The sequence below is a fragment of the Trifolium pratense genome, linkage group LG2, assembly GCF_020283565.1.
Source record: "Trifolium pratense cultivar HEN17-A07 linkage group LG2, ARS_RC_1.1, whole genome shotgun sequence".
NCBI lineage: Eukaryota > Viridiplantae > Streptophyta > Magnoliopsida > Fabales > Fabaceae > Trifolium > Trifolium pratense.
Genome location: NC_060060.1, coordinates 28432264 through 28504352, shown reverse-complemented (window position 1 = coordinate 28504352; position 72089 = coordinate 28432264). Strand labels below are relative to the sequence as shown.

Genomic DNA, 72089 nt, shown 5'->3' with positions numbered 1-72089 from the left:
CAGAAGCTGATAAGCACTACGAACCGTGTAACCGTCATCCAGGTCAGCTCGCCACTGCCACCTATCTGAAACATGATCCTGCAAAGAGATGGTAAGTAGAAAAGCCTGACACTCCCCCAACATCTCCTCCTCCCACGCCCTCAACTGACGCCGCCACTCCCACGCCTCCCCTCCTGCCCCCCAACCACGCCTCCCCTCCTGCCCCCCAACCACCTATATATACGCAAAGTTGAAATTTAAACCTTAAATACTTTCTTATTTATTTTTAAGAGATTAATTTATAGTCGATAGACTACTTGAAATAAAAAAACACCATGTTAATATATGTGCTAAAAGGCAAATATAGGTGGAAGTTGTTGTTGTGTGGAAGAAATCGAAGAAATATTGGATTAGAATGAACACAAATGGTGCTAGTATAAGAGATATCGCAGCAGGTTGTTGTGGTTTATTCAGAAATTCTGAATCTGAAGGTCAGTTGCTTGGTGATTTTTCGAGCTGGGGTTGGTGTAATGCGTATACAATGGAGGTTTTGGGGTCTTGGTGTCCTTCAAATGGCTAGAGATAAGGGTTGTTCCAAGGTGAAGCTGCATGTTGATTCTAGTGTTGTTGTGCACACTTTACATAATGCCAAGAATGCGAGTGTTGTTAGTTAGAGGCTCATTCAAGAAATTTGTCGGTTGGAGTGAGAAATCAAGGTGTGTGTCATTTGTATTGTGAGTCGAATTTCTGTGTTGACTTATTGCCAATATGGGTTGTGAGTATTGTCCTGATTTACATGTGTATGACTTATTGTTATTAGCAGATATTATGAGGATGAAGGAAAACAGGAAATCGATTAATGAATTTAGATTAAGATTTAGTTTAAGTTCATTCATCGATTACCGCATTTTCCTTCTTTCCACTTTATTTCCTTCAAACCAAACGGACCATCAGAGTCATTTTTGTTTAGGTTTCTCTTTGTTTGTGCTAAGACCCCTTTTGTATAAAAAAAACCCATACATTTGCTTTTATTTTGGTGGACTTAAAAAAAAGTTCACAATAATTTTATTTCCTAGACATTCTAGATGTGGTTTCATTGAAATATATCACAAAATAATATAAGTACATCTCACTTTTTACCACATAATATATTTGTATTTACTGTTAAACTCTTTAGAACAATAAAAAAACAAAAAACAAGGAATTTCACCTCAAACCATTAATGTTATAATATATATTGAATTGAAAACATGGTTATATTTTTACTTCAAAAATATCTAAAATTCAATATTTTGGATCATGAAAAAATGTCAAAATTATTATGTCGGACGTATCGGAGTTCAAACTGCTTCTCCACAAGAGAATTAAGCGAGATGGTTTCTCTCCCAAACCCCCAAATTTCTCGTCGCGCAAAAAAGCAAAAAATTTCAGAAAATATTTTCCAATGTTTTTTTTTTCCAGTGTAAATTTTGTACAAAAAACATTTTCCGAAATTTTATGCGCCAAAAGAGAACTTTGCGGGAGGTGAGAAGAGAAAATATCGAAATAAGCAGGTCTCCACAAAATAAACCTATCCCAGCCCAAGAAATCAGAACCCAGCCCAAAAAACAAAACAAATAACGAAAATCTCGAATTAGGGTTTTTCACTCATTCATCTCTCTAACAATTCTCACACCTTCATCATCTTGCTGCATCAATGGTAGGAGTTGCATTCGACGTAGGAGCCGTTCCTTACAATCCCGACGGATGGGGTCCAATGGATTCCATAACCGCCGCCAACAACAACAACAACCTTCCACTCAATGTCCCTTACGCCCCTTTCAATCGCTCCGACAAATTAGGTCGAATCGCCGATTGGACCCGAAATTTCAACAACCAAACCCGAAACAGAAACCCCGCTGATTCCGCTTTCGATTTCACTCTCGACGATTCTTTCCCTGCTTCTGCCGATGACGACAATACTTTCCGTCTCGTCGACGGTAAACCACCACCAAAACCTAAATTCGGCCCCAAATGGCGTTACCAGCAACAGAAACAACTTCCTCAACGTCGCGATGAAGAACTTGAAACTAGGAAACGTGAGGCGGAGAAAGATAAAGCTCGTCGTGATCGTCAATATCATCAGAATCGTTCAAACCCTCATAACAATCGTCGTGAAGCTGCAGTTTGTAAATCGTCTGTGGAGATTCAGCCGGAGTGGAATATGCATGATCAGATTCCGTTTTCGACTTTCACCAAGCTTTCTTACAATGTCCCTGAACCTGAAGATCTTCTCATGTGTGGTGCTCTTGAGTATTATGATCGTTCTATTGATCGAACCAACCCCAAGAATGAACGTAGGCTCGAGAGGTTTAAGAATCGGAACTTCTTCAAGGTTACTACCATTGATGATCCTGTTATTAGGAGGCTTGCTAATGAGGATAAGGCCACGGTTTTTGCTACCGATACTATTCTTTCAACACTTATGTGTGCTACTAGGTCTGTTTATTCATGGGATATTGTTGTTCAGCGTGTTGGGAATAAGCTATTCTTTGATAAGCGTGATGGGTCACAGTTGGATTTGCTTGCTGTTCATGAGACTTCACAGGAGCCATTGCCCGAAGCTAAGGATGATATCAACTCTGCGCATTCATTGAGTGTTGAGGCTGCTTATATTAATCAGAATTTCTCTCAGCAAGTGTTGGTTAGGAATGGGAATAAAGATACTTTTGATGAGCCTAACCCTTTTGCTAATGAGGGTGAAGAGGTTGCTTCGGTTGCGTATAAGTATAGAAGGTGGAAGCTTGATAATGATATGTATCTTGTTGCTAGGTGTGAGGTGCATAGTGTTGTTGAATTGAATAAGCAAAAGTCATTCCTTACTGTGAATGCTTTGAATGAGTTTGATTCAAAGTATTCGGGTGTTGATTGGAGGCAGAAGTTGGAAACTCAAAGGGGTGCTGTTTTGGCTACTGAGCTTAAGAACAATGCTAACAAGTTGGCTAAGTGGACTGCACAAGCTCTTTTGGCTAGTGCTGATATGATGAAGTTGGGTTATGTGTCGAGGATTCATCCTCGGGACCATTTTAATCATGTTATCTTGGGCGTGGTTGGATATAAACCCAAGGACTTTGCTGCTCAAATTAATTTGAACACTAACAATATGTGGGGGATTGTTAAGTCTATTGTGGACTTGTGTATGAAATTGAATGAGGGGAAATATGTTATTGTGAAGGATCCATCTAAGCCTCAGATTAGGATTTATGAGGTTCCGGCTGATGCATTTGAGAACGACTATGTGGAGGAGCCAATTCCGGAAGATGAACAAGTTCAGCCTACTGCAGAGGGTGCTGATGGTGGAGAGGAAGCTGCTGTTGCTGCTACTACAGATGACGTGGAAGATAAGCCGGTCGATGCTCAAGCTTAAAAGGTCATGCTCTATCTGTTTTTATTAATGTCATTGTCATGTGCTTTTTTTTTTTATGGTTTTTGTTTGTGTTACGAAAATGCTTATGGGATGCTTAATGTTATATGATGCTTTCATACTGGTTATATTCTTTCCTGGTTGTCATTGCTTGGTCTGTTACCGGTGTTTTTGCGCTCATAATGTTACAATTGGCTTCCTTTATGATTTTGGAATTTTTTTGGGGTGTTGTAGAAGTTCTAAATTGCAGTTGTGATTTTGTCATTTACTCTGATGATATGATCCTTAATGTTGCTAGAAGTTGAAGACAAATATTGTTGATATAGTTGTCAATTACAGTCGTGAGATTCCAAAAACTCTGATGTTGCAGCCGCAACTTGGTTGCTGGTTTCAGAACCCAATTTAAAACATTGGTGCTCATTTCGATGTAATTGTATGCGTATTTTGATGTTTGGAACGGTTTCTTCAAAATTCTTGTCCACATTGCAAAACTTAAGTGATTTATGTTATCTTTTAATAACTACTTAGGTCCCGTATCATAATTGGTATATGCCATGTGTGTGTTGTTTATAATATTCTAAGCATCCGTTGGTTGATAATTGTGAGCATGTGTTCATATAGTTGTAGGCAGTAGGCACTTCTCATTCTCATTTATTGAAGAATGGGCAACTGCATTGAGGATTTGATGAAAAAATTGAAATGATTTACTTATCTAACTGAGTATACAATTGCCAGTTGCTATTAAGATCTTCATCCATATGCAATTTATTTAGCTAGGAGCTGCTTATACATATGCATCCACAGTATCACGCATGTTTGTTTGAAAACCTAGATGCTATGGACCGGACAACCTAATTTCTCCTTGAAAACTTTAACAGCATTCTGCTAAGGATGATGTATGTGCTTTGAGACATACACCCTATACATCATAGAATTTGGTACATGTAAAATGTACTTAGGTCCCCGTATCATAATTGGAATCATACATCCATATGCAAACCATAAAAATTTTACATCCATATACATCAGAGTTTGCATATGGATGTAAGATTCCAACTTAGGTCCCCCGTAACAAAGTTTGGTACATTTAATATGTACTTAGGTCCCTGTATCATAATTTGAAGCATACATCCATATGCAAACTAGAATTTGGTACACCCTATAAAGTTGAAGCCTTACGTCCTATGCAAACTATAAAATATTACATTTATATACCTCATGTTAAAGTTATAAAATGTACTTAGGTCCTGTATCATAATTGTTAAAGCTATTCAAAGTGCCTTAATTGTGTTTTACATCTAGAATTTGGTGGGACCTTGTTTTTCTTCGTGGTTTTTTACTATGTTAAGTGTATTCAATGTTGTTATATAAGAGTAACAAATGTGCATATGCGTTTGAATGTCATTTGATGTACACAATCTGTAATTTAGACCTGTTCTGTTAGTGACTTTTTGGGTGAATGCAGGCTTATTGGCGAGTTAATGGTCCTTCACTTGGGAATGGAACTACGCTCAGAATCATCTTCACTTTTCCACTGCTATTTGTCGGCCAAGATTTTGCCATTTAACCTTGTGATATTCCTTTAGAACAAATTTTTAAAAGCATACTGTTGATTCTTTAGATGCTACAGCTGTTTATGATCTATAAACCTGGCATATTAGGTGGGAACCATGACGTTTTAAAATTGTGTCATGTTTTTGAGTTTATCATTTTTGCATTGTGCTTAGGGTTATTTGCGAAGTGCTTGTTTGATGTTTTAAAGTGATTTTGCAAAAATGACATTTTGCCTGTTTACACGTTGGAATAACTGTTGCCGCATCCTAATGCATTTTTACCATGAAAGTAACAGCTAGAAATTGTAGAATCTGGGAAATGCAGTGACACTGAAATTGGAGAAATCTAGTGGTATTGAATGCATTAAGTTCATGTTTGAAATCATGTTAAAGTTTGGTAGAATCACAATCAGTCGAGAGGGTTTTGGCAAAGAGTACATTTTATAGCTTTAATAAATTCAAGGGAAACTCACCATGGTTTTGAACTCAATTAAGGCACTTCGAATAACATTTTGTATGCATGTAATATACTATTGTGTTTAAATAAAGACTCTTGGGTTTATCAAAAAAATAAAATAAAGACTCTTACTAACAGTTTGCCGCGTATTTAGGTTCCACAAGATTCGACAGATTAGTTTATGTAGTTGCACGCATGAAAGATTTTTTTTCTGTTTACCCTTCTATAAAACATAGATTCCCTCATTTTGTCCTTTGGGAGTAGGACATGTGACTGCAAATCTGCTGATGTGACTTGTACATGTGGAAAAAATCATTTATATTTATTTTTTAAAATTCCACGTTAGATAATAATTTTTTTAAAAAAAATAAAAAAAATTTGTACAATTTAAAAAACGATTTTTTTCCCCTATTTTTTTTGTTGATTTTATAAAAAATATTATCTGACGTGGAATTTAAAAAATAAATATAAATATTTTTATTCACGTGTACAAGTCACGTCAATGGGGCAAAATGAGGAAATCTATGTTTAGTAGGGGGTAAATAGAAAAAAAAAATCTGCACATGAGGATAAACAAAAAATCACTTATTTTGTGCACATGAGGGTAAACAAAAAATCACTTATTTTGTAGGGGGTAAATGCTCATTTAGAAAGAAAAAAGCGGCTTCTAACACCGAAAAAATAATAATAAAGGTTGTTTCTACTGTGAGTGAGTCTATCATCATATCACCCACGGTGCAGAACTAAAATATCAATTTGGGTTGGCCCTTGTTCGTTTATAACATATAATTGTTTTCATTCGAATTCGAATAGAGTAAACTCCGGAGAAAGGGAGGTATTCACTTATTCCAGAGATGGTGCTTACACTTACACCTTATCAATTATCCTTTATGCTTTCGTCTCCAAGCACCATAATCATCTATGTATCTTCATCTTTCTCAACCACACATCCATCACTCCCTGCTACGCTAGTTTCAACTATGGCATCATAACCAAAGTTTCCTTTGTTTGAATTTTTATAAATTAAGCATTTTTTAACAAAATAAATTAAGCATTCAACTTTTTTTTTTACAAAAGCATTAAATATGTTATAATGGTTAATTCATCGGATCAAATACTATATTGGATCAGAAAGATTTTGTATATATAACTTGTACCATACCACCGTGGAAACAAACAGGCTATAAAGAGTCAAGATAAAAAAAATATAAAAAAAAAAAAGTTAACATCTTAATCTAATTGTTCACTTCTTAATCTACTTTTTGTTCAATTGGTAATTTTGTAGGACGTTCGAGAAATGTAATAGGTTGACAAAAGTTAACATCTTAATCTAATTGTTTTTAACAAATGGTCTCTCATGGTGAGAGATATGCTCTCTCACTCTAACCTGAGCCTGAAATAAAATCTAAACAAATGCTTAACTCGTTGGTTACGGACTATATTAGTGTGATTTCACAACTCATTATGCAATAATAGTTACTATAAATATTCTGTTTGTATAAATAGCTCTACTTCTTGTCGGGAAAAACAGGCATAGAGAAAATAAAAGAATGCAAGCACAACACAAGAATATAACGTGGAAACTCCAAACCGGAGAAAAAACCACGGTCGTTGTCAAAAACAACAACCAGAGAATAAACACTATGTGAAAATTGTTACAACACATAGACTACCCTCAACCTTCATTTGGCTCCCAATACACCCGCACTCTCCAAAGCAAATACCTAACTACATCTCTCAACCCTCTAATACAAGAGTACAAGAGAAAAACAAAAAAGTCAGATATAAGCTTAAAGTGCTACTGACTGGTGCAATTATAAACAAAGAACTTAGGTCTATTATATAGCCTTGAATCCCCCATTGGTTCACCATTCTAAGCGATGTGGGACTTTTTCAATATAATTTATTTGACCTTTTTTTTCTTCTTCATTAACAATGTGGGACTTACATTGCAATCAACCCCAACAGTTCCATCATCTTCTCATTTGAATATATAATAGACCGTTGCTTCTTTCTACTTAATACTCAATCAATTTCTGATTCCTCACAGTAGCTGTCAAATGTATTATTGGACCGATACAGATGACCCACCTCTTCTCATCTTCTGTATGGGATGGTACAACTTATATACAAAATCTTTCTGATTCAATTCACCATTTTCACTTTATTTATATCTGTACATGCAATGATGCAAATAATTTGTTTGATCTGAATTCATATTTATCAATGTTAACCATTTATTTGACGTACCATTCATTTCTTAGAAAGCTCTATTTATAGGATGCTACTATATAGTTGAAAATTAATATAGTCTCTTTTGTGGAATGACATTAATTTTTTGTGTCTCTTTGAGGCAAGGGAAGGTGATTTGATTAAACTATTTAAGTCTTTCACCAAAATAACTATTGACAATTGAAAATACAATATTTTATTTGCTTCCCGTTGAATGTGCCACAATACACTTCCAACTCCAAGTCCAAATTCTCGTGTGTTCACAGTTTGCAATGGGAAATTGTCAAGTACAAATTCATTACGCAATGCTAATTAATTTATTTGATGTTGTACTCTCTTTAAAGGATTAAAATATGATGTCATTTGTTTTAAATTATTATATCATGATAATTTATTTTAGATGCTGATGTTGAGATATGCATAGGTAAGGAATCAAGAATGTTTTGCTTCTTGTTTCCAAACTAACACAATTCATTGTCCTACCAAAAGTTGACAAAACACGCTACCAATCCGTTTTCGTATTACTGAACTAATCCATTTTGTCGCCTCTAATTCTACATGTTTGTAACGGGATTTGTTGACTTTTGTTGGTTTACAGTGAGCTGTTAATGGAGTGGATTGGAATAAAACTCTTAATTGCGACTTCTGCTTTCTCGATGTTTTCTGACGTTTTTAACAAAACCCTCTTTATTAGAGTTGCCACTTGTTTATAAAATAATTTTGTGGAGCAATAATTTTCTTTAACTTCATAGTGAATTCTTTCTATGAGATGCTAATGCTAATTAAATGTTGAAGAACTTAGGGATTGAGGTCCCTTCTTTTCCCTCCGACCATTTTACAGCATATGTACCTTTTTTAGGTTTGTGAAAAATGGGGAATTTGATTCACTTTTTCTTGTGTTTTCTTCCTTTGCTTAGGATCATAGAATTGGGAATTAAGCATACATGTCACTATGTCAAATGTGGGCAACAAGTTTGACTTGTAGAAAAGCAAAGGTATTTAAAAAATATTCTTAGTTTCCAATGAGTAAAGATATTCCTCTGTTTATTCTAAATGTTAAAAGTCTTACATTAGTCGAAAGATAATTTTTTTTTTACACGAAAGTTGAGAGATGACTTAAAAATATAATTTTGGTCCCTATAGTTTTTCAGAATTTTCGTTTTAGTCCCTGAAGTTTGTTTTCACACTTTTTAGTCTCTGATGTTTCATCGGTCAATGTTTTTAGTCCATACTTTTCATCAACTCGTGCGTACCATTTAAAATTTAATTTTTTTTTCTGCGGTCATAATTAATACATTATATGAATATTTGTTACACAAGTTTAAATTTGTTTAACAAAAGATGAATTAAATATGAATTTTTTAGTTTTTTGCACATAAAAATTCATCTTATGTTAAAAAATTCTAAATTTTTAACAGAGATGTTATTATTATATTATAAACATGAATACAAAAAATCATTAAAAAATGTGAAAGTATACACGAGTTGAATAAAAAGTAGGGACTAAAAATATTGACTAATGAAACTTCAGGGACTAAAAAGTGTGAAAACAAACTTCAGGGACTAAAACAAAAATTCTGGAAAACTGTAGGGACCAAAAACATATTTAATCCAAATATATTTATATGTAGGGACAATTTTCAACTTAAAATTCGATTTTATAGGATTGAATTAGAACAAATTCAAAATTCTAGTGACATAAAATTTTTCATTGGCATTTCAAGTTGTAATAAATAATTATTTTATATTCATGAGAGTTATAAGTTTAGGAAAAGTTGACATTTGCAAATATTCTTAACAATATATATAACAAAATTTACAATATTTAGTAAGACTAAACCCTAACAATATGCTTTGTCAAAAAAAAAAAAAACCCTAACAATATGTTATTGGCATTTTCCTAATAAAATTATCCAAGACATATAATGCATGTATATATGATAGCAATGTCATGATGATATATCAGTAATTCAGTACTAGTTGTCAGCCGCAAAATGTACATAATTTTTTTGGGACAAAGCTACATGTACACATAGTTAAAACTTAAAAGTGTAATATTGTGTTTGTTACAAGAATAAGAATGGATCATGATGTTTCAAATTAAGGAATAGGATTGCATCAAAATCAAACATAGGTAGAAATTTCCTTAATTGATTAATATGATCTACTTGTTGTTGTCATTTGTTCAGAATTGTACGTTAATATGGAAGATAATATGAATCCTCCCAAACAAGGCAAGGATGAGTAATAAACAAAGTCAAATTGAGGACTGTGTTTCTTTAGCACTTTTTGTCGTTTTTCTTCTACTTTCTGAGTCACCACATTAGCCCCACATCTATAGCCATATCCCCACCAATGTTTGTCCAAAATTCTGAATATCACCAATGACTTGTTACCACTTTGTTGGGACCCAATTTATTCACCCAACCTCCACGGTCCATCCAATTTTCCAACCCTTTCTTCATCCAATGAGAAAAACACTTACTATAGTACTAATTTTGACACAATGTGAATAATTTTTTGGGCACCTTATGACCTAACAATAATGAATTGATATGGATTAATATTTGAGGAGGAGGTTGTTGTACATCAAATGTGGAGTTAGAAGTTTCATATTACTTAGATGATCCAATTGAGAGCATGAAATAGACCAAACGACTTCCCTAAATCTACATTGCATATTGGGGAGATCCACATTGTATTAGCAACCACAATCGGCCTTCATCATCGCGAATAATATATATTCCAAATCCTACACGATTTCGTTGTTACGAGAAAGTCATATCTATATTGCATTTATATCTTCTCATCATTGATTTTTCCATCTATCAGCAGTCCCAACAGACTTGCTAGTCAGCATCCCTGCATCAACATTGTTGCCTTCGAACACAAACACAATGGTTTGTTGCCTCATGGCAAGTTTGCTGCCTGAATTTCAGCCTTCGATTAAGTGCAATGTGTTGGAGTAGGCCCTAAAAGCCAATCTATTTTGATAGAATCGTCTTTTGTATGATGACTTTGATTTATATATTTAATATATATAATAAGGCATTTCTTTATTATGTTTGTTCCAAACTAATAAAATCCATAGAATAGCTAGTCTAATTAATGGAACATTAAGTGTGACTTAATAGTGAGACTCCATTAAACATAAGGACATTATTCTTAAAGTATCTGTAGTCAAGTTTTAATGTGATGTGGGATAATAGTAAAACATAGAGACTATTATGTGAGTAGACTGGTGACTTCATCTCACGTGTCATGGATATGAGATATCAAGTCTTCACATAGATATAAATATTAGGAGTAATATTTATATTGGATTGACCCGCCATGAGAATACTACATAGTATGTTATGAAAAATGTCATAAGTTATTCTCATAGTGATAATGGTGTATACCACCCTTCGACATGAAACCACTATGGACCCTAGATGTGGAGTAGAGTACTTAGTTGTCGTTCAAACATTGTCCGTAACAGGATGACTATAAAGTCGGTTGATGGGTACTCCACAAATCATGCTGAGGGACATGAGTGACCTAGATGGAATTTGCCCCTCCTACGTAACAGGAGCAATATCTGTAGGCCTCTTGATGGAATATGACTGATAAAATGTGTGGCCACGCCGAACTAAGTCAATATGAGATATTGAGCTTATTCGTTGCTCAGTATATTCTGGGATCAAGAAATAAGATATTGAACCATACAAGGGTGACACGATCTATGCCTTGTGTTCAATATAGATATAAGGGAAAAGGGGTAATTATACACACGATCGTTATCACGGAAAGGTTTCGTCAGATCACATGACATTCTTGTCACTTGGGTAGCAGTGATGTGTTGCTAGATACCACTCATTGTTTATAATATTAAATATGTGATTTAATATTATTGTAATGTTACGAGAACCTATAGGATCACACACAAAGGACAGATAGATGAGAGAAATAAATAAGTAAGACTTATTTATAAAGTAATAAGTAGTACTTATTAGTAATTAAATAATTAAGTATGACTTATTATTTAATTTATGAAAATAGAGAAATGCGGTCCACCGTAAGGTACGGTGCAGTGCTTGGCTTGATGACCACACAAGTGGTTCTATAAATAGAACCCTTGTGATGAAGTTTTGCAAGCTTTAACCTAATTTAAAAAGGTGAAACCTAGCCGCCTCTCTCCAAAATCCTATTCTCTCTTAATCTCTTGGTGGAATTGGCTAGCACCGGTCACCAGAGAAGTTCTGTTCGTGTGGACTGAGTAGAGGCGTTTGTCGTTCGTGCAGCGCTCGTGATCAAACTCCTCGACGTTTCAAGAGGTAAATATATGAACTCATAGTGATTCATGTTGTTCTAAGTGTTCTAGGTAAAGGGGTTTTTCCGCTATTGAGTTTGATTTTTAAAAGAGTTTTAAAAGTCTACCTCTTGATAACCCTTCACAATGCTCTGTCCAAAATTTGTTTGCTCGTCTCCGAAATATTTTGCTACAACTTGAGATTCTTATGCTTCCAATAACATATCAAATTATTTTAGCTTTGGTAGTTCGAAATTATTTTCTACCATATAAACAAAAAGGTAGCTAGAAATTATTATCTTGACAATAATACACATGATTTTGAATAGATACTAAATTCAAAAAAAATAAATCACTATTACAATAAAAAGTTAAAACATTGCTTCAACTACGGTTTTTAATAAGAGGTTAATGATACAGTCGCAACCTTAACATACAAGATAACACAAACCATTTTTTAAAAAATATACACAAATAAAAAAATGTTGTTTCCCACGACATTTTTTCAAATAATGAAGTTACAATGATCGATCATCTTGACTAACATTCCTCCACAATTTCCATCAAATACCGAGTTGAAAGTTTGACCGTACATAATTGTTTTCTCACCCTTAACGCATAACTTCGTTAATAAAAGATTAATGATCGAGTCGCACCCCTAATATACAAGATAACACACCAAGTCCCTAAAGATAGACTCCCCGCTTATGCCCAGGTTATCTATTTCGAGCGCACCAAGAAGTAGGTAAGCCGTGCTTTTCGGTCGGTTCGGTAAGTAAGGGCTAATTCGAATGATTTTTAAAAAATATATAAATTTAAAAATGTCGTTTCCCGCGAACAACATCTTTTCAAATAATAGCGAAGTTACAATAATTGATCATTTTGATTAATATCCCTCCACAATTTCCGCCAAATATCGAGTTGAAACTTTGACCATACTATTAAAACAAAGACACATAGTAATTCATTATCTGGTGACAACTATTTTTTACTATATAAATAGAAATTATTATCTTGACGATAATACTCATAATTTTAATTAAATACTAAAATAAAATTACTTTATACTCCATCTAATGTTTAATATAAGAAAAATTTTATTTTTTAGATTTATTAAGATTCAATGAATTTAGTCAATAATATGAACTACATTTATTAAATTGTCGATAAATCTAAAAAGTAAAAAAAAAAATACTAAAGGATTAATAAAAAGTAAAAAATACTAATTTTTAAATAATTTTTTTGAACAAATCTTAAAACAAATTCTTTTTTTATAAAAGTGTGTCTATCTGTATACAGTCAATATTGAATTATTTTATGTCAAATCAAATCAAAACTAAGTAACCAAAGTCATATCTCATTATTATATTCAACAATCTACTTTACTCTATAAATCTATTTAACACTCGTTAACCATTTTTCTCTCTTGTCTCTCTTTCTTCTTCATTCTTCTTCTACTTCCATGGATTCCATGAGAAACCAAGAAGAACAAAAGAGTAACCAAACTCAAAACAATGGACAAATTCCATCACCAAGACCCATAACAAGATCCGAACCCGGTAACCCATATCCAACAACATTTGTTCAAGCTGATACAACCTCATTCAAACAAGTAGTTCAAATGTTAACTGGATCCTCGGAAACATCAAAACATGTTTCAAACACAACAACAACAACCTTAAACAAATCAAATCATCATCATCACAACAACATTCCACCAATCAAATCTATTCCAACAAAACAACAAGGTTTCAAACTCTATGAAAGAAGAAACTCACTTCATAAGAATCTTAACATTAATCCTTTATCACCCACAAACATTTTTTCATCTTCCAACAACAATTCAAGTTTTTCACCTCGTAACAAACAAGAGATCTTGTCTCCTAGTATTCTTGATTTTCCTTCTCTTGTTCTTAGTCCTGTTACTCCACTCATACCCGACCCGTTTAACCGATCCGGGTCAAATGGGTCAAGTGCTGCTAGAAGTGGTTGTTTGAATGCAGAAGCTGAAGATAAAGCGATTAAAGAAAAGGGATTTTTTTTGCATCCTTCACCTGTTTCAACTCCTAGAGATTCTGAACCACCTCGTTTGCTTCCACTTTTTCCTACTACTTCTCCTAGAGCTTCTTCAGGTCCATCTTCTTCAAATTATAATGCTTCTTGAATTTTTTATGTAATTTTTTTTTTTGGATTTTGTGTTAGAATATTTTATTGCCATTGTTGTTGAATGTTGCTCATGAAAGGGATTGATTAATGTTTTATGGAAAGAGAACATTGAATTATTATTGAATAATTTTTTGCTTTACTCAATTGTATGAAAAATTATTATACTCTCTCCACCCACAATTATTATAAATAAAAATTTATAGTTTAGAATTTAGATATCTGAATTATAGATCAGATATTTGGTTTATAATATAGACTAAATATCTGGTCTATAATATATCTGGTCCATATTATAAATCAAATATATAAGTTATTCAATGAATTTGAACGATAAATTTTTGTTTATAATTGTGGTGTGAGGGACTAATATGTTTTGTTTCTCTAGTTGAAATCGTGGGGGGAAAATGTTAGTATTTGAAAAGGTGAATTATTATGATTAAGCTTTGAATTGTTATTATGGTTAGTAATTAGAAGGCGATAGAATCTATGGAGTCAAAATGGTGTATTAATGTTGGGTTTAATGGTAGTTGGGGGTGTGAATAGAATTAATGATACAATTGAATTGGGGGAGACAGTTCAGTTACTTTAGGTCGACGGCATTCATAATTAGTAGCATTAATAAACACAGTACTCATCAGTGTAGTGTAGTGTAGTAGAAGAAGATGGTGAGAGAGTGAGAGGGTAAAATAAGGTTTAGGTGTTTGAGGATCATATTGCTAAAGAAACTTTGTACTAGCTGTCAAACTACAATGGGGAAGGAATCTTTACTCTTTTGTTGTCTGTGTTTGTGCTCTGAATAACTGTCCACTGGATTTAATTTAGTACTTTGTTATTATCGGGATATAAGAATGGTTTGCTAGTTAAAATGTTGAGAGTTAAAAAGCAGTAAAAACGCCGAATGTCGTTTTCGTGAGCTTAGTTAAATACTATCATATTTTATATGCAGAGACAGGTGTTCGAATTTTAGACACCTTATTTGCTACGACTATAAGGTTATTTTCTAACACTTTTTTAATTAGAATTTAAAATGTACACTGTGATGTGTAGTATAGTTTTAAATTGTCGTTGCGATTAAAGTTATACAGCGAACTACTATGTGATTGATGCGGTTATAATTGCGATTGTGATGCCATTGAGATAACAATTTAAAACTATAATAGATAGTCTTAGAATTTCAAGTTGAAATTAACTCATCAAATCTACGGAATCGACGTAATGATTAATGACTCGATCATAAACATATTTTCAAACAATATTCTCTCAACCAATTTGGGACATTTAAACACATCATTTACGTTCAATACTATTGAATTTGGTGCGTATATATAAATGGTGGGTAGTCTGATAATGAAAATTTGATAGCATGTGACCCAACAAATCTTAGAAGAAACTTTGATACCATTTTAAAATTTGAAATTGAGTCTAATCTACAAAATTGAATTATAAAATGAGAATAATTCGATTTATAAACATATATTCGCGGATTATCTTTTAAACAATATGGGATACATAACATAACAAATGGTTTGAAAGAAGAAAAAAACTATAATGGATATTCATTTTTCATATAAAAAATTCAAAGGATGGGAGACCCACTCTTCTACAAAGTTAGACAAAGTACTCAATTTTAATGATGCTTTCATGTCATTTTTAATAAGTTGCGAAGTTTGCTTGCTACATGAAGTCAAACTAGTTTGATTATGTTTAGATAAGATCAATAAAATCCATTGATTCACGACGTGAAAAAACAAGTACAATATGAAACATTGAAATTTATTTTATTTTATAATTTTTCTATGGTAGGGACCCCCTTTCTTTACGGTCGGGGAACTCTTTAAATGTATAGGATTTGAACAGCTTTGATCAAAAGCAATCATACAAAAAAAATAGTCTCTCTTTGTATCCTATGTATTTTCAATATATAAATTGTCCTTTTTGACCCTAAGGAGACTTGAATTAAAGAAGTGAACATGTGAAAGTGAAGAAAGGGAGAAGAAGTGGGACTTATGATGATGAAAGGGAAGAAAATATTGGAGGTAGAAAGGAAAGACACGGTGTTGAAATCAACTCCTTATGCCATTTGTTTGTTTGTATATGTTATGAACATGATTTTTTTGTGGACTTTGCTTCTCATGGTTGGTGGTGCATTTATTACAAATTTGAAACTTAACATGTGCTCTTCTAAGGTGCCCTTGTCACATTTTTTTTTTTTTGTATGAACCCTTGTCACATTTTGAGTTTACTTGTCTCTAGATGGAGAAAAAATAGTAGATAACAAATAATTTAGTTTATAATTGATGATTTTATAGTGAATAGTTTATAAATTAGTTTTTATCTTATAGCGAATAAAATTATCTAAATGAATTTGTAATTTTTGATAAAATTAACAGTTGAACGAGCTTATAAGTATAAAATGGCGTAAAAAAAATATTTAATTAATATTTAATTTTTCAAGTAAGATGACTGGGATAAAATTAGAAGAAAAAATGGTATGCTATAAACTATAAATATGTTGATCAAATTAATCAAAAAAAAAAAAAACTAGTCACTTTTATAATTAGTTTATAAAGTATTTCTGAAAATATATAATTGACATGATTCAATTGGGTGAATATTTTAAAATTATGGTGCATAGAAATTTAATTTTTATTTAAATAGTTAGATGAATAGAAATATAATTAAACTTACTAGCAATGTATAAAGATAAATAAATGTAAAATAAATACATAATGTTATTCCCAAAAAAAATATATATATACATAATGCAAATGAGATACTCTATCTTGTCTTTGTAGGGAGTGTATAAAATTATAAAACTTTTTGGAGTATTTCGGAAAATTATAAAATGTATCACATGTGGCATGTTTGATTTGATGTATTATTGGTAATCATGCTTGATGCTTCGAAAGTCCGTTGATCTTATTACTACGTGATAACGAAATTTCAAGCATGACATGTTTGACTATGTCTTCGCTACCTTTGAATTCCTAGGTCCCACAGATATATCCATAAGTTATTATTAGTATTTTTTTATGAATATTATTAGTATTTTTTTTTATGAATATATGTTTCTTTGTAATTTGTCTATATCCTCCAAATAAGCAATCCTTTCAAAGATAACTAAATATAAATACTCCTTCCTTATGATCACTATTAATATAAGTGATTGAAAAGTGACTTGAATGTAATTAATTTTTTATATTTTATATGATATATAAATTAAATTTGCTAAAATATTGATTTGAAGTGAATCAAGAATGAAGGATCGAGTTTGAATAGAGTATGCCGAGATGGAGTAGGAATGATACCTGTCGTTGTGAGAATGTGAGATGTTATAAGTTATAATTGACAGAAATCGTTGACGTAAAGACGTTGTGATTTGTAGGTTGAATGTATAGTTGAGATTGAGATGAACGAAGAGAGTATAAGATTAAAACTTTTATCTGGTCGGCAAACACACACCCTTGTGGTGGTGGTCGTCGAGGGGTATGAGGATGTGATGAAATAAATAGATCACATCATGATATATACAGTGCATTGATTTTTAAAAAATTCAAATAATAGAATATAACTCTATATCACTCATATAATTTTCACATAGACAGAAGAAGAGAAATAATCACATAGACATTTTTTCTTCAAAGATCAAAAGGTAAATGGACACAAATATAAATAAAAATAGACCAAGTTTTACCCACCTTATATTATTATTTGGCATAATCCTCATAGTTAATTACACAACATATGCAGAAGAAATAAGATAAGATCGCCACATACATATATATATATTTTTATAATGCAAATGATTTGTATAGCTGAGGAAATAATAAAATTATAATGTATCTTCCTCGTCAAGCTTCTTTATCAAATCATTTAACTAGTGTCTCTTGCACAATGTGTAATTCTAGTGCAACCACGTTGATATGGATTAGCCCTACCCCTCCTATTGCAATTGTAATAGGAACGTCCACGCCGACCACAAGGTACTTGATTATTTCTAAGGGCACCATAACTAATGAACCCGCGTCTTCCCCGCAGTAACCTTTGGTTTTCTTCAGAACTCATCAAAAATTCATTGGCATCTTCGATGAGATCACTATTGGCGGTAGTAATAATCCCCGAAAACGAATGAATTTTCGCTTCAGTTACCATTGCCAATGCCAATGTTAAGGCAAAGAGGAGGATAATAACCCCCCTTTTGGATTCCATTATTATTTTTGAGAGATGGGTTTGAAAAATGAAGAGAGAAATCTCTTAATAATTTGCCCTTTTCCCTCAGAGGAGGGGGAAAAGTTGGAGTTTGGTGGAAAAATGGTGGCAATGCCAATGTTTGATTTTGTTGAGATAAAAAGAAGGAGTGTGTTTAGAAAATAGAGGGTGTGATTTTTTTGTGGTAGTCATTTGTGATTTAACGTTAATTTAGGGAGTAGTGTTTGTTATCTTTCTCTTATTGTTTTGATGTTTCTAAATAGAGAAAAAAAATTATCATTTTGATGACAAGTTTTTTAATTTTGGGGTTTAAAATAGATGATTGGCATGTGTGTGTGTATTTTGCTGAAAATTGATATCTATTTTTTTTTCTTTGCTTAAAAAAAACCACTATTTTTTTTTAATCTAACTATCGATAACTGAATTTATAAAATTTTGCTAAAAATGACATTGGCCTGCAAAGCTTTTGTGCTTCCTATATTTGTGCAATCTTTAAGAATGTCACATAAAAGAAAGTTTCTTTCGGTGTTTCTTGTGTTTCTTGCGCATCATTTTTTTTCTTCTTTTCATTTTTACTTATTTGCTACTTAAATAGAGGATGAATAAAATAAAAAGAATTGAGAAAAAAAAAACATCATTCACTACTTAAGTAGCGGATAGTGTTAAACTTCGGGGGTGCCAAAAGAAACACCCCACATAGAAGTGCATATTGTGGTTAGCCTTGACTTGAGGCCCATAACCAATTTTTCTGTTTGATATTTTTGGGAAATATTACCTACACCCCTATGATTTGTACTCATATCCCATAAACACTTGAATAGACTAAAATATCCCAGATTTTTAGAAATTGGTAGGGTGTTATGGATCGTTTAATTTTGTTTTGCAATGTTTTCTAATGAAATTTGAACAAAATAAAACCTATGAATTTTCTGGTTACATTATTAAGAAGTTTGTTTGGGTTAGTTCAATTAGATTGATATTTTTAAAATAACTATAAATTTTGTATACTATTGATACACATTGTAGATTCTTAATAGTAAAAAAAGAATGTTAAACATTGTAGATTCTTAATAGTAAGAGATATGGATGACAACATTTGAATTTTGATCATGTTATTGCCTTCCCGCAATACGTCTACTCAATTGAAATTGAGAAAATTATGTCCATTTTGTTTCAAACATATGATCCACGTAGAAATAAAGAAATAAAGAATGGCAGCTTGTGCGTAACCCTTCACCTGTAGATAGTCGGTCCGAAACATAATAGAACAGAGTATAAAACTATTAAATATTTAATACATTATCTAAAAGCATGGAATTATTGCGACAAAAATAAAATTTAACAGGCTTTCACAACTGAGTTCAATCACTCAAAGAATAAATGGACCCGACAGAAAGGTTGGGAATGCACTGAAACTGTGAAGAGGCAAAGTGAAGGTACTCCTAATAATCAAAGGAAATAGGAAATAAAATAAAAAAATAAAACCAATGTTGTTAAATAGCCGCTATAGCATAGCAAAATTTGCACAAACAACTGTTATTGATATCATCTAGTCTCTCATAGAATGAAGCCATGACATATTTTCAACTCAGTACTACCTGCAAATAGAATATTAAAATAAGTTTGTCTTGTCATGAATACTGCATTATGATATGTTAAAGAAACTTTTTCACATTCACTGCAATATATACTTTTTCATATTCAATACACTAATTCAAATATAGTTTGATCAAAAACTAAACCATGGAAATCCATAAACTTGACCCCTCAATTTGCCTTATTTCTCTCAATTCAAACAAATAAGCTATTTCGAAAAAAAATAGGATGGATCTTATAAAGTGCCAAAGTTTATGAACAAATACATCAACTTCATAAATCAATAACCATTACTGGACCTTTATCGTCTTACACTAAACACTAAAATTAGATGTCATTAAATTAGGGTTTGGAAGAAATAAAAAATGAAAAACTCCAGAATAGTTCAATTACTAAAATCTCCCTGCTCGCTACTTAATTAACGAGTTAAATTCATTACATAAGTAGCGGATGAGTAAAAATTTGGATTTATTTCAATTAGTCATAACGATCAGTCTTCTTGAGAGTAAAAAACGACTACCCCCAACCACCATCAGCCCTCTTGGAGTAATCCCTTTCGATTAGTCATACGATTCCAATAGGCCTAAAAAATTCATTCGTCGATTACCATAACAATTTCAATCCGTCATCAAAGAATATGAATGAAATCATTATAACTAATCGGTGACGGGACTATAAGACCGTTAACATAAAAAATAACAAAACAAAAAAAAAACACCAAACTAAAAAATTTATATTAGTTATCCATGTAATAGGGGGTCATAAAAAATTTATATTGATTAATTTCCTTGCTTGGAATGCTGAGCATAAAGCAAACAACATTGCAAAAACAGAAAATTTCTCAACGCACCCACCCACTTTCTCCCCCACTCCCCAAAAAATTCTGAAAACGTTTTCCGAATTTTTTATAGTGTAAATTTTACACTAAAAAATAGTTCGGAACGTATTTTCCGAATTTTTTTAGATGCGCTAGGAAGTGGGGGAGAAATGTTGAGGTGCGTTGAAAAATTTTCGCAAAAACAAAGAGTGTTGGACCTTTGGTACCCGTTTTTTTTTTGTGAATACGGTAGAACTTTTGGTGCCCATTTTATCCATTTTTTTTTTTAAACAGCAAAATTTTATTGAACCTCAAAACCAAGCATAAGGCATATCAAAGGGAGGGAAAATAGCAAAACAATAACAAAATCACATATAACTAAACTTTGTGAATATTAATCCCAAAAAAAAAAAAAACTTTGTGAATATTTTAGGTCCTTACAATATTATTCAACAAAATCACATCTAAACTAAAGTTTGTGAATTTAAAAGTAACTTTCATTTACCTAAGACAGAAATAAAAATTTATTTCTTTTACAAAATGTCGACAAAAGTGTCTCAAATTCATACAACGTCATGCTTGTGAAATTGGTTAACCTTGTGGCTTGTGAGAATATAGTGATTATCCATCACTTTCTTCAATATTTAAAAAAAGGGTAGACTACAAATCAAGATCATAAATATCATCCAGGTACGTGTTACATCTGCAATTAAACACTTGTATTTAGAAATATATTATATCACATCACACTCATTCACATTAGAAAATTGTTTAAGGCATTCCAACAAAATAATTAATAAGACTCGCAAATTTGGCTGCACATGATAACCAACACATTATCATATTTAGACATGCAGTGCTAAATTTTACATTTTCCATAACGCTGAAATTCAACCATAAAATTTTGCACTCATATATCTTGTGCAATGGTAAAAACTTTCTTTGTTTTTTAATTATTTTATTTTACATTTTAAACCAAAATATATCCTGACACACAATTGCAAACATTAAATATTCCTTAAAGTTAAAATAACTAAGTTATATTTAAAGTGTTATTTTTTTTTAACTAAGATACTAAGTTTGAGTGGTTAATGAGTTCCCTCTAGAATGAATCGTTCAGAAGAATCCAAGTTTAATTTCTGTTGGGAACAATTCTTAATCAGATGTGAATCTATCAAAATTATCCATATCGGTGGTGTACTGGATATGTACCGAAAAATTCACATTTTATTAAATTTTATGTGATGGTCGATTATTCCACATTGCAGTGCAGCTGCAACTAACTACTATATTAATTTCGTAGAAATTAACATTCCAAACTAGTAGAAGATGAGAGAAAACTACATGAAGGTTGTTCTGACTCTTCCACTCAAATTTCTATGCCTAGAATCAAAGGTTCATATCATCAATTTGACCAAGGAAATAGTAGTCAGCAATATTCCTAGCTTGGTTCTTCATTATTATGAGCACTAAGCTGTTGGATGGAGACGAGACAAGTGGGACCTTTAACATGTTCATGAAAACAATTAACTTTGAAATTTGGCATCAAATGGAAATTAAATCATTAACCAAACAACCTGCCCCACACGCGTGTCTCTGTCCATCTATATTTTGAAGATTCTATGGTGCACACTCTTTTGGTGCAGTTTTAATCTGATCAATGAGGATAAAGTATTGACTAAATTTAAATTATATGGTACAAACCATTTATATGATACCTACCATGTATCTTTATATCAAATAATATTTCAACTAAGTCCCTATCATATTAAAAGTTATAAAACTACCTCAATATTTAAATTGTTTTTTATTTTAATTGTGATTGTAAAAAAAAAAAAAAACAAAGTCATATATTTCTTTTCAAGTTTCATGGCTTTCTAAGATATAAAAAAAAAAAGGAAAAGAAATTAAAACTTCTCTATTCATCATCACCTGCTTTCATCTCCAAGTCTCAAAATCACTGAAATTGAAACTTCTCTGTTCATCATCCGCGTTCATCACCTGCGCTCATCATCACTAAAATTGAAACTTCGTTGTTCATCATCTGCGTTCATCATTGTTTTCGCGAACAGAACTCCATTCGACGGGGAGATTGGAAAAAAAGTTTGTGTGTGGTCTATCGAAAAGACAATTGCTAAGGTAAATACGAAACTTAAATGTTTGTTATATTTATGTGTAATTATTTATTAAGAATCAATTTGATTTCAATTTGTGAATTAGGGTTTATGGTTTAATTTGTTTTTGTATATAATTTGTTGTCTTTATATCAACTCCAGGAGCAGCAACACGAGGAAAACTCCAAGAGCAGCAACACAACCTCAGCCACACACCATGGAACAAAAGATGAATACAAGAAGACTCACCATGGAACACGAGGAAAAGAATGAACAGATTGGGAGGGATAATAATATCCAAATTCAGCCACACACCAACCTCCCTCCACACTTTCTGAGCAAAATTACAGTGGAGCAAAAGATGAATACAAGACTCAGCTTTATCCACACACCATAGACTTGTGCATGATTTTGAGAAATTGATATAGATATTGAGAAATTGATAAAGATATTGAGATGGTTTTTCAATTGATACAGATATTGAGAAATTGATACAAATATTGAGATGAGTTTTCAATTTGGGATTTAGGGTTTTCTTGATGCTAGAAAGAAAATGGATGTTATCACATATATTATTTAGGGATTTACGCATGATTTTTTTTTAATTGAAATATTGATGGTTTTTTTTAGGGATGATTTTTTTTAATTGAAATAAATTATTTTTTTGTTTGTAATTTGTAAATGAATATTTACTTGATGGGGGACTCATATGCAATAAATAAAAGTTTGTTAAAAAAAGGACTCACCATAGACTTGCGCTGATGTGAGAATTAAAATGAATTCTATTGATTAAAAAAAGGACTGCACCAAAACAGTCCAAAAAGAGAATGTACCATAGAATCTCCCTCTATATTTTTGGTGCATGTACATAGAAACAAATTTTTGTAGTTCCCTCCGGCTCTTTTCCACACTTATTAAGGAGTTACTTTTTTTGTCTTGATTTTATGTGAAATTTCTATTACATGTACAATTTTTAAAATGATCTTCTAATATATTAAATTTGTATTGAGACTCTACAATCATGTAAAAAAGTTGAACAATTAATTAGGAGTATTTTTGAAATGATAGCATTTAATAAAGTTACTTTTGATAATTTTTGCTTATATTTGAGGCTGAAATTTTTTGTTGACTTTTGCTTATAAATAAGGTCAGAGGAAGTATTTGGTGTTGTTAAGCTTGACTGAGTTGGTAGAAATATTATATTACTATGTATATATAAATTGAAATGTGAATCTCCCACATTCATTTATTTACTTTAAGGATGTTGAATTTGAAATCTTTTAAATCTTAACACTTTTAACCCTTAGCTAACTTCTTTTTTTCAATTGATTTTTTTTATAACTTCAGAAATCGAACTAATTACATGTTTAAAAGATTAAATCAATTATCACCTAGATGCAATTAAGTTGGGATATTATCTACTAACCCAATTTGGTGGCTTGATTATTCTCATTGTTTAGAAGCATCAATAATTTTCTTTTGAAATTTCTTTTAAAAGGGTATAGGAGTATTTGACTACTAAAATCATTGTTTATAGTTGCTTTTGCGTATGGAAAATTCATCTTACACAATCATAGTATCTCAAACGCGCCTCACATTTGTGCATATTTGTAATGCAAGTGTCCAATAAATTAATAACCCATAGGATCAAATATAATCATATGGTAAAGATTTTTCATGAAGTGAAGTGATAATGTATATCTTTGTATAACACATATCTTTGAGGTTATCTCTATCTTCAATTATTATTACTTTATAAGAAGGCTTGATTGGTTGCTAGGGTTTCTATATGTAGTAAAAAATGTTACTAGTTTTTTTTTGTTTTTGTTTACAATGGAGCAAATTATTGTTTTTTTTTTTTATATACATGGAGCTAATTATTGTTTATCTTTGTTCTTGAGGTGAAGAGGGTAAAAAATAGAGAAAATGAGTTTGTTCTTAAAGAGCAAATGCGAGCATATTTTTCGGGTACTTTTTTGTGAATCTCTTATTATAGGAAGAGATTAAGATTTTTCTTTGTGAACTTTCTTATTTTATTGATCTCTTGTAAACATTGATGAAATAGTGGATCAGTGATTTGCTCTCACTCAGGTCATAGGTCATTTGTTGTGAATCTCTTATGTGTTTGACCCCGTTTACCATTTATTTTTGTTTACTTGGTTGATCTATTCTTACACTTAATAAGTTATTAGTATTAATATTATTGCTTAAATTACTTAGTGTTAGTTGTTATTGAATTATTGCTTCGCTCTTATTATTATTGGATTGGATTGGAAAAGAGGTTCGAAATTCACAAGAAATAATAATCATTTTATTTTAGTATTTTCTCTACTTTTAGTATCACGTATTAGGGGTGTGCAAATTTTTTGTAACCGGTCGAACTTATTCTAACCGAGATTAAGTTTAATGTATTGGGCGGGGTTATATGTGTGTGTGTTTTTTTTATCGATGTGTTAATCCGAATATACCGAACGAACCAACCAGTAACCCATATAAACTATAAACTGATACCCGACAAAATTGAAGCTTGAAATGGTTGATGATGGGCCAACATCTTATACTCTCGGTTTTTCTCGGGTGAACATTTTGAGCCCGAATCCGATCAAACCCGCCCTACCCTATCACGTAGTAATTTATTTCGTTCTATTTTGCCCCTTGTTTAAATGTTTTACTTTCAGTTATTTCTTTAATTGTGGTAGACTTTTAGAACAAAATAGTGAAAATACTTAGCCAACTAAATTCTAGGATACCAACAAATTATTTTAGTACGGAAACTGAAATGAACACAGACAGGGGTGATATTTCCAACCACATAATTCAGTATCCACCACTCTCCCATTCACACATGTACGGTCACACCTTTGTCATCATCCACATGAAAATGAAAGCAACTACATATCGTTAAACTATAATTATTTTGCTAAAATCAACCTAATAGAGAGATTGTTGGTGAATGTTTCAGTCATAACCACATATAACTCTACCATAAAAGATTTAGAAAAGACATATTTTTTTGCAAATTTTAAACCCTTCCATATACCTAATGAATTATATTCATATATTCAAATAAATCAAACCAAATGATCCAAAAATTAATTTTAGAGATTTTTGTTTTGCTACCAAGCTCTCTATTGAAGTTTAACGACTCTTGTGGGGTTTAGGAAATCTTCTTTTGAATTTATGAGTAATAATATCTTAGGTAATGGGCCATAAATTTTAACCTTTTGTGCAATGTTCTTTGTTGCTTTTAGTTTTAGTTATAAAATGTGATGTCATAGTGGGAACCTTCTTTGTAAATTGGGTTCAGCTGCTCATTAACGATGTTGATTTTTTTAGCTTATAGTTAGGAATTTAATTATGAGCTTGAGATAATTAATTGGGTAACGCTATCTTGATTTCTAGAAAACTTTACGTGGAAGAGTGGCATTTCTTTTTATATAATAAAATAAAGTTCAACTTAATATGTTTTTTAACTCTTTACCAATCACATACATGAAGCACAAGATAAGTCTCAAGGCACATAAGAGCCTTGGCTTACAGTGATCTATTTTAAGGTTTTAATTTCAATTTCGTTTTATAGTATTATGATTATGTTATGATTATTCAATTTTAGTCGTCTAAATCCTAATTTTGAAACTAATCATTTGTTACAATCAAGTTTAACCATTATCTAATTTTTAATATCGTGAGTCTGAGTTGAAGTTGAGTGAAACATAAATCACTTGTTGGTGAAACTAAGTGACAATACAAGTGTCGTGTCGCTCACTTATTAGTGTGAGCCGTGCCATGTTGATCGATATGACCAAAGAATGACTAAGATTCATGTGTCACTTAAGTTGATGCCAATAAAAATTGGACATCAAAAAATATTTTTGTTACAATCAAGTTTTACTTCTTGTCTAAATTTTAATGTTAGTAGCTTATATAGTCATTGCGAGTCAGAACTGGTGTTAAGTGGAGCGTAAATAAAATGATGTAGTTAAAGAGACCGCGCACACAAACATATCATTCACTTATTAGTGTCCGTCATGTCAAATTTAACCTATACAAATAACAAACAACTAAGATTCACATGTTACGTAAGTCGCTACCAATAAAAACAGTACAACTAAATTATTGAAGAATCTAATTGTAACAAAATAAATAACTTTAAAAGACTAACTTGACACCATTGAATCATAAAAAAATCAAGTTGCTCAATCTTGATATTTGAGGCTAAAAAATAAAATAAACTTTATATATATATATATATATATATATATATTTTTTTTTTTTTAGTTAGAGAAATAACAGGTGATGATAAGGACTATATTTTATTTATATTTTTATTGACTAGTAGCAGAAAATATTTATGTCAAAAGCCAGAAAAAACGGATTTAAGAGTATTTATTTTGTCTTGTATTCAGGTTAAGCTTCATCATAATAAATCCATAATTCTACCTTTTACTTTGTCTGTTTCACATCTGTACCACTGTTGGTGGTCCAATTCTTCTTGCTTCTTCTTCCTTTCCACTTTTCTGTTAATTCTTCTAACAATTTCAGCTCACTTTATAGTTATTTAGCTGAAGTTGGAATTGTTTACTCAAGAATTCTTGTGTTTCATTAGGTAATTTTTTTTACCTGAATTAATTATTGTATATTTCACTTTATGAGTACATTTAATTTAAGTGAATATTTTTTTATTTGGATTATGCTCTCTGTCTTTATTTGTTGAACTGGATATTTGTTTTATTTGCAGTATAGTTTTGTCAATTCAATTATGATATGAGTGTGTGGTTAGAAACTTGCAAATCCAAAACTTCCTTGTTGTTTATATTTTCCACTTCCTTGCAGTTGCAGTATAGTATGGAATTTGGACATTAGGGAGGTAGGAATCTTAGTATGAAAGTTTGATTGATATTATGTCCTCAATTGTTTCATCTATGGTTATCCACAAAGACAATTATGATTATGGTCAATTGATTGCTTAAATAAGATCATTATTCTTTTCTTAATGATTATTCGGGATAAATCTTCGCTTAGAATTGCATGTTTTCCTATGAAGAAATAGATACAAACACCGGACACGATGCCGACACAACGACACTGGTAGTAATTTGAGAAAATGAATGTATGTAATCACATGTGTCGGTGTTGTTTAGGTGTCAGACACCGAACATGCCTTATATCAGAAGTGTCGGTGCTACATAGATATTACTCAGGCTCTCGACGAGCTTAATTGTCTTTTATTGGACTTAAACTCGTCTAAAGTACTAATTAAATATTGTTCATGTGGTACTGGTTTTCTTATAGCCAAAACATTGAATATTTAGTTCATTTTCATTTTTATAGTTGTTTACTCATAGGGCCAGGTTTGTGTCAAGCAGATGCATTACATTTGAAGGAAGCCCTTCAATTTCGATCATGGCAACCGATCTATCTCTTTCTCCTGAAATTCGTACTAATGAAGTTCTCTTAGAGGTGACTTTCTGAAATTGGCATTGCTTGTTATGCCTTATAGGTTTTGAAATGTATTTTGATTTTACATCCTAAACTTTAAACTTTGTGGAATGTTCAGATAGGGAATTCTGAAAAGCAACTGTGGGGATTGATCCATTCTAAAGGCATTCTACACTCAGATGCTCAAGACTTGTATCACAAGATCCGAGCTAGTTATGAGAGAGTTATCTTGAATAATTATACCTATGCAGAACTTCAGGATGTGGAATATTCTTTGTGGAAGCTTCATTATAAGCATATTGACGAATTTCGAAAAATAATAAAGAAAAGCTCGGGCGATGTGGAGAGCAACAAATTAGGAACGACACAAACTGGTGTTGTGCAGAGAATCACTAGCAACCCTTTTAAATTATTTAAGTTGTTTTTGTCAGATGCTTCTGAGTTTTACCAAAATCTAATGGTAAAACTAAGAAAACATTCTGGAGTGTCGGAAGAGGCATTGTTTCGTAAAAAGGGTTGGATCTTTACTTCTGTTGAACCAGAAGTTAAGCTGAAATGTAAATATTTATGTCATCGCTGCTTAGTTTGTATGGGTGATCTTGCCAGGTACAAAGAACAATGTGAAAATCCTGATACTCAAAATCACAATTGGTCAGTTGCTGCCACACATTACTTGGAAGCAACAAGAATTTGGCCTAATAGTGGTAACCCTCAAAATCAGGTAAATGTTTCCTATCTGTTTCATAAGGTCAACTTTTATCGTCTACATTTTTTTCTTCATGTGACAATATCCTTATACATTTGCAGTTGGCTGTATTGGCAACATATATCGGTGATGAGTTTCTTGCTCTATACCATTGTGTAAGAAGTTTAGCAGTTAAAGAACCTTTTCCTGATGCATGGAACAATCTTATCTTGCTGTTTGAAAAGGTAATATGATCTCAAGGCTCTTTGTTAAACGACATTTCATTCTATCCCTACGTCTACTGCTACTTAGCTTCTTTTGTCGCAAATTCCTCACTCAAGTGCCACTTTTGATCTTGCAGAACAGGTCATCTCCTTTGCAATATGTTTCCGGGGAAGTCTGCTTTGATTTGTTTAAACGTTCTGGAAGAATCAGTGAAGAGAAAAAGGCGCAACTGAAAGATGATTGCGCAAATTACATAAAATTTGAAGGCGGAAGTAATCATTTCACTGACACAAAGTTATGGTCTCTTATGGTGAGAATGATAAGTTTCCTCTTCATAACATCAAGGTATATGAGTTCATTTGATTTTGTTCTAGAATTTCCTTGAAATTTTGTTTATCCTTGATTTGCATAATTTCTCCAGCTTGTATTGAATTGATACTAGATAACTCCTCATATAATGAAGATTAATGTATGCTTTAAATTTCTAAATTGCAATATATATATGTGTTCTGATGTTCTTACCCCATATCTGAAGCAGTTTTGAGGAATTCTCTATTGCATTGGCATCTACAATTGGAGAGATGGATAAAATGTTGAAGCTAAACGATGCAGAACTAAAGACCGTGTTGGACTCCTATAGTCAAATGGATTTAGCCAGAAGAGGTCCTTTTCGAGCAATACACGTAGTTTGTATTCTCATATTTTCGCTAAAGAATTTAATGGATAAACTTGAAAAAAGTGATTCAAAAGACGAAAATGTTATGCAGTTGATTCAACTTGGATTTGCTGCTGCATTTGGTGTCATGGGACGTTTCGTTGAAAGATGTCTTAAGGCTATTTCTTTGAATCATTGCCCCTTATTACCTTCTGTGCTTGTTTTTGTCGAGTGGTTTTCTAGTGTGCTTGATGCAACTGAAGTATGTACACCTGATCAAAAGTGTGGAAGAGCCATTTCATATTTTCTCGACGTGTTTGTGGAGCTTCTAAATAAACTAAATGGCAACAGAAAGGAAACCAAAAAGCTTCTTGATAGCACCGCTCTATGGGAGGATTTCGAATTGCGGGGTTTTGTACCTATATCTTGTTCACATTTTTCATTAGATTTCTGTGGTGATTGGGAACACAGAGACAATTTTGAAAGTGGAGTGGAATTGCGAGCCGGACGCATAAAAGAAGCAGCTATGAAAATTGCCAGCAGATCAAATAATTTAGAAAAGTGGATTACTTATGATGAATTAGGAAGAAGATTTTGTGTGGCTAGATCAGATGAATGTCACGGCGATAAAAAAACACAACATATGGAGTCTAATGGCAATAGTACAAGAGGAAAAGAAGCTAATCAGCAAACTAACAAAGATACCGGGGAACAATGCAAATCGACGACAGAGGCGAATCCAAGTAGCTCTATCAGTAATGGAAAAACTTCTGTAGTGGAAGAAGAAGAAGTTATTCTCTTTAGGCCTCTTACAAGGTATAATTCAGCGCCATCATCCAGCAATGAGCAGATATCACAAAAAGACAATGATGACCAAAGCTTACCATCTGATGATTGTTTGCGCCGTGCTACATCTCTTCTTATGGCACAAAACCCAGCTCAAACTCAAAGTGATCCGTGGGAATACCATGAAAGCATTTCGAATTTCAGGAGTGACAAATCGTTCAAACAGCATGAACCTTCCGCAAAGGAATCAAATGCACACACTTATTCTGAAGCCCCTATCTCTGCTGGCCCTCCGTCGCTCAATGCTTGGGTCCTCGATGAAGGAAGTTTGAGCAGCAACAATAGAAGAAATGCGAAAAAGGATCTTGAACATAGGTTGCATCCTATTGAAGAAATAGCTTCATCATCTTTGGCAGGTTTATCCATCAATAAAAATGAAAATTCAGTCATTAGTTCAGTGAATGAATCTTCAAACCTCAATGCATCTTCTGCTACATATTCTCTTCCAGTACCTTCTGCTCCATTATTACCTGATAATGCTGCCTGGTTTACTGATGCACAAGCTCAACCTAGTTTACCTGCTCCGAGATTTCTAGAAACTTCGCCACCAATAAGTGGTTACTCAGATTGGAGTTCTGCTTATGGACCACCTGGATATGATCCTAGATATCCAGTTTTTTACGGTGGATACCCTCCACCCGGACGAATGACTTCTTCGGAATGGCTGCGTTGGTACAGAGAGAACCACAAACCTGAGAAAGCTAACAATTATACGCAGCCTACTTATCCGAATATTCCTGGTCCCGGAAATCATGAAAACTTCCTCTATCATGATAATCTTTACAGGTTTGATCAATTTGACAGAAGGGAAAATCCTTTGTCTTATACTAACCAGGACACGTATATCGAGTCCCCGGGTCCCCCACCGTTGCAGCCAGATTTTCTTCGTGCAGGTGAACACAAAGCTAGTCTCTACAACAATTATCAAAGACCACACCCTTTTGGGTATGGTGCTGTAACGGAACTGAGAAATGAGCCACAGTCTCTGCTAGAATGCTTGAAGGAGAAGGAATGGCGACTCCAGCGAGATTCTAACCTTGGAGGGTCTACATTCACAGGAAATTATAACTCTTAATCAGAAACTTATGTGTCGCGGACCATTCCATAATTGTACACATTGTTGCGCAGTCACTTTGGTAGAGTTTAAATCTGTCATCATATCACACATGTGTATACAAATGTCTTAGCTATTTCATATGAACTGAAAACTCTAATTTTTATAGAAAGTGGATGAATTATCCTTTATTCATCCACTGTTCTAAGATATGCATGTAAATTATGTAGAGTTGATATTAAAAGAGGAAACCCTCATTCTCAGAGCTGACATATGGTTCTTAATCTTAATCATATAGTACTAGTTATGGCTAGGTAAGTGGTTATTTATTGTTATTATAGGGACTTTAGACGGTATTATTTTGGATCATGTGATAAATAAACCTTAGTTATTAAATGAAAGTGACACAAGGTAACTCGCATGAATTTCATCCAATAAATATAACACTTCAAGCGAAAGTGTTAAAGGGCGTGCAATGTTAACATTTCTCTTGCAAAGCATGAAGCATTACATAAGAAGACGCGATATACATTGACATAGGCAGAAAATGTTAAAAATGATAGTAAATTATAGAAATTCCTAATGAATATTCATGAACATGACTCATGAGGAACATTATAGCTGGAGATTTTCCCTTTATTAAGGTCTCTTGACTTCATTCTTCTTCTCCTTATGATTCTCTTTCTTTGGTGTGACAAAACAGAAACATGAAAAGTATGGAAACTGCAATAAGAATCTCATTTCTTTCACTATTATGGTCTATTATTATGGTGGATGTAACTTATATATAGAGAGCAATGACCTTAATGTATATTTTTAATGCTATTATTTTCTCCTAAGATAGAGAGATGCCTAACGTCTTAGCTTTTATACCTTGCCTGCTAGATGCCTTATTGTTATTCCCTTGCATCTGCAAGGTTTGGATTTTCTTTATTCTCATTTTCTCTGTCTTTTACAACAACAAAAATATAATAATGTAAGAATATTTCAAAGGAGAAGATATCTCATTTTATAAATTATGATTTAGATTATAACATACACACACAATTAAGTCCAGCAAGTAATTAAAACTCTATTCTTTTTTCTTTTTTTTTGTTGTTGATAACACTAAAACTCTATTCAAACAAACATATATGAGATGACTAATGCTACGGTGGACCAGTTTCACAAGTGGTCCACCGTAGTCTAATGCTTAAACTTATCAGAAATTCTAACGACCGTCGATAACACTCTTTAAAAGTAAAAATCACGATGCTTCTCATTTCTACAGCTAAAAAAATGACATTATTAACGTCAATTCAGTACGAAGTACATCTTTGTTATATTTGTTTTAATCAAACTGGTGTCAATTAAAATCAAGGTGTCATTATCTTTGTGACACTTTGGTGTCATTTGATCCTATCTCATAATAATTAATTTGTGATCTTCACCAATAAGACAATGGTCTTGATTTTCTCTATCTCCCTCTCTAATTAACTTACTCGTTTTTATGTGACTTAATACACGATATTTGGCAAGAGGAGATGATGTTGGGGAGTGTCAGACTTTACTTCACAATCTATTTTTGTAGGCATAGTCTTTAGCTATTTGGCAGTGGCATCCCGATCCCGCTATAGGTTACTTAGTTCGGGCTGTCTATCAGATTTTGACTTCACATGATTAGGTTACTCTAGATGCAGTTGAAGATCTTATTTGGCATAAGCAGGTTCCCTTGAAAGTTTCTATATTTGCATTGAGACTTTTGCGTGATAGGGTGCCGACAAAATCAAATCTGGTAGTCTGAGGCATTATCTCTCCAGAAGCTCATTTTTACGTATCCGGATGCGGAGGCGTCGAAACAGCTCAACATTTATTCCTCCCATGCAACACTTTTGGTTCTCTTTGTTTGTTAGTTCGTTCTTGGATTGGTTTTTCGTCGGTGGACTCTCCACATCTATCTGATCATTTTCTTTAGTTTACGTATTCATCAAGTGGACTTAGAGCTTGGAGGTCTTTCATGCAACTCATTTGGCTTGTGTGCGTTTAGGTTGTGTGGCATGAAAGAAACCATAGACTTTCCAGGAATCAAGCATAATCCCTACGACAATTATTGGACAAAGTCAAAATATACTCTTATTGGTGGTTAAAGACTAGAAACTTTAACTTAGTTTCAAACTACCATTTTTTTGTATGGACGTGTCCAATTTTTTTTGTAAGAAAATATAAACATTTTATGATATATATATTTTTTTTTAAGAAAAACAAAGGATATATTAAAATATTGATTAATTTTTTTTTTTCTTTTTCAAGTAGCCTAATGACTTAAGGTGAAATACTGTGAGTATTAATCAACTAGGATATTTTCAAACCTCCAGTTTGTATATTTTACATATAATGCTCTTACCAACTAGGATATTTTCACGGTGACTTGATTACAAATATCCTTGATTGGTTTTCGAATATATTCGGAATGAAAATATATAAAATATAATTAAGGAGAAACAAATTACTCCCTTATTAACAGGAAAATGTGTTATTATAATTATTTTTTTCTTTTACCATAATTTAATTTGGTTCGAGTGTCAGTTATGACATAAAGTGGTTTCAGCCCCTCCCTATTTCAGTTGCGGCGGATCGAACCGTGGTTTTCCCTACCAAGTTCAATGTCATTCACCACTGAACCAACTAACGATTGGTAAAATGTGTTAATTTTTTTGTAATAATTTTTTTATATGATAATATTGTTTAGATACATTAATTCTATAATAAATCTAAAAAGTAAATGTTTTCTTATAGTATATAAAATCGGAGGGAGTAATTTATAATAACTTTACTATTTCATCTATTTGCTAGAAACAAAATAATAGCTTAAGCTTTATTTTTTACTTAAAGATATAATTTAAGAATATGTGTTTACAATATGGCTAATAATAAGAAAAGTCAACTATAAAATAAATAAAATCCGATAAAAATAGATAAAATAGATTTTGAAATTGAAATAGAAAAGGAAAAACAATTGAGTATGACTCATACTCATACTGTATATATATATACGCACACACAGTGCAGAGAGTGAGAACGCTTTATAAAGTCTCATCATCATCATGGACTCAAACAATAATGATCATCCATGGAAGAATGATGCAATGTAAGTATTAATCTAATTAATTTATTTTATTTTATTTTTTGAAATATTTCCCCCTTTTTAATTTTATTAATTCCGATTTTGTGTTTTGTATAGGTTTCAATCCTATGTGTATGAATATATGATTAAAAGAGGAATGCATAAGTCCGCAGAGATTTTCATGAACGAAGCTAACGTTCCCCAAACACACCCTACTGGTAAATTTTATTATATTCATTCAGTTTGATGTACTTTTAGATCAAGTTATTGTTTGTTTGGTTAAACAGCTTATTCGCAACCGTTTATGTATAAATAAATTTAGATAAGTTATTTTTATAGCAAAAAATAAAATAAATATAAATTGATTTTACATATGCTATGAGTTATTCTCATAAATTATATTGGAGAACTTATGAAAATAAGTTAAAAAATCTTATGAAAAATTGTCGTAAGTTCTCCCAAACACCTCAGGAAACTTACTTTTGCCAATAAATAAACTCAAATAAGTCAATCAAAACACACTCTAAAATAAATATTGCTGGAAATTAATTGATTGAGTTTTGGTATTTATATTGATGTACTAAATCTCATTGAAAATTGATTGAGCACAGACATGCAATTTGTGGATTCAATGTTCGATGATTCTCCTGAAGGAGTCCTGCATGAATGGTGGTCTGTTTTCTATGAGGTATTCTCATCCAGACTAAAGAGTCCTCAGGAGTCTGAGCCACAGTCTGCTAATACCGTGGTATGTTACCACCGGTAACTAAATCATACTCCTCCTAATCTTATATATAAGAAAAAAATTACTTTTCAGATTTATCGTAAAGTTGATGTATCTAGATAAAACTGTAGTTTAGATATGTCAACCGTACAATGATTGACAATCTTATTTACATAAGACCGAAGAGAATAATAATGTTGCCCATGTATCATCTCAGTTGCTCGTTGTTCTTACATTTGTCAATTTTCAGGTTCCGAGAATGACCGATACTACTTCAATGAATATATCCTCTCTTAGAATTCCTCAAATGCCAATGAATGAGCAGAGACCTCAACAATTTCAAGCCAGCTCCAGCCCTAACATGAGGGCACAGACAGCTTCTAGATTGATGCCTCCGAGACTGCATAATAGTAATAATCGCGTTGGAAATTTGGCTGAACATGTTGATCCAAGTTTGGTTGCTCTTATCAATGAAAATGATCCCAACTTCTTCTCACGGATGAGTTCAAAAAATTTCTATTAAAATTATTTTGCCTAATTCAACATAGATAGTACTAGTTAAAATTATTCTAGTAGATTTTTACCTAAGTCAACATAGTTCTTAGTTATTATGCCTAGGTAAGTGGTTATTTGTTGTTATTATAGAAAGTATTATTTGTTTGATCACTCTTAATGTTATTTCGCATCGTATCAAATGTACGTTAATGGATTAGTGGTAAAATATGTTTCAATTTTTTTCCGGTTTCTTATTATGGGCTCGTTTTTAATATTCAAACAAGGTTTTGAAATTTTCGGAGTTGACCCTGTCCAATACCTTGTCATGAATTAGTCCTGGTAGTCGGGCCGTCCAATTCCCAACATTTTCAATTCAGAACAATCATTAGTCCCGACAGTCCTGGGAGCTTCCAGGACCTGCTGATAGAAAATGTCGAATATCGTGTTCACATGTGATTGCCACAACTGAAATTTTTGCACGTCTTCTTTTCTTTCCACTTGAATGACCATGTCATCATTCTCTACTCGAGGAACCTCAAATAACTGTTGCGCCTCAATCAACATATCATCACCTTGTGAATGTCTGTTAGTTAGTTGAGGAACATGAGGTTGATGGAACAATAACGATATAGGTGGAATTACAATAGTGTGCGATACATGGGTAGCATTTGGACTCTGTCAGGTTCATACTACTTTATTAATTAAATTAAAATGTAGTACTCCCTGTGGTGTTTTTCTTCTTCAAAATATAAAGATTCATTTTATAATAACTAACTATATGTATGAGACAAATTAAATTATATCAGTGTTTTTTTGATAAGAATTATATCTGTGTAATATTCGAATAATGTTATCCTACTTAATAATATTGTAATGAATATAAATTTTATAAAATTCATCGTTGAATAACAAAATTTACATCACTTAGATTTTTTTGATAATTTAAGAGCATCTAGATATTAAGGTATGAAATATGGATAGATATCTCAACTCTGTTGACACCTCTATTATTCTCCGTCCTCCATCTATAACTCATATTATTAAAAAAGAAGAAAAATAAGATAATTATAAGGGGGACTAGGCCTTACCCTAAAGAAATAAACGAATTAAAAATTTATATCACTTAGATTAAACATGTAAAATTTTAACCAATTTAAAATTATTTAATGTTATTAAGACTCATCAAAATTAAAAGTTTATACGTTTTTATTAAATATTTTTAATCTTTATTATATGTGTGTAAAACAATACATGAATAATTCAAATAATATAATTTTTCAATCAAATAGTGATGATGCATATTCACAGATGTTTAAATTAACATATTAAATAATTTTTTTAAAAAAATTAACATATTAATTACATTTTAAAACATAGTAATTCAATGAATAATTTTTTTAATATTATTTAGTCAAAAAAAAAGTTTTTTAATATTATAAAGTTGGCAAAATTTAGTTATTTCTCAAAATAGTTATTTTTTATATACGTTTTATTAATTGTTTTTATTATATTTTAAATTATTTAATTTATTCTGTCAAAATAATTATTTAGCAATAGTTATTTTAAATATTGCGACAACTCTTATGAAATATTTGATCAAATAAATTTTAACTTTATTTAAGATTTTAACTCTTATGAAATATTGCGACAACGTTTATATACGATACTTTTATTTTGTAGTTTTTTTTGTAATTCTTTTTTACGGTCTTTGTGGTGTAAGAGACTTGGTTATTAATAATAATAATAATAATAATACATATGTAGTAAAAAAAAATATAGTGAATAAGAAAACCTGTTTTTTCTGTAAAAAAAAAAGAATGAATAAGAAAAGTCAACTATAAAATAAATAGAATGCGACGAAAATAGATAAAATAGATATTGAAATTAAAAAATGTAATAAAAGAAAATGAAAAACAGTTGACTATACAAGTCCATTCCATTCCAAATCCAAATTCCAGACCGATTCCATCGTTTTCCGTGCTAATCGTGTAGACCCCACTTTATTTGGTGCACTGTATAAATACTCACACACACACACACACGCTCTCTCTTTACCCTTAAAATCCAAAATCCAAAATCCAATTTTCTTTCCTCCTTTTTGCATGGCACTCTCACTTTGCCGCTAACTCTTCCATTTTTCAACTCAAATTCAATCCATTTCAATTTCATCTCTATTTCTTTCTTCTCTTCAATTTTCTTTCCTTCCTATTTCCTTCCACCGCTCATCGTCATGGATTCCAACAATAATCATCCTCCATGGGAGAATCATGCAATGTCAGTATTCAAATCTAATTACTCTTTTTTTTTTTTATCAATTAATTAATTCCAATTATTGTGTTTTGTATTAGGTTTCAATCTTATGTGTATGAATATATGATCAAAAGAGGAATGCATAAGTCCGCTGAGATTTTCAAGAACGAAGCTAACGTTTCCCAAACTCAACCTACTGGTAAATTTTATTATACGTAGAAAGAAATAAGGTTTTTGTTTTTGATTAATTTAATTTATCAATTTAATTAATTTTTCATGCTTCAATATTTGAAGAATAGTCATAAATTCATAATGATGTAGTTGTTGGTGCTGTGTTTTTGGCGGTATCACTGTTCATTTTTCATTAATTAAAATAAGATAGGGTTAATTATAGGGTTTCTTCAATTGGTACTAGTTTTTGAATTGCATTGAGTTTGATTCTTCATCGTTAAGTTATTTGAAAATCAAACTGTGATAATCAAATTTAAGCATTTTATTGTTGCTGATCAATGTAATCTAGTTGGTGCACTGATGCAGTGTAATTTATATTTTCGGGGTATATTGTTTATAGTTGATTATGAGATTGCTTTGAAATTAATATATAGTTGCTTCTTTCGATAATGAATTTGATTTTGATGTACTTTTAGGTCAAATTATTGTTTTTTTCGATAAACTGCTTATTCGCAGATGCGATTATTATGAGAAGCGCTTATGTATAAGCTATTTTTATAGCAAAAAAAAAAACAAGAAGATAAATTTGTTTTTATATATATGCTACGAGCTATTTTCATAAGCTATATTGGAGAACTTATGAAAATTGTCACAAGTTATCCCAAACAATCTCAAAAAAACTTATGCCAATATATGATAAGCTCAAATAAGCCAATCCAAACAAGCTAAATATTGCTGAAAATTGATTGACTTTTTAGTATTGATACTGATGTACTAAATGTCATTCGAAAATGATTGAGCACAGACATGCAATTTGTGGATTCAATGTTTGTTGATTCTCCGGAAGGAGTCCTGCATGAATGGTGGTCTGTTTTCTCTGAGGTATTCTCATCCAGAATAAGAAGTCGTCAGGAGTCTGAGCCACAGTCCCCTAATATGGTGGTAACTAAATAATAATTAACAATCTTATTTTATGTTGACCCCATGTATTATCTCAATCACTTATGATTCTTACATTTGTCAATTTTCAGGTCCCGAGAATGATCGATACTTCAATGAATATATCCTCTTTAAGAATCCCTCAAATGCCAATGAATGAGCAGAGACCTCAACAATTTCAAGCCAGCTCCAGCTTTAACAACATGATGGCACAGTCAGCTTCTAGATTGATGCCTCCAAGGCAGCACAATAATAACCCCCCTGGAAATTTGGCTGAACATATGGATCCAAGCGTGGTTGCTCTTATCAATGAAAATGATCCGAACTTCTTCTCACGGATGAGTTCAAAGTAATTGTAAAGATGCAAATTTTCAATTTGAATGTTTATCTTATGATTATTGTTTCCACGCTTATGCTGATCCGTATTCCTTTCAAACCCATAAGTAAAATAGTGTGCAAGAGGTTCTTTTACCTATGGTTAATCTAGTGACACTACAACTGTGCTACTTCATGCTTCATAGGCATTGGCTTGTTTTAAAATGTTATTCGCTTTGATTAAAAAAATTGTTATATTTAAAATAGCGGCGCAGCTTGTTGCCCGTTTGCCTTTGATTCATATGTAATTATCCTATATTTATTAATGAAAGTTTATATTTAAGGGAATACATTGTGAATACAGTTGCATTATTTTAATTGGTGTTGCATGCAATACCCTTGCTATTTCTCTTTACATACTTTTATTTTGTTTTGTCAGCCATCCATTGCAAGATGTAGGCAACCAGCTCCAGAAGCAAGTCCATAAGGTACCCTTTAGCTCACTCACCAACATATAACAATGAGAATGGCAAACTCAGTCTATGGTATGTGATAGATTCATTTAATGTGGTTTAAATTTTCAGGACAATGGAATTGTTATGCGTGTGAAGCCTCCCGTACCTAGTAACCCTCTGGATGTAAGACAAAAAGCCATGCTGCCTTCAGGTGGACCTCAAGTAACAAGTATGTCTTGAACCTATTCTCCCTATTCCTAATTTGGATGTAAATAACAAAATTCATATTCAATTTTAATTAAATATGTTTTATTCCTTAGCTGTTTAGCGCGGAATATATTATATTTTGATATCATAATGGTTATTTTTGTTTGCAGATAACTATAAAGTTCCTAATCTTGTGCCAATAAATGGAGTGCCATTAAATGTAGGTGACGGAGAATGCTTGTGGAATCTTTTGGACAAAGAATTCCATTTGTTTTCATTTTTTTCCCTAAACTTCTATTGAAGTGTATATGAAAATTTGTTCATATTACATCATTATTATCCTTTTTAGTGACTGGACATTGAATAAAAGATTCCTGTTTCTGCAGAATCAGATGCTAACTTCTCTTTTGCAAATGACAAACTATGGACAGCAGTGTCAAGTGTTGAACACACAAAATCAGGAAGCAATCCCGACTCAAGCCCTTGCAAGTACTCCTAACATTCAGACTTTCGCAGCTCCTATAAACTCTGCCAGATGTGACAGTCAATATCCAGAGATTCCCAAGGCTGAATCAAGTAATAAGGATAGAGAGGTTTGTTTTTCGTATCCAATCTGTTACTAACTATTCCGGAAGACATTTACTCTGATTTTTGAATTTTGAGGGAAGCTTTATTTCTCATGATAGTGGGGGTAGATCATGTAACAAAATGAGTGCAAGGAAAGCATAGTTCACAATCTTTTCTCTTTGATAGCAAAGATTGATTGTATTATTAACTCATTTGATTCAGACTGCTAATAAACACTAGGGAAGTTAAAATGATGAATTAACAAACATTTAGAGAAGACAATAAATTTTCTCCATGAAACGTAGTTGGCGTAAGACTTGTCATGGACACTGATAGCAGTATTAACGAAAACTGAGTATGGTTTAAGGATGGCGACTGGCTAGTCTATATCAAAGTAAATTGAAGTAGATGGAAATGACTTCAAGTTTGAGTTACTTCATCACCTATCTTATACATACTGTTTGATAAAATTATCTATAATATTTCAAATGAATTTATTTTCATGTTATTTTATAAGTATTGTCTTCCGTGCAAACTAATTTCATGATGATACAGATGATGGACCAAACCATTAGAGCTGAAGAACCTCAATGCAAGCAGGATCAGCAAATGCAGTCCCAAAATCTCGATGTATGATATTCAACATTTTAAAATTCCAAATCACTTCACTTTACCTTATTAGCAGCAGAAAGTTATTATTGTGCTAATGTTTCTGAAAAATATGTGTTCCTATTCTCAATCAGAACAGCAGAAATAGAAAGATAGTAGCACCCTTAGGAGCTGGAGAGTGTGTTCCGGTACGTTATCATAAATTTTATAAGAAAACACCTGATATCTTCTAATCCATTGTCATTGTTGTTAATTCATTTTTCTTTTATTTAGTCAATTGGATTCCTGTCTTGTAATCTTTTTCTTTCCAATGGAATTCAAACAATAGGACCGTGTGGATGCAGCAGATGAAAATGTGGATTCTTACCTGTCTATTGAAAATGGAAATGCTGATCACAAAACTACGCCTTTCAGTAATCTGACACGAAATTTAGGAACAGACAGGAGAAGTGGAAATAAAGGTGAAATATTCATGGACAAATGCTTTGAGTACTCTGTCTTTAAATTATGCAATCTGTGCAGTATTGATTTATAGAGATGCCATATATGAGCCCATAGCAATTTTTTCTTTTACCACAGTATAATTTTAAAATTTTCTAGAAGTTGATATTTTGGTGTAGTTCCAGTTGAGTTAATGTAATTAGAGCGGCAAAAATGTTTTTCGGCTTTTTGCAGGATGAAATCAACTACCATAGTTTATTAGTATGATGATACAGGCTTTTGTCTGACATACCACACAAATTCTTTTTAAACATGTTCTCTGTTGTAATCTTTTTATTAGGTAGTCCATATGATATAACTAAAGGTTTGATATTATGAAGACTAATGCGAGATTATTATGTGGCCATTAATCTTTTTTTTCTTGAGACTATAATTACTTATGTCTAACACAAGGATTTCTGACTATTCAGTAGGTTTTACATTCCAAGAGGTTGGATGCCTTCACTCGAGCAAAAGCAAGGTTTTGGCCAGCCATTTTTCATCAAATGGAAAAGTTTTAGCAAGTGCTGGACATGATAAGAAGGTGGTTCATTCTAATCGATCTTCAAATTTAGTTTATTTTATCCCTAATCACTGCCCGTGTTTTCCCTTGTATTCCGAACTTATTATAGTTTGTGATGACAGGTTTTTATTTGGAACATGGAAACTTTTCAAAATGTTGCTACTGAGGAAACCCATTCACTTCTCATTACAGATGTTCGGTTTAGACCAGGCTCAACTATATTTGCGACATCTTCCTTTGATAAATCTATAAAACTCTGGGATGCAAACAAAGTAAGCTGTTACTTGTCACTTTCTTCTTGTCTTAGTTGTATTAATGTATATTCATAGCTTCCAATTGTTTAGAATATGGATGTATCATTTCCATCTTCCCTTCACTTTTATCTTTTCTTTCCTGTTTGCACTTTCATTTACGTTATTCTTCCATTGTATTTTGTGGAAAATTTAATGGTAGACTATCTTTTTTTGTTTCATTGTATAGCCAAACAAATCATTATTTAAACTTAATGGGCATTCTGAACAAGTAATGTCACTGGACTTCCACCCAAGAAAGGCAGACGTTCTTTGCTCGTGTGATGGCAATGAAATAATTCGTCTGTGGAATGTGAACCAACGTGAATGCAAGCATGTAACTAAGGTCAGTATTATGCCAGCCTGTTGCTTTTGGAATAATAATATTTAGGCTTAATTAGTATTTTGGTCACTTAAAGAATTTGTTGGTTTCACATTGGTCCCTTCATCGTTAAATTTTCCTCTTTGGTCCCAATGTGACAAACAAGAATATCTTTAAGGGACCAAAGAAGAACGTTTAATCATTAAGGGACCAATGTGAAATCAATTTTTTTAAGGGACCAAAATAATAATTAGGCTTAATATTTATAGTATATTCAATGTAACGAGCTCTTAACCACGGCCTTGTTATTTTTCCTAGAAGTGAAGAGTGAATTCATTAATTAAACGATATAAATTCTTCACACTTAACATCCTTTATAGTTTTGGTAGGATTAAATCTCTAATGTCAAATGCAAAAGCATGCAGCTGGTCTGCGTACATTGTTTTAGAACATTGTAATGATGGTCTTATAGCTAGATGCGATGTACTCCTTCATATGCTTAAAAACACGAAGTCAATTAATGATAATAATGTATTGCAGGGAGGTAGTAAACAAGTTAGATTCCAGCCTCTTTATGGAAAGCTTTTAGGTACTGCTACTGGAAATACTCTCAGAATATTTGATGTTGAGGCTGATAAATTTGTGCTCAATCTAAAGGTAACTTAAAAGGTTAATTCTTATCTATAATATACCTTGGTTCTTACTTTTCATTTCAATGTTTGAATGTTGAGTTTTGCATCATGCTCGTATCGTATATCATAACTGAATTTCATTTCCTTCTAGGGACATGATAAAGATGTTGTTTCCATTTGTTGGGATATAAGTGGAAAGTATATTGCCTCTGTCAGTGAAGATAGGGCACGAGTCTGGTCGGATGGAAAATGCATCAATGAGTTGCTTTCAAACGGGAACAAGTTTCAGTCGTGCATATTTCATCCAGCATATTCTAACCTCTTAGTTGTTGGTGGCTACCAGGTAACCCCTTCACGCCCATGCCTTCATGTCAACTCTTACCAAGTTATAGTTTTCTTCAGCATAAATTAGAAATTCTGATCCCTTCTAAATTTCTCTACCAAATTTTGCAGTCCCTTGAATTATGGAGTCCAACTGAGGGCAATAAAACAGAATCAATTTCTGCGCACAAGGGACTAATTGCAGGACTAGCAGATTCACCACAAAATGAATTGATTGCCTCGGCTAGCCATGATTGCCTTGTGAAACTATGGAAATAAGGATTTGAGTGCATGTTTCTGTGCTAGGATGTTAATCTTGGGGGATTTGATATGACAGTGTTTCCTTTCCTGCTACATTTTTCTTTGGGATTGATTAGACAATCTATAGGTAAGAACTAAAGGGTTAACATTGCATATAATCTGACATAGACAGGTTATACAATACCAACATGTATACATACAGGATACTGTAGTAGGTTGAGCCGGTCTAATACAACGCACAAATGTTAGAAACTTCCATTGCTTTGTTTTTCCAAAGGGAAAAAGAGGAAATTCCATGAAACTGCATTTGGATTCTGCTCCACTACTTGAGTTTTTCTTAAGAGCTTTGAGTGTCATACATTTGAAATCCGAATTTTCAAATTGAATATCGTCTGGTTAGCTTATGGCGTCCGTAGCCTTTGGTGTGCCACGACTTATTTACACAATGATTTCATCTTGAAAAGCAAGTAGAATATTTTAACAACTATAACTAAAACATGACAATCTTAGGATCTTGATGGTGATATTTTTTAAATTACAGTGGATAGTTGAGCTCGTAAACATCTATTTGATTTCGAAAATAAGTATTTATAATACTAATTTGTCAAAAATAAATGTTTTATGATATTAAGTTTTATAAATATATTTGATTGTTTACCTAAAAATAAATGTTTTATGATATTAAGATCTATTAAGAGACCTCATAAAAAAAATAAAATCTATTACTGTAAGCGACAAGTTTTGAATCCAGTGGATAGTTGAGCTCCAAAACATCTGCTTGGATGGACATCACAGGAGCTGAATTGTAGTGCAATGATCAAGTTGACTTGTAGTGCAAGATTCAGAAGTAAGATCAAAGCCAAGTATGTTGTTTTTCTTAACGGCATCATGTTGCATATGTACTTTCGAAAGTGAATAAAATCCAATGTTGATGTGATATATACTCAAATAATAACATTTTTTTTTTGACTCAAATAATAACATTTAATCCTGCAAAAAAAGTAGAGAATCACATCCATGAGAAATGAAACTTTATTAAAAATTAAAGTCAACATCACCAATATAACTTTCAATCTCACCTTGCATTCAATCTTTCATGAACTATTTATTTGAATGCATCTTCTCCATTGTTTGAAAAAACATACATCATAATATCGTGATGTAATGTTTGGAATGTGAGTAAAGTACTAAAGTGTGTAAATAATGTTTGGAATGTGAGTAAAAAACACTGATTAAATAAAATGCTCGAAATTTGTATTTCCATTTTGGAAACAAATGTCGTATCAACATGAAATTTTCATATTGATGCCATGCTCGTCTTGAGTTGAGTTTGCCTGAATCCATATATAAATGGTGATATAAAGCACAATTCCATATATCCTGCATCAATAAAATGGTAGAGATTAGTCGTGGAATTCCTTATCCAAAAGCCTTTTTTCTTTTTTCTTTTTTTTTTGGTAAAGCAAAAGCCTTTTTTCTAGTAGTGAGATTTAAGAAAAATTTAAAGTATTATAATTTCATAATGTAGTGTGTAAAAAGGAAAGGAGATCCTCTCATGTGTGAATTTCCTCCGATTGCATCACAACCACACATTTCATTTTTGTGTCTACTGTTCCTATCAACAGAAACAAGTTGGACGGTTGAGATGTACACTGGACTGTCTCCGGTGAAAAATTAACCGCAGAGGATCCAGTCTCAAAGATAAGCAACTACAAAGTACATGAGATGACAACCTCTTTGCTAACACGCAAAACCACCAACACGGTAACTTTATTTCCATGTAGGAAATGTTAAATTGCAAATGAAAACTAGATTACATATTCAAATTAGGGGAGTGAATTCTATCCCATTACATTATAATTATCAAGTGACATATGATCCCTTAGAGATGAAAATATTTAAAATTGATCTATAACTTTATCGTTTGTAAAGAAATAACGTTAAAGTTAATAACATATATGCTTTCTTTTTTTAGTCATTGTGTTAGTGTATATATACCATAGATATTTTTTCCCTTTTATTTTATTATTTTTTAAACTTCAATTTATGAAGGACTACTTTTATATGATGGCCACTGTGGTGAAAATATAATTCAAAATAGGTTCAAGAACTTTTTAGTCTTTACACAAATCCTTTTAAAACGAAAATGAAAGTATTAAAATTTTAGAGGCTTATACCCAACCACAAAAGCTAGTTTGAGGGTTGAGATTTGCAATACACTTATAAAGGCTATCTATGTCATATCTCTAGCTAATGTGGGACTTCTAACACACCCCCTCACATCCAGAACTGAACAAGCTGGAACGTGGAATCAACAACAACGGGTGGCCCAAATATGGGGGTCTCCACAACAAACAACCAATGGATCTAGGATAGACTCTGATACCATATTAGAATTTTAGAGGCATATACTCAACCAAAAAAGCTAGCTTGAGGGTTGAAGTTTACACTACACTTATAAAGGCTATCTATGTCATATCTCTAGCCAATGTGTGACTTCTAACACCGATGTGGGACTTTTTAACAAAAAGTGTGGACATATTTTAAAGAGTTTAAAGACTACGCACTGTCAGTGTAAATTAATTTTACACTGACAATCAATAAGAATGAAGCATTCTTCCACATCATATTAAGAAAGTGGGGTTTAGTGGGATGATGTGGCGGAAAACATGGCTGGTATTGGTTGACAGTGTAAAATTATTTTACACTGTCAGTACATATTCTTTTTTCTCTATTTTAAAACAGAGAAATGCTATGTGGTGCGAAGGAATACAAGCACGACTGTATACGGATACACGTGGCAGTGGTTTTATAGTTTTTATTAAAAAAAAAAAGTAAAACATGACTAAACACAAATTGTAATCCAACGGCAATTGTTCATTCGTCGTTTTTCGTCATCTATGCTCTCGTACCATTTAGCTTTTTCCTTTAAAACCAAAACAAAATAAAAAATATCCTTATATTTTAAGAAACTTCTATTTTTTTTACCATGATATTGGTACGAAATTTTCACTGCCGTTAATGATGACTAGTCTCCACTGAGGAACATGTAAAACACACAAAGTGAGTTCTCATCTCCCAGCCGAATTTTCTCCATACACGTGAGCGAGAAATTGAATCCCTAACCACATGCTTAAGAGACCAAGACAAGACCCTCATCAGTTGGACGAATTCAATATAAGTATTTTTTTTTTGACACAATCAATATTGATAACTATATATAATATATCTATTTTAGTCACACAAAAATAATTATAATTTTTTTTTTGTCGAAAAATCTCAAAATGAAAATGTGGACATATATTGTTTGGGCCCAATTTGATTCATAATAACAACTTAAACAAGGCCCAATTAAATCACTACCTCACCCGGTTATCCCTATTCAAAAACCCTAATTTCTGTATTCTTTAAGCTCAGTGGCCGTAACGCGAGCGAAGACGAAGCTGAGATCCAAATCCACATTTCACCATGAAGGTTTTCCTCTGAAACCCTAATTTTCCTTTGATTTGATTTTTTACTTTTGAAACTGAACCGCATAGAACTTGTTTTGCAGTTTAACGTTGCAAATCCTACCACTGGATGCCAGAAGAAGCTGGAAATCGATGATGATACCAAGCTGTAATCTTTTCACCTCTTCCAATTTTTCCGTTTTTTGTGAATTTTTTCTGATGTTAACAATATTCTGTTGTATATTGCAGTCGAGCTTTTTGGGATAAGAGACTCTCTCAAGAAGTTTTGGGTGATGCTTTGGGTGAGGTATGTTTGGATCTAGAATATTATTTGAGGAATCATTAAATTTATTTAGGAACTTTGATGAATGTTATACGGATTATTACTATTACTATTATTTATTTTAGGAACTTTGATTAATGTTATACTGATCATTATTATTTATGTTATTTATTTGTGATTGTGGTGCTAATAGGAATTCAAAGGCTATGTTTTTAAGATCACTGGAGGCTGTGACAAACAAGGTTTTCCAATGAAGCAGGGTGTGTTAACTCCTGGGCGTGTTCGCCTTTTGCTTCACCGAGGTATAACTCGAGTTTTTTGATAGTGAGGTTGTTACTTGTTAGTTGTTATTATAGTGAGGTTATTTTTATACTTGATATTACATGTACTGTGGTTTGCACTATAGTTGTTATACTTAAATTATATGTATTGTGGTTTACATGCATTATAAGTGTTGTATGCTCTTTATTATATAATGTAATTATATGGTTCCTTTTTTGTTGATGACTTGTTGAATCATTCTTTTTCAAACAATGAACATTTCTGTTTTTCTTTTGAAGTTGTATTGTATTTGTTGTTTTAGAGCATGATAGAGGACTCTCTTAGAAAACCCTTGTTAAGGATTGAATGTTTGTTTGAGCAGGAACTCCTTGCTTCCGAGGATATGGAAGGCGCAATGGAGAGCGAAGGAGGAAGTCTGTTCGTGGTTGCATTGTCAGCCCAGATCTCTCTGTTCTCAACTTGGTTATTGTGAAGAAGGGTGAAAATGATTTGCCTGGTTTGACTGATGTTGAAAAGCCAAGAATGAGGGGTCCCAAAAGAGCTTCCAAAATCCGTAAGCTTTTCAATCTGTCCAAGGAGGATGATGTCAGGAAGTACGTCAACACATACCGTCGTACTTTCACTACCAAAGCTGGTAAGTTTATTATCCATTCTCTTTGAATGATAATGTGCTATTTATATTTAGTTTTGTTCTTCTATTAAAAAGATAGGGCTTGGAGAATAACCTAGATAGGATTTATCACTTGTAATATGTTGCCTCCTATTTTAAATTCATTTGTTTTGAGGTTACTACATTTTGGAGTGCTAGTCTGATTGATTAAACTTTGTTGTTAAACTTTGAAATTACTGTATGATATATATTGTTCACACTTCACATCACATAGGAAATTATGTAATTCAGTTCACCACTTTATAGCCGAGTGTGTAGAGCAAGATGACACTTTGATAAAAATGTGTTTCCCTTGTGACCATTTTTTTAAAAATTGAAAAGAAGCTAACACATGCTGCTTAAGAACCTGACTTCTATCCCTTCCCACTCAACTTTGTATTGTATATTAATGTTATGTTATTGTTAGAATTGGATGATTGAGGTTGATAGAAGGAGGAACACCCAAATATAAGAACAGAATAGGAATATAGCGTAACTTACAATTGTTATAATTGTCATTAGTATGTTAGCTGTAGGAAGTGAGTTGAAAATTATTATTATTAATAGCAAGTTGAAAATTATTATTCCATAACTTTTGAGGAAAAGTAGGATCCTCCTTTCATATGCTTGTTTGATAGGAGGTTGCTTTGTTATATCAGAAGACCCATTTTCAAATCGGATATTAATTATGGTCATTACTGTGGGTCTATAATTTATGGTTTATCGTCAGAGTAATATGTGTCTGATTGTGCAGGGAAAAAGGTGAGCAAAGCACCAAAGATTCAGCGCCTGGTCACACCCCTGACACTTCAAAGAAAGAGGGCAAGAATTGCTGATAAGAAGAAAAGAATTGCCAAAGCTAAATCAGAGGCAGCAGAATACCAGAAACTTCTTGCATCCAGGTTGAAGGAGCAAAGGGAACGACGCAGTGAGAGTTTGGCTAAGAAGAGATCAAGGCTCTCCACCGCAAAGCAAGGTGCCACAGCATAGGCTGTTTTGGACAGATGAAGTTAACACTTCACCTGAGTTTTTGTTAGTATTATTTTGTTTACATGCTTTTGTCATCGTATTTTGTTTATTTTGGTAAATTGTTATGGTATTTTGTTCAACAATGTTGTTTTAATACTTTTTGTCGTCAATGAGTGACCTCTTGATATAATAGAATTTAACTTTACCTTGATTGAATGAGTGACCTCTTGATATATAGTCGGTATCCATAGTCCTGTGCATGTCTTTTCAAACCCTATTGTGTTCTTGCTGTGTTTGATGTTGAACTATATTACTAAAGATTAACTCGGAAGCTAATAGCCTTCTTGCACAATTGGATTGCCACTTGAAGGACACCAAACATATATTCACAGAATTAATCGAGTCATTTTTTCACGTTGAAAAGAGCTTGAATTGAAGCAATGAATTTCAGCTTTGCACAGAACACAGCTTCAGAACCAAAGTTAACATAGATTGAACACTTCTTATTTTTCTTGACATTTGCAGATTCAGTTTAAAATGTAATGAGCGGAGTTGTTTTTTAAAATATAACACAGCTAAAAGAAGTTTGTTGCCATTAGTTTTGTATACTTTTAAAGTTTGAGACAAGTTTTTTTTACCGATTTTGCAATCAGTTTCTGATAAGTGTTAAATAGCGTTGATTGTACTAAACTGGGTTGTTATTGTCTTTGCTTAATAAATAAACATCTCATCAAGCTTTGCAACTAAAGCTAAACGAGTATAAATAGAAGTTAAAATGAATTTAGTTCAAAATTGCGATAAATATAGCAAGGCAAAACGTATTATAGAAGAGACTGATATATCTTGGAATTATAGATCTATTTGTAGGTTGTCTTTTGCCTCTAATTTACATTTACCAAAGAATCACAGTTTGAGGAAAGTTCCTCTAGAAACTTTGCTATTTTGAGGTGTTTTCTGCTACTCCACAATGCTCCTCCACAACGAAAGTGAAATAAGCATGCTCTCGTTCTTTTCTCAAACAAAGAACTTCAAACTCAATAATGCTAGTTTAGTTTCACCCTCGATTGCAAATCTGTAATAGGGCACTTTGAGAAGATCTTCTTAGTAATACATCTTTACAAAATCCGCTGGTAAAAAATATTCAATTGTACTGTATTAGTAAGTTACGAAAATTTGAAATGTAATGCAAAATAAGTTTTTGCATAAACTAAGAAATTAAACTCAAGTGATTAATGAGGTTCTGATGAAAACAATTATTATTTCTCGCTGTCAAATTCTAAACTATCGAACACCCTTTCTGAAGAACCTTAAGAATTAATACAAAACCATTATGTTATTAGATGAATTCTAGTGGCTTATGTTATATTAGATTTGTTCATTGCACTCGAAACTATTATCTCTTCTCACCACAATATGAATTGAAGAGTACTAGTATTATGCAAAGAGGTTCATCCACACACAATCCACATGGACTTAAAAGATAAGTTAGAACTTAGAATTACACGGGCAAAGGAAATCCACTAGTTTTACTTCACGTCACCACAAATAAACATTTACCCAACAATGAAGCACGTGGCAAATTTGTAAGCAAACGTGGCAATATAACCACACGTGGCAACCACACATGTTTGCCACCTTTTACTTCTAACATGTACTCCTCGTATAACGGTGACAAACCGTTCACTTTATAAGTCGATCAAATTTCATCACCAAAATAGAAAGAACACATAAGTGTGATAAAATCAAACACAAACTCAAAGAAACATGGCTGCAATGTTCATTACAAAAAATGTACTCTTCCGCTTCTCTAAGTCATTCCCTAATGTCCCTTCAACTTCACTTCCCAAACCCTCTAGAGTCTTCTTCGCTTCAGCTTCAAACCATTCAGACGTAAGTTTACTTCTTCCATACTTCAACTATGCACTCACACTCAGAGGATTAAATAGTAGTGTCACATTAACAAAAAATATTTGTTCGTGATATTCGGTCAAATATGATTGATGTAGTCACAATTGCAGTAATAGAATTTGAGATTTTAAATTGTAGTTGCAGTTGTTGCATTGCTGTCAATTTTTATATTGTGGCTCAGATAATATCCTAGATATTTTAAATAGGAAACCACATTTTTGGCATGTGAAGTCTAACTTGTTCAAACATTTTGTTAGACTTTTACATTGAATATATTAATGTGCTTAATAGAGTATTTAAGCTATGAGGCTCTTCCATAGATTACATTAGTCTAACTTGTAATTTAAGTCATAATAATTTGTGCTTTCATTGATAGTTGGATCATAGAAAGGACTACCTATAGATTAGATTAAGATTAGATTAAGGGCTTCTGAGTGAAGCCACCCGAAAAGAAGTTACCGGAAAAGAAAGAGTTACATCGAGTTAGTGAGTGAAAGCCATTTCAAATGATCCTCATTCGTGTTTATATTCTCTATGCCGGAGAGTATAGAGTATTCTTCTTGCATCCCGATCCCCACAGTTCCTTTGCATTTGATATCCGCAACTAACTTGTAACCAACTTTTATTTCACATATATATATAGTATATATATATTTGGTTCATATATTTAAGTGTTTTTAATTAGTCATTTTGATCTTTGGATATAATTTTTTAATTCTCAAATGTATTTTTTATCGATCAAATTAGTTTATAAAATTCGATAAATTTAATATGTACCAAAGATTCATTAATATTTTGGATATTATTTATTCCAGTGGAGAAATGCAGCAGAAGGAACAAGAAACACTTCAACTGATTGGGCCTATGATCGATCTTCAACCTCATCAAAGACAAGACGCGATGCAGATGAAATAGCTGATAGAGCAAGAGAATCGATGAGCGAAGGAGTAGACTCAGAGGACATCAAACAATATGCATGGGATGCAAAAGAGAAGACAAAGGATGCTGCAAACAGGGCTGCAGATAAGGCGGAATATGCTGGAGACAAGGCAAGAGACTATGCTTATGATGCCAAGGAAAGAACCAAGGATGCTGCAGAGGGTGCTGGAGAGACGGTTAGAGACTATGCTTATGGCGCAAAGGACAGAACCAAGGATGCAGCAGAGAGTGCTAAAGACTATGCTTATGATGCCAAGGAAAGAACCAAGGATGCTGCAGAGCGTGCTGGAGAGACTGTTAGAGACTATGCATACGGCGCAAAGGACAGAACCAAGGATGCAGCAGAGAGTGCTAAAGACTATGCTTATGATGCAAAGGAAAGAACCAAGGATGCTGCACAGAGTGCTGGAGAGACAGCTAGAGATTATGCTTATGGCGCAAAGGAAAGAACCAAGGATGCTGCAGAGCGTGCTGGAGAGACCGTTAGAGACTATGCTTACGACGCAAAGGATAAAACCAAGGAAGGAGCAAGTTACATGGCTGATAAAACAAAAGAAGGAGCTGAGAAAACAGCGGAGAAGACAGAGGAGGTTGCTGGGTCGGCGACTCAGGCTCTAAAGAATGCAGGGGAAATGGCGAAGCAGACCGCCCAAGGAGCATGGGAGACTGCTAAGGACGCGACACAGAAGATTAAGGAGACGGTGATTGGGAAGGATGATGATGATGATCACGGTGGTGGTGGTGGTGCCGGTGCTGTTGTAGATGAACATGTTCATGAATTGAGGAGAAAAGGTTATGGGCAGAGTAAAGATCTTGGTCAGAGCAAGGGTTATTGAAAGGAAGAATTAAGGCTTTAATTAATTAGTATAGTACTATGGCACGGTTTATCATGTATAGTTGTATGTTTATCAACTTTCAATGTGCAACTATCTTTGTTAACAGAGTTGCATAATTCCCTCAAATTACTTTCACTTTATATATAGTATTAGTATAAATAAAATTGGGCAAAATTACTCCATGCTCTTTTATGTTGGCTCAAATTTTGAATAGATCTCAAATTTATTTTTTATTTTCTCACTTAAAAAATGTTCATTCATAATAACATAATGGCTGATACATATAGTTATACATGTCAATACATCATTCAAAATACAAACTAAAAAAAGGTTTATATTCATTCAAAATAGCACCAAATTTTGTAACATTATTTTGGTCTTTGTGAAATAATCAACAATTTTTTTCGAGTCTAACACAAAATTGATTCCTTCCAATTGTAATTCATGCATTCAATTAATAGTGTTCAAAGCTTCTCCTATATCCACTTTACATATAGGTGAGGACTACATTGTTTTACCAAGCACAAATCTATCCTCATCATTTGGTATACACATGTCAAAATCAATGTGATTTCGTTGTTTTGTAAAGGAGGCATTAACATTACATTTATATTCTTCGACATCTGGTTTTTTCACCGAATTTCACTGTTTCTACTCTGCTGTTCATGCACACTATTGTGGTTGCTGCTACCCATACCAGTAGTTGGGTGTTTCGGCTTAATAGTATTAGCAAGCTTCCAATCTTCAATCATGTGTTTTGCGCGTTAAAAAATTGCAAATTCTTTTAGGTGACATCATTCCATAATTTTAAATTACGATGTTTCTATATGTTCCACACAATCATAGTCCATAATGTCGTTTGCTGCATATCTAATTTATGTAAAACAAAGAAAACTGCATCTCGTGGTCAGTGGCGGATCAGGATCCTGCATCAGGGGGTGCAATTTTTTTTGAAACATAGAAGAAATGACAAAGTCATCGTAAACTCACACACACAAATGAGGTAGACGGAGTTTGAACCCCGATCATTACGCTTGTCATAACAATTTAGGCATTTTTTTACTAATTTAATTAAGACTTACAGGCATAAATATGCCTGCGCATGTTATTTTTTTAAACTTTGCTTGAGCAATTTGATAAAATTTTAAAAGTATATTTGTTATAAAAAAAAATATTTTTTAATTATAATCATTTGAAAATTGAAGGAGGAATATTATCAATATTATTAATCATAGTGATAATATCCATAGACAAAAGAAAAAATATAATAATAACTACTATAAAAGAAGTATGATGTATGCATTTTCTAAGTGGCTCTAGAGTTTTATCTTACCATTAAGGTTTGTTTGGATTAATTTATTTTTGAGTTTATGCAAATAGCTTATGCAATTTTTATGTATTATTATAAGTTTGTCAAGGTAGTTTATGATAGAATAGCTTATAAAAATACAATTTTCACTAGTGTGAATTTATAAAATAGTATAAAAATAATTTATATTGCATAAACTCAAAAATAAGTTAATCCAAACGGGATCATAACTCAAGTCAAGAGTTCTATTTTTTTTAGACTGCGTTTTTATCTTAAGTGGGTTAGTGGATTTTAATTTAAAGCCCAACAAAAAGGCAAGGCGCATTAGTATTTATTTAATGACACGAGAGAAAATGTTTTGGACAAGTGGTGCAAATGGAAGTATTCAGGGTGTGCAAAGTAACAATAATATAGAATAGTAGGTGTAAATTTGAAAAGTCCAGGGTGGTCATATGCACACCCTCAGTGCTGAATAGATCCGCCCCTGCTCGTGGTTGTGAGACTTACTTTTTTAATATTGCGCCACATGCCACTCATGTGCCAAACTTGACAGATGTAGGACATGAAAAAAGAATATGAAGGCCGTCTACTCTTTATATAGTCCAGTGAATTTAACTCAGTTGACAGAGACATTGTATTATATATGTAGGGAACTGAGTTCGAGCTCCGATCATTCCACTGTTAGGTGTGAATGTTAGTTGTGTGTGTGTTAGTATTGTGCTTGGGCTTGCTTATGAGCGTGCACGCTGCCTTGGGCTTGCCTGTCTAGGCCTAAGTGTGTTTGGCTTGTATTGCAAGCAATAATATCCTTGCCTATAAAAGGCGCACTTGTGAATGAATAAAATAGCTGATTATCCTCTAATAACCAACATCCACTCATCTCTTTTAAGGGTGAAATTTTTTTAACCACTGGAAAGAAAAAGAAACATAGTATATAAATAGCTCAAACCTAGTTTTTATTTCATGTTGCCACATTTCAACAAAAGAACAAAAATCACGTCGGCACAATTCAACAAAGAGAAAAATCACGTCGGCAGAAATAGATCCAGTACCAAGACTAGGTACATGTGTGAACCCCACTTTTATTTGCCACCTCTTACTTGGAATATTTACAATCCTAAGATAATGATAATGGTGACAAAATATCCAATGAATCTATAAACCAATCAAGTTTCATTTCATTCTCCAAAGAGAACACACACACACAACAACAACACAGTGTCTTCAAACAAAACACTAACTCGTCAAATTAAACTTAAGAAAGCATGGCAACAATGTTGAGCGGAAACACACTCTTCCACACCTCAAAGTCATTCCCTAATGTCTCTTCACTCACTACTCTTCCTAAACCCTCTAGAGTCTTCTTTGCTTCCAACCATTCTGACGTAAGTTAATTTAATATCTAAATATTGTATATGAAAGCCGTTCAAAAAAAAAAAAATTGTATACGAAACTGATAATTATAAGATTATATAAATAACAAAAATAGTCTCTGTCCTTTTCCGTTTTCATGCCTATACTTTTTTTTTTCATGCCTATACTTAAAACCAACGAATAAATTAGTTAAAATTTTAAGCATATCTTATTTCAACTAAAATGATAATATAGGGTCGTCTCTTTCTCATAAGAACTAGAGGGTTAACAATAAAATAATAATATTAGTGTTGTATTACTAATATTTTGAATTAAAATAAATATTATACTGTAAATACAATAAAATTCAGATTTCATTTAGTCTTAAACATGAATAAAAATACAATATTTTTTCATTTTGTGAACAAGTTTTTTTATTTTTTGAATGTTTTATTTTTCAGTGGAGAAATGCAGCAGAGGGAACAAAAAGTATTTCAACCAATTGGGGCTATGCTTCTTCAACAAAGACAAGACGAGATGTAATAGTCGTCAGAGCCGCCGGAGATGACATAAAAAAATCCGCACAAGATGCAAACGAGAAGTCAAAGGACGCTGCGGGTTCAGTCATTGATAAAGCAACAGAAGGAACAAATAAGGCTGTAGAGGCAGCAGAGAGTGCCCAAGAGAAGTCGAATGAGACGGCTGAGGCTCTGAAGAATGCAGCAGAGAAGGCAAAGGAGCAAGCGGGAGGAGCGTGGGAGGCGGCCAAGGAAGAGACACAGAAGATTGCGGAAACAGTGGTTGGAAAGGAAGATTGATTAAGGCTTTAATTAATATATCTTGTTTATGTATGTTTATGTCTCAACTCTACCCTGCCTCAAATGATAATTGATAATATAATTATAGTTTAATGGAAATGCATTGACGGTGTAAAATAGTTTTACATCATCTTTTATCGTGTCATATTAAGAAAGTAGGATGACGTGATAGAAAACATAGTTGATATTGTCCGTGCATATATGCCTTTTCTTTTTCATATAATTACGATATCATCATATAATTTTTTCCTTAGATGGAGAGCTATTTTAATTTGGTTTATATACTCATCAAATTCATGAACACATAATAGTATTGGAGATGAACAATCATTTCAACCAAATTCAATTTGGTTAACATAGCATTGAAGTACTTTATAACTTAATAATGGGTGCTAATGCCTATGATATTACTCATTCAAGCGGGGTAGAGTTGAGAATGAGGATCATTAGGAACCGGTTCGAGGGCTAATGGATTCAAACAAAGGTTTTAGACTTCAATAATTTGGCTGAAAATAAGTCTCAAATTTTTTTTCATTTGGTTAAAGCGTTAAGTCCTCCTAGACACAAGTTCAACCTTTGATATTAGTAATATTTAAATTTATTTATTTTTATGAAATTACATGTAATTTTGTTTTATAAGGTCTCACAAAAAAACTTGTTTTAGACCTCTAATTATCTATTGGGCTGACTCCGAGATCATCATTTGATATCTACTGGAATATAAGGGGCATAACCAATCCTTCTTTAAATTTGGTTTCCTCTTTTTATTTTTGAGGCTTGTATGAGTGATGATAAGTTTCTTTCAACATTTTATTGCACATGAGGAACGACCAACTCAAAATATTAGTTTAATGGATGAAAGAGTCTTACAGTTTAAGTATATCACATTGAACATTTAGTCACTGCTATGCTATACTGTAGTGAAAAATTCGTACCGATATAATTATGGTAGCCCGGCCCAAAAGAAAGTTTTTTACCTATTTAGTCCAATTTAGAGATGGAGGAAGTATCGTCCATCGCTTCATCATCAGCTGCAATAAATTAAATGTTGACGGTAGATTAGATTAGATTTTGTGATTGTGATTTAGTCATATTAGTGTGGTACGTGTTGTATGATTTTCTGGCTTGGTACGATGTTCTTTTGATTTCTCATCTTATTGCGGTATTTGTTTGGTTCAGATTAACATATCAATTTTGCTCAACTACAAATTCAATAGGTCGTCAATTATGCAAATCAGGAGGCACGAGTATGCCATTTTATGCTATTAACTTTGATGTTGTGAGATCCTTTACAGATTCGTCTTTTTCGTTTTTAGCGATATTAAATTTATGCTAGCATTTGATGTACTCTTCTAATTTGAACGAGTGAATATTTTTTCTGTAAAAATAAAAACATTAAAATTGATTAAAGAATGACTCTACAAGAAAAGTCTCATTTAAAGTCACTAGGTTTGGTCAAGTGGTGAGAGATTTGGGTAGTATGTTATAAGTACTGTGTTCGATCCTCAGCTCATTATAAACAAAAAAAAGTCTCATTTACAAACAGATTTTAAAATTACTTATTGACAGAACCACCTTATTTACATTGATTATTCTTGATTATTGTTTTTTTATCATTCCTTGAGAGAAGAGAATAGTTGTGTGTGCAAGGTCGGTCCAACATAATTAGACGTCTAAATCAGATTTAGTTGTGAGACCTTGTAAAATAAAAAAATTATACAAAGTTGTATGAAAAGTAAATGGAAAATCTAAATATTGCTTAAAATTGAGGATTAAATTTGAGTTAAAAAGAATTTGGGTCTTCAATTTTACCAACTCAACAAAAAGATACTAAAAATTCAATTGTAATATTTTGAAGTCTTTATTTTAGCCAAAAATTTTAATATCTAAAACTCTTACTTAAACCGTGATTATGTACACTAATTAGCAAAGTTCACGGAAAATTTAAATGATAACTCAATCAATCTTTTAAATGTGCAACTTCTCTTTCAGTTTCTCTACTTACATCTCCTTTAATTTACTTGTCTTTTTTGTCTTTTTTTTAGTTTTTCCTATGCATAAAAGAGGTTTAACATTTAAAATAAGAGGTGTGTTATATAAACATAAAAAAATTGACAAAAATACAACATTATTTTTTCTCCACTCACAACACGTATATTGAGATTTGCAAAAAATATTAAAAAAAACAAAAATGTAATTTTGTTAAAAAAAATGTGTTTGAATAACATTTTTCTTAAAATAAAAATAAAGTACAGAGAGGGAGTCAGATTATACACAACTCCAACTAGTACGAGAAATGTGTCACCTTGTTTTGTTACATGTCGGTACATTTTGAACAAAAAAACAAAAATCACGTCGACACTTCTCAACAAAAAGCACCAAAATCACGTCGGCAATGGTAAAACTAAGGACACGTGTCACCACAGTTATTTGCCACCTCTTACTTTGAATATATGCAATCCTCAGATAATGGTGACAAACCTTCCAATGAACCTATAAACCAATCAAGAAACACACAACTGTTTCATCAAACCAACAAACAAACACAAATTAAAGTAGTCGAGAAAATTAAGAAAGAAACATGGAAGCAGTGTTCACAACCAACAACGCACTCATCCGCTTCTCAAAGCCACTCCCTAACGTATCTTCAATCTCTCTTCCTAAACCTTCCATCCTCTTCTTTGCTTCCAACCATTCAGATGTAAGTTAACACGAGTCACAATAGTATATATATCATACTCCATCTACTTACTCCCTCTCGTCTTTACTATAAGAGAATTTTTATTTTTTAGATTCATTATAAAACTAATGTATCTAGACAATATTATAGTTTAGATACATTAATTCATTGGAAAACTGATTTATTTGGTTCATAATACAGGTTAGATACATCAATTTTCCAATGTATCTAAAAAGTAATTTTTTGCTTATAATAGTGACTGGAGGGAGTACTTCGTAACATTTTATAAGCAAATTTTATCTTTCTAAGTTCATTATATAATTAATGTATCTGGACTATGATTCATTATATAATTAATGTATCTGGACTATGATACATGTTAGATACATCAATTTTTCAATGAATCTAAAAAGTAATTTTTTGCTTATAATAGTGACCGGAGGGAGTACTTCGTAACATTTTATAAGCAAATTTTATCTTTTCTAAGTTCATTAAATAATCAGATGTAAGTTAACACGAGTCACAATACTATATATATGATACTCCATCTACTTACTCCCTCTCGTCCTTACTATAAGAGAAATTTTACTTTTTAGATTCATTGTAAAACTAATCTATCTGGACAATATTATAGTCTAGATACATTAATTTTATAATGAATCTAAAAAGTCAAACTTTTCTTATAATAAGGACTAGAGGGAGTATTACTTATTCTCTCCGATCACTATTATAAGCAAAAAAATCACTTTTTAAATTTATTGGAAAACTGATTTATTTGGTTCATAATACAGATCAGATACGTCAATTTTTCAATGAATCTAAAAATTAATTTTTTGCTTATAATAATGACCAAAGGGAGTACTTCGTAACATTTTATAAACAAATTTTATCTTTTTAAGTTCATTATATAATTAATGTATCTGGACTATAATATTGTCTAGATACATCAATTATGCAATGAACTTAGAAATATAAAATTTGCTTATAAAATAGACAGAACGGAGTATTTTATAATCATTTAATGTTTTTATCACATACGACATTTTTTAAATTTTTGAACAAATATTAAAAAAATAGTCATGTTAACTAATATCTCTATGACATTGATTAAGAATAAAAAGATTAATTTTGTATTAATATTTTTTATATTTTAAAAATTTTGACGACACAAACTCCAAAATAAGTTTTATATATTTAATTTTCGTTAAAATAATACAGTAATAAAATTGCAACACATGACACTTTTATTTAATTGATCTTCTTAATTATTTGTGTGTTTACTAGTATATCATCATAAAATTAAAGTGTAATATAATGTATTCGAAGTAGTGTGCTAGTATATAGTTAGAACTTAGACGTGTCTATATATAAAACCATCCTTAACAAATTACAAAGATTAATAAAATTTGTATAGTACTCGTGCCGTTTCTTTTTAACTGTTGTTTGAGAATCGTGTAACACTATTTTATATAATCTACTTTTATTATAATTTTTTTCCTCACACTTTGATTATAATTTTTTATTAATATATAAAAATAAATATTAGCATATAAGATATTGTTCAATTTGTCTCGACAAGTATTTTCAAAATATAAAATTTTATTAATTTTTTACAATGAATAATTAAATATATTAGTAATCAAAGTTGTGCATTGACATGTGTACAAAAATCTAAAATGACAATTAAAAAAAAAAACGGACGGAATGGTATTTTTTAAAAAAAAGGTTAAAGTTAGTGCTCAATTGTTAGTATTTTTTACCTTTACCAAAACTTGTAAAATCACATTAATAAAAAAAGATGGAAAACTTTTTTTTGACTAAAAAAAGATGGAAAACTTGAGGATGGGAAAATGTGTATTATATAAAATTGAGGTATATATTGTTGATGTGAAGTTTTACATAACATTTTTTACTATAATTTCCCATCGACCATTATTTATTTTTCTGGATGTTTTCTTTCTCAGTGTAGAAATGCAGTAGTTGGAACAAAGTATACTTCAGCCAATTGGGCTTATGCTTCTTCAACAAAAACAAGACCGGGCGTCGTTAGAGCCGCAGAATCGATAAGCGAAGGCATAGACAACGCCAAAAAAGTCGCAGCAGATGCAACCGAGAAGACAAAGGAAACTGCAAGTTCAATCGCGGATAAAACAAAAGAAGGAACAAATAGTGCTGTAGAGGCAGCAGAGAGTGCTGGAGAGAAGGCAAAAGATTATGCTGTAGAGGCACAGGACAAAACCAAAGAAGCAACAGATTATGTTGTTGATAAGACAAAAGAAGGAGTTGAGATAACAACGGATAAGGGAGAGGATGCTGTTGAATCGGCGAAAGAGGCTCTGAAGAATGCAGGGGAGAAGGCGGAAGGAGCGTGGGAGGCGACCAAGGATGAGGCTCAGAAGATTAAGGAGTCTGTGGTTGGTAAGGAATAAGGATATATGTTCTTGAAGTGAGGAGGAAGGATTATTGAAATGAAGAATTAAAAGCTTTGATTAATTAGTATGTATACTATATATAATTTTGTGTATGCATGCTTCTCAAAATTAATTTCAACATGAATATGTTTGTTAACTTGTGCCTCAAGATATTTCATGTTAGGTAGTCTTTTGACAAAAATAATAATCAAGTACATCACATATTTGGATCAAAGTTTGGAGATAAAATCAATGGAAGTGAATAAATTCAACACCAAATAAGTCTATGTAAGAAAGGAATTTGCATTTCGTTTGTTTTGGTTTTTGAGTCTATATAACTAAATTTAATTCAAGTAAAAAAAATAAATTTCGAAAACTTCATCTCACGTGTGTGTGTCTTCGAATTAAGATTGCATGTGGTTGCAAATTCAATCGGTAAATCAGAAATGTTGGATGAAATAGACCGCTTATATTTTAATCTCTTATTTGAATCCAATTTATGCGGTTGAAATATGAGTTGTTAGAAGTTCTTCAAATATTCTTGATTCTTTGACTAGAGTGATTGTGTGAATTTTGTGACTGAAGAGAAACTATTGTGTCTCTCTAAGAATTAAAACCATGCCAACTCACGTTGCAACTCGGTCATCACCAAACCGAGGATGCCGTGGATCATCCACGGACGACGGTCAGAAGAAGGGTACTTATACATGTTTCTGTTGATACGTATGAAACCATGAGATCATTAATCACTTCTACATAATAGATGACAAGAAAAGTGAGTTCATTTAACTAAAATGACCGAAAGAAAGTTAATAACATGGGTTAGTAATATTTTGATAAAAAAAAATGGACTAGAAATATTTAACCCCTCTTCGCATCTAAATATACTATAGCAACATAATTACTTATATAGCAAGACTTTAATCATGTCTAAGTAATTAATCAATGGAATCAGAAATATCATGTTGACCCTCTTAATACCTCTCTCTCCCTCCCTCTCCCTCCCTCTCTCTCTCTCTCTCTTCAATATAAGCATTGTACCAACATATATAGCAAGGACACTAAACAACATCAATGAGGATTTTTAAATTAGTAGCCGAAACTTGCACTTCAGTTTTCTTAGTCATAATATAACCCAATTGAGTTATCGCATAGTCTATTTTGTGTTAAATTCTGTTTATTTTCGGATGATTCGCGTTTCACATCAAATCGACGTGTATATAAGAAGTTATTGGCAATTAACTAACAAAATTTTATATAAACAAAATGCGAAGAAAAACAAATGAAGTTTATCAGCATCTGCCAAATAGAATTCTAATGTATGTTGCATCCTTAACAAACATATTATAAAAAGTAATGTTACCATTTAAGTTTTTATTTAAGATGTGGATATGATAGTTTGAGTTTTACAGCTTGGTATTTAGGATTTAAAGTTTAGGGTTTGGAGTTTGTGATTTAGGGTTTAAAGTTAGGGTTTTAGGATTTGGGGTTTAAGAGTTGGGGTTTGGAGTTTTTTTGGTTTGGAGCTTAGGTTTGGGGTTTAGGATTTAAAGTTTGTGGTTTAGGATTTAGAGTTTGAAGGTTTAAGAATTGATGTTTGGTGTTTAGGGTTTTAAAGCAATGAAGTTTACTCAGCATCTGCCAAATAGAAATATCACTGTTTGAGATTGTTTGTGTAGAAGATATGATCCTACTGTACGATGCATCATAAACAAACATATTGCAAAAAGTAATGTTATGATTTAAGCTTTTATTAAGATATGCATATTATAGTTTGGGTTTTGTAGTTTGATATTTAGGATTTAGAGTTTGGGATTTGGAGTTTGGGGTTTGGGGTTTTGGATTTAAAGTTTAGGGGTTTATGGTTTGGAGTTTGTGGTTTGGAGCATAGGATTTGGGGTTTAGGATTTGAAGTTTGTGGTTTAGGATTTAGGGTTTATGAATTGATGTTTGGTGTTTAGGGTTTAAAAGCAAATGAAGTTTACTCTGCATCTGCCAAATTTAAAGTTTTGGGGTTTTAGGTTTTGGGGATTAAGAGTTGGGGTTTGGAGTTTTTGGTTTGAGCTTAGGGTTTAGGATTTGAAGTTTGTGGTTTAGGATTTAGGGTTTGAGAGTTTTAAGAACTAGAACTTTGACCCATGCGGTGCATGAGTCTAATTAGCTGTAATATGTAACAATAAAAAATAAAATACAAAAATTCTAAGCCATTTTCAATAAGAGTAGTATAGGGAATTTCATGGACTAATTATTCTATATTTGTTTATGTGCTTATTTTATATTTTATATATTGTTTAAATAATTTTGGAACCACATCGTTTTGTTTACTTATTAAAAAAAAATTGCTGATAACTAAAGGTTAAAAAATTGATGATAATTAAAGGTTAAAAAAAAAAATTAAAGACACAATCAAGAACATTAAGTAGACATCCATAAATAAATAAAAATTGTGATTAATTCCGCCGTTTAAATTTATTGAAAACAGGGTTAACATATTAGGATTCCTAAATTCTTTCATAATTGAAGCACATGTTTTAGCGGTTGAAAGGTTTTATTGTAAGTAAGAGATGCAAGTTCGATTCCTATCGTAGAAAAATATGTATTTTTTGAATATAAAGCTGCAATAAAAAGAAAGAGAAAATGAGAGGGAAAAAATTTGGTTTAGGATTAGCTTATGTTAGCAAGCTTATAATATAAGAGATAAGAGATTATCGATTTTTAATTGTTTAAATTGTGCAATAAAAATTGATGGTGCTTAATTGTCGTATGAAATCTTTCCTATGAAAGTTGATGGACCTTAACACTTTATGGACAAAATTTAAATCACAATTGATCTGCTAGTGCATATTTTATCAATTGATCATAGGTTAATATTAAATCTGCAATGTTAAAATCAAAAGAATAAATATGATTAGTGACATGACTATGGTTGTATTTGGTTGTATTGCAAAAAAATTGATTTAGCAAAATGAGTTTGATAATAACTTTCCAAATTACACGTGATAATAACTTTCCAAATCTCACATGATAATTATTCTCTAAATTTATGATCCGGTAGAAAAAAAAATCATCTATCAGGAAAGACATAAAAATATTTCGTGATGAATAATATAGTCAACAATAATTTTGATATGATATACTTTTAAAATTGATGGTGCTTATCAATTATTGCACATAATTTTAATCACAATGGGTATACTTGCCATATTGGTTGGAAATATTGTCTTGTACTGAAGGGTTGCAGGTTCGAATCCTAGTAAAGACAAAATTGTATTATTTTTTAATAAAAATTGCAAGATAAAATGGAGGGAAAATAGAGAAAACAAATTAGGGTTTAGGGTTTGCTTGTGTATACAAGCTTATAATATAAAAGATTGGTGTTTGGTGTTTAGGGTTTAAATTTTAGGGTTTGGTGTTTATAGCTTACACCGGAAGAAAAAGTGAGCATGGGAGTGTGTCTGTGTAACGAAAAAGGTGAATTTCTAAAAGCTTTTTCATGTTACCATAATTTTGTTCTTACACCAGCTGAAGCAGAAGCTTGGGCTTTACTTCAAGGCCTCGAATGGATTGCAACATTAGGCTATGACAAAGTGATTGTTGAGATGAATTGCAAAATGGATGTGGAGGGTGTAAAACGCCACAAACCAAATAGATCGGAGTATGGTTCTATCATTAACAAGCAAACGGAAGTGTTCATGCTCTTGCACGAGCAACTCTATCCCATGCTTCTCGCAATACTTTTGATTGATGTAATTCCTAGTTGTATTGCCTCTGTTATTATTAATGAAATGTCATAAGTTTGCTTCCGTAAAAAAAAAAAAGATATAGACATAGGATGGGGATGGGTAAGGGTGCTAACATAATTGGGATGTCTAACTTTACCTTGATATCTAGATGCTCTTAATTTATCAAAAAATAAATAGGCTTAAATGCAGTTTTTTCCCCCTATTTTGAATAAATCGGAATTTTACCCCCTATTTTAAAGTCCTGAATTTTACGGCTATTTTATAATTTTTTGGATTTTGCCCCACAAAATCTGCTTCTGAGCCTCAATTTCAAAGTTTCGCACATAACTCAATTTTGATCAATAATTCATCAAACCGGTACCAAAATGATCGTAATCGAGTTAGCTTTCCATAGAATCACACCCCACTAAATTTGAAGTTACAGAGGGAGAGTATTTTTGATTTAGTGCAGACATGTCCAAATTCTGACCTTCAAATTCAACATCGTCTACCGAACGTATCGTACTCCAAATTCGATGAAATTGAAATGCCAACAAGGGTAATTTTGTTATCTTTCCAGACTTGTAAATACTATTCAAAACGGGGCTACAGGGCGAGAGACGTGACGAAAATACCAGTAGTAGGTCCATACAATAATTAATTTGAACAAATCTTCACTAAAACGGTAATTAATTTCTCTCTGTAACTCCAAATTTAGTCGTTTGATTCTGTGGAAAGCTAACTCGATTACGGTCATTTTGGTATCAGTTTGGTGAATTATTGATCCAAATTGAGTTTTATACAAAGCTTTGAAGTTGAGGTTCAGAAGCAGATTTTGTGCAGAATTTGGGGGGGGGGGGGGGGGGGGGGGGGGGGCAAAATCCAAAAAATTATAAAATAGAGGAGTAAAATTCCGGATTTTAAAATAGGGGTAAAATTACGATTTATTCAAAATAGCTGCGTAAAACTGCATTTAAGCCGAATAAATAAATAAAAAATCTATTTTCTCAACATATTCTCTCATACTAATTCAATCCATGTCTCTATAATTTCTCACATAATCTCTCATTCTAATTCCTAACCAAATCAATCCATATCTCTATATTTTCTCACATAATCTCTCGTACAAATTCCTAACCAAATCTTCCAAAAATAAATCCATATCCCTATATTTTCACACATAATCTCTATTTTAACTAAAAACTATTTTTTCTCATTTTCCTTCTTATCTAAATTAGTAAAATCAAATAAAATTCTATCTTAATTCTATTCATGTAAAAAGTATGTCTGAGTCTAATCACTATGCTAATCCACTTGTATATATTTGACTTAATTACAGTTTTGGTTCCTCTATTTTTATATTTTCACGATATTGATCCCCTTATTTTAAAATCACACGATTTTGGTCCCTCTATCACATTTTTGTACTTAAAAATGGTAATTTCATATATTTTAAATGATACAACATACAATTGGATGATAAATAAATGATCAAAAGTCATGAAATTACAAGAAAATTCAATAAAAACTTCGATTTCAATTTTAAAAATTATTCACTTTTAAAAATTAATTAATGAAATGTAAGTAATTAATACACCTGAATGAATCTATTATCATCAAATCGTATGTCATATCTTTTAAAATATATTAAATTAAAAATTTTGAGAATAAAAATCCGGATAAGGGACCAAAACTGTGAGATTTTAAAATAGTTGGACCAATTTAGTGAAAATGTAAAAATGGAAAGACCAAAACTATAATTAAACCTATTTATTTTCAAAACCCATGTGCCATCTCAATGGTTAAGAGTATCACTTTCGGTTCGTAGAAACCGAAATTTACTCTGAATTTGCACTAGTAAAAATTCGGTTTCTGCGAACCAAATTTTTCTGCAAGGACAAAATTGGAATATTGGGGGATATAAAAGATTCACGGGAGGTGGGGAGAGAAAACATCTCACTTTGTAGTCTCAAATAGATAAAATCTCAATAGCGACATTTGCAAAATGGTCAATATTGTTGTGGTTATTACTAGAGTTGGGTACATGTTGGCCCTTTTTTTTAATCTGCACGTATAAACCTGCACATTTAACGAACCAGGCTAGCCCATGGTCAAATGAAGATTGTTTTTGTTAATATATATATATCTCATTTTGGTTTGTTCAAAAAAAAAAAAATGAAAATGTTTTCTCTCCCCACCCTCCGTGATTCTTTTATACCCCATAATATTCCAATTTTGCCTTGCAAAAAACTTCGGTTCGCAGAAACCGAATTTTTTCTAGTACAAATTCAGAGTAAATTTCAGTTTTTATAAACCAAAATATGTTTTCAAGGCAAAAAAAAAACGTCTGTTTCTATAAACCGAAGTTTTTTGCAAGGGAAAAATTAGAAATTTTGGGGGGATAAAAGAATCACGGGGGATGGGGAAAGAAAACATCGAAAATGAATTATAATATGTTGGCCTTAGTCCGGTCCGCGTTAGTCAGTGGATTAAACGATGACCCGCATACTATTACAAAATAAAATATATAAAAAAACCACTTTTAAAAAAAAGTAACTAAAAAATTGATATTGTAAAAATTCTTCATTTTTAAAAACCTAAAAAAACTATTATTGTTAATAGTTTTATGCTAAAAAGATAATAATTTTATATGTCTTCTATATGCAAGTAATGCAACCAAAACCAATCTAAACTCATTCTCATTGTCATTATTCGTTCTCCACACGCCTCAAATCCATAAAAAGAAAATACAGACTTAACGATATTTAAATAAGAACCTTAATAGTCTTGTTTAACAAATAAAAAAAACTTAAGTCTAGGTGAACTGCAGGTTGAACGGGTTTGTCCGCAGACCATACCCATATACCTAACTCTAGTATTATCGGTAATACTTTTCTATTTCCTATTTTTTTTTAAAACATTATGTATACTATTAATTTTTTTTTGTCAATATAATATTATCTATTTATTATAGCCTATAAATAATTTAGAAATGAATGTAGCTCTTATATGATAGTAGATTCATAAAACTGTAAAAACAAATATTTTAGTGTACTATGTATTAATTAAAAATAATTGTTAACATTTTTTTTTGTCAGGATTGTTAACATATCTTTAATTATGTGTTTTTTGACTAAATATTTTTTTTAACGGGACTAAATATTTTTAATTATGTCTTTTTGACTAAATATTGTTAATTATGTCTTGTATAATTAATACGTAATACTCACATAATTGTACTTTGTTAAAATAGTTTTAACACATTCTTTTTCTTAATAAAATTAAAGAAAATTTTTTCTACATTAAATTAAATAATAAATTATATTTGTCAAAAAAATATATAATGTTGACAGTATCTTATTTATCCTTGTTTAAATTAAAAGTAAATTTAAAAAGAATAATATTCTTCTCTAGCATTAGGGAGGAAAAAGCAACAGTGAGAGTGGCACCGTACAAGAGGAAGTGTAAAATCACACTTAAATAAATAAAAGAGTTAAGCATGTTCTTATTTTTATAACCAGCGTTTGATCTATTAAAAAATAAAATATTAAATTTGACAATTTTTATTGTATTCTTTTTAATTTAGATATTAATTATGAGACTCGAGAAAATAGGTAGTAAGGGACAAAACCCTCAATGAACCACATGATAGTTTTTTGTCCAAAGTACAACTATAAAAAATATGAAAATATCAATTTTATTTTCGTATATAAAAAATATTATAACTCAATCTCTCTTTGGTGCAGTTTTGTTTTGTCTTATCCTATGTTATCTTATTACGCCCTACGTAAGTACGAGACACTGTCTCGTACTTACTATTTTGCAAATCAAACCACACCTTTAAACATACCATTATCAATGTTTATTTTTAGCATGTATATATATTTTTTTTCCTATTTATATTAATACATATGAGCTAATAGATAGAGGAGGAGGATAGGTGGGGGTGCCAACATAGTTGGGATGTCCACTTATAACTTAATTTCTAGACGCTCTTAATTTATAAAAAAAATAAAATTTAGAGGGACTAAAACTGAAAGTTGGTATATAAAAACTTATTTAACTCGGTTCAAATAAGTTTTAACTCAATCAACAATGTCAAATATTGTTAGATTGAACAACTTTAATCCGGTTCAAATTCGGAACCTCGCAATTGAGTTTCACTTCGTCTATAGACGCAACAAAAATCACATTTAAAATAAAAATATATTCTCTCTAATCTTTAATATAAGAAATTTAAGCCACTAGGTTTGATCTAGTAGTGAGAGATTTTGGTAGTACGTTGTAGGTCCTGGGTTCGATCACCAGCTCATTGTAAACCAAAAAAAAAATATAAGAAATTTTTTACTTTTTAAAATATAGACATATATGTCGATCATTCGATGAATTTAAAAAAGTGAATTCTTTGATACGCATTTTATTTAAATATGTACCGATACACTACTAGGATGCATACTTTTAATAAGTTCACAAATAATATTTATTAATTTTTGGACTGATCAAAATTGTGCACCTCAACATATAACTATAGTACATATCCAAATAAGATGTGTATCGAAATATTCACGTTTAAAAAACAATCTTATGAATTAGATGAAGTAATTATTAAATAACAGCCGTTGGATATACTTTGACCAAATATTACTACCAAGTATCTTAGATTGATTCCAGTGGGTCCTACTCCTACCCATTGCTTTGACCATGCCACCTCATCAGGTTACTATGTTTAGCACTCACACTTGTTCACTTTTTCTTTTCTTATTGGTTGAATTCTTGGTCAGCACAAATTCAGACTCTTAAGTAAAGTTTTCATTCATTCATTCATCTCTGTCAAACTATAGTCTCAGGTGATGTTTGTGTTCCTTCTTTTCTTTGTTTTTCCTTATAGAGTTTCATAAATAAAAAATAAATCAGAAATTCATTTTTCTCCTTTGGGGTTGGTGGATAAATATTTCAAATATGAATCCATTCCCATTAATTATGTACTTTTGTTGATAATCTTTTTTTTTTCTTTTTCCATTTCTTTTAATTAATTAATCCATTTTAAATTAATCCATTCAAAACATTTAATGAAGTTGAACATATTGAATTTAATACCTATATTAGAGTAGATACATACATAATATTTTCATATATTTATAAATGGAAAATAATTAACCTTATAGTTTGACGATTATTTTGTTTTTTTGTATTCAAACTTTAATATGTGGTAAAATCATGCAAAAAGTAAAATCATAGTTGTTTTGGTCATTGTAGATTTTCATATATTGTTACGTAAAATAATTTCTTAATTAGTCTAAAAAATCTGGTAAAAATTAAACTTCTTAAGCACTTTTCACTAAAAATTTCCTTAATACCTCTGTATGTTTCTAAAAACCAGAAACCAACCAATAGGATTAGCATCTTGTTTTTTTTTTTTTTTTTTTGTCTTTTTCTTGGATTTTTTATTATAAATATAGAACAACTCTATTCCAAAAACACTCACTCAAAAAAAATATTAAAAAAAAAAAAAGTTTAAGAGATGGAGCAAGGTGATGATGGTGGAAAAAGAGGTGAGATGAATAGGCAACTTCATCCTCATCCTCAGCCGCCTCAAGAGTGTCCTAGGTGTCAATCATTCAACACCAAGTTCTGTTACTTCAATAATTACAGTCTAAACCAACCGAGGTACTTCTGTAAATCATGCAGAAGGTACTGGACTCAAGGTGGAACATTGAGAAATGTTCCAGTTGGTGGCGGTAGTCGTAAGGGAAAGAGAGCTAAGAACTCACCTTCGACTTCCACAAGTAATTCCTCTGGGAATTCTTCTGTGTCTCAGCCAATGCTGCCACAGCCGACTATTCAGTCTACTATGGCTGCTATGGCTAAAGACTCTGCTTTGAGTTTGACTTCATTTTCCTCTGCTGCTCCTTTTTATCAAGGTGGTGGTGGGGTTGGTTACATGTCGTCTTTTGCGGCATTTAACCAGTCTCTGAATCCAAATCTATCAGCACACAATTTTGATCACCCGTCTCTGAACCTCGGTGGTGTTGGTTCTTCAAATTTAAGTCTTTTACAAGGCTTTAATGTTGCTGCTGCTCTTGGAAATTCATCACA

The 72089-nt window shown here is 32.0% G+C and overlaps 8 protein-coding genes and 1 pseudogene across 16 annotated transcripts in view; all 9 read left to right on the top strand.

Annotated features, from left to right (window-relative positions):
• Positions 1–1574: 1574 nt before the first annotated feature.
• Positions 1575–5182, top strand: LOC123905528 (eukaryotic translation initiation factor 3 subunit D-like). The gene is made up of 2 exons (XM_045955171.1): positions 1575–3388; positions 4848–5182. The coding sequence occupies exon 1, from the start codon at positions 1676–1678 to the stop codon at positions 3383–3385; it is 1710 nt and encodes a 569-aa protein (XP_045811127.1). The 5' UTR covers positions 1575–1675; the 3' UTR covers positions 3386–3388; positions 4848–5182.
• Positions 5183–13293: 8111 nt separating this feature from the next.
• On the top strand, positions 13294–14220 carry LOC123905526 (VQ motif-containing protein 4). The gene is made up of 2 exons (XM_045955170.1): positions 13294–14095; positions 14128–14220. The coding sequence occupies exon 1, from the start codon at positions 13378–13380 to the stop codon at positions 14077–14079; it is 702 nt and encodes a 233-aa protein (XP_045811126.1). The 5' UTR covers positions 13294–13377; the 3' UTR covers positions 14080–14095; positions 14128–14220.
• Positions 14221–26944: 12724 nt separating this feature from the next.
• Positions 26945–31991, top strand: LOC123905524 (protein SMG7L). 9 transcript variants are annotated; one of them, XM_045955166.1, is made up of 7 exons: positions 27201–27423; positions 27651–27684; positions 28184–28277; positions 28375–28977; positions 29064–29186; positions 29303–29511; positions 29705–31991. In XM_045955166.1, exons 3-7 carry the CDS (start codon positions 28221–28223, stop codon positions 31740–31742), a joined length of 3030 nt encoding a protein of 1009 aa, XP_045811122.1. In that variant the 5' UTR covers positions 27201–27423; positions 27651–27684; positions 28184–28220; the 3' UTR covers positions 31743–31991. The 9 variants fall into 9 exon arrangements, with proteins under 9 accessions (XP_045811123.1, XP_045811124.1, XP_045811125.1 ...); XM_045955167.1 differs by lacking the exon at positions 27651–27684 and having other exon boundaries at positions 26945–27423; XM_045955168.1 differs by lacking the exon at positions 27651–27684 and having other exon boundaries at positions 27148–27423; positions 28163–28277.
• Positions 31992–39271: 7280 nt separating this feature from the next.
• LOC123904500 lies at positions 39272–44615 on the top strand (annotated as a pseudogene).
• Positions 44616–47724: 3109 nt separating this feature from the next.
• On the top strand, positions 47725–50228 carry LOC123905523 (40S ribosomal protein S6-like). Its single transcript, XM_045955159.1, has 6 exons — positions 47725–47859; positions 47939–48003; positions 48084–48141; positions 48311–48419; positions 48761–49033; positions 49803–50228. Exons 1-6 carry the CDS (start codon positions 47854–47856, stop codon positions 50036–50038), a joined length of 747 nt encoding a protein of 248 aa, XP_045811115.1. The 5' UTR covers positions 47725–47853; the 3' UTR covers positions 50039–50228.
• Positions 50229–51722: 1494 nt separating this feature from the next.
• LOC123905522 (late embryogenesis abundant protein 19-like) lies at positions 51723–53864 on the top strand. Its single transcript, XM_045955158.1, has 2 exons — positions 51723–51907; positions 52741–53864. Exons 1-2 carry the CDS (start codon positions 51782–51784, stop codon positions 53698–53700), a joined length of 1086 nt encoding a protein of 361 aa, XP_045811114.1. The 5' UTR covers positions 51723–51781; the 3' UTR covers positions 53701–53864.
• A 2387-nt stretch (positions 53865–56251) lies between these two features.
• Positions 56252–57319, top strand: LOC123905521 (late embryogenesis abundant protein, group 3-like). Its single transcript, XM_045955157.1, has 2 exons — positions 56252–56394; positions 56824–57319. Exons 1-2 carry the CDS (start codon positions 56275–56277, stop codon positions 57178–57180), a joined length of 477 nt encoding a protein of 158 aa, XP_045811113.1. The 5' UTR covers positions 56252–56274; the 3' UTR covers positions 57181–57319.
• Positions 57320–59693: 2374 nt separating this feature from the next.
• On the top strand, positions 59694–62550 carry LOC123905520 (uncharacterized protein ECU03_1610-like). Its single transcript, XM_045955156.1, has 2 exons — positions 59694–59881; positions 61825–62550. Exons 1-2 carry the CDS (start codon positions 59762–59764, stop codon positions 62287–62289), a joined length of 585 nt encoding a protein of 194 aa, XP_045811112.1. The 5' UTR covers positions 59694–59761; the 3' UTR covers positions 62290–62550.
• An 8964-nt stretch (positions 62551–71514) lies between these two features.
• Positions 71515–72089, top strand: part of LOC123905519 (dof zinc finger protein DOF5.3-like) — a 1072-nt gene continuing 497 nt past the window's right edge. Inside the window, exon 1 of the mRNA XM_045955155.1 lies at positions 71515–72089. This exon is cut by the window's right edge and continues 497 nt beyond it. Within this exon, the coding sequence (XP_045811111.1) occupies positions 71515–72089 (575 nt within the window).

Bases quoted from the DNA above. Each gene is read 5' to 3' on its own strand.
- LOC123905528 (XM_045955171.1), top strand. From the start codon at position 1,676: ATGGTAGGAGTTGCATTCGACGTAGGAGCCGTTCCTTACAATCCCGAC.
- LOC123905526 (XM_045955170.1), top strand. From the start codon at position 13,378: ATGGATTCCATGAGAAACCAAGAAGAACAAAAGAGTAACCAAACTCAA.
- LOC123905524 (XM_045955164.1), top strand. From the start codon at position 28,221: ATGGCAACCGATCTATCTCTTTCTCCTGAAATTCGTACTAATGAAGTT. The intron at 29,187-29,302 runs GTAATATGATCT...TTGATCTTGCAG, and splicing joins TTATCTTGCTGTTTGAAAAG to AACAGGTCATCTCCTTTGCA. The intron at 29,512-29,701 runs GTATATGAGTTC...CCATATCTGAAG, and splicing joins TTCCTCTTCATAACATCAAG to CAGTTTTGAGGAATTCTCTA.
- LOC123905523 (XM_045955159.1), top strand. The intron at 48,004-48,083 runs GTAATCTTTTCA...TGTATATTGCAG, and splicing joins ATCGATGATGATACCAAGCT to TCGAGCTTTTTGGGATAAGA. The intron at 48,142-48,310 runs GTATGTTTGGAT...TGGTGCTAATAG, and splicing joins TGGGTGATGCTTTGGGTGAG to GAATTCAAAGGCTATGTTTT.
- LOC123905522 (XM_045955158.1), top strand. From the start codon at position 51,782: ATGGCTGCAATGTTCATTACAAAAAATGTACTCTTCCGCTTCTCTAAG. The intron at 51,908-52,740 runs GTAAGTTTACTT...TATTTATTCCAG, and splicing joins CAGCTTCAAACCATTCAGAC to TGGAGAAATGCAGCAGAAGG.
- LOC123905521 (XM_045955157.1), top strand. From the start codon at position 56,275: ATGGCAACAATGTTGAGCGGAAACACACTCTTCCACACCTCAAAGTCA. The intron at 56,395-56,823 runs GTAAGTTAATTT...TTTATTTTTCAG, and splicing joins TTGCTTCCAACCATTCTGAC to TGGAGAAATGCAGCAGAGGG.
- LOC123905520 (XM_045955156.1), top strand. From the start codon at position 59,762: ATGGAAGCAGTGTTCACAACCAACAACGCACTCATCCGCTTCTCAAAG. The intron at 59,882-61,824 runs GTAAGTTAACAC...TTTCTTTCTCAG, and splicing joins TTGCTTCCAACCATTCAGAT to TGTAGAAATGCAGTAGTTGG.